The 72089-nt window shown below is 45.4% G+C and overlaps 4 protein-coding genes, 2 non-coding genes and 1 pseudogene across 6 annotated transcripts; 4 read left to right on the top strand and 3 right to left on the bottom strand.

Moving 5' to 3' along the window:
- Positions 1–20627: 20627 nt before the first annotated feature.
- LOC125537575 lies at positions 20628–22104 on the bottom strand (annotated as a pseudogene).
- Positions 22105–24523: 2419 nt separating this feature from the next.
- Positions 24524–26303, bottom strand: LOC125525842 (receptor like protein 29-like). The gene has a single exon (XM_048690849.1). The coding sequence runs from the start codon at positions 26205–26207 to the stop codon at positions 24894–24896; it is 1314 nt and encodes a 437-aa protein (XP_048546806.1). The 5' UTR covers positions 26208–26303; the 3' UTR covers positions 24524–24893.
- Positions 26304–34580: 8277 nt separating this feature from the next.
- On the top strand, positions 34581–35507 carry LOC125525849. Its single transcript, XM_048690857.1, has one exon. It carries the CDS (start codon positions 34828–34830, stop codon positions 35257–35259), a length of 432 nt encoding a protein of 143 aa, XP_048546814.1. The 5' UTR covers positions 34581–34827; the 3' UTR covers positions 35260–35507.
- A 375-nt stretch (positions 35508–35882) lies between these two features.
- LOC125525858 lies at positions 35883–36751 on the top strand. Its single transcript, XM_048690868.1, has one exon. The coding sequence runs from the start codon at positions 35936–35938 to the stop codon at positions 36344–36346; it is 411 nt and encodes a 136-aa protein (XP_048546825.1). The 5' UTR covers positions 35883–35935; the 3' UTR covers positions 36347–36751.
- A 2238-nt stretch (positions 36752–38989) lies between these two features.
- Positions 38990–39095, bottom strand: LOC125533287. The gene has a single exon (XR_007294210.1). It is a non-coding gene; the product is annotated as a small nucleolar RNA Z279/snoR105/snoR108 (small nucleolar RNA).
- Positions 39096–39386: 291 nt separating this feature from the next.
- TRNAA-UGC lies at positions 39387–39459 on the top strand. The gene has a single exon. It is a non-coding gene; the product is annotated as a tRNA-Ala (tRNA).
- Positions 39460–57524: 18065 nt separating this feature from the next.
- LOC125537583 (putative receptor protein kinase ZmPK1) lies at positions 57525–71884 on the top strand. The gene is made up of 2 exons (XM_048700904.1): positions 57525–58087; positions 71356–71884. Exons 1-2 carry the CDS (start codon positions 57525–57527, stop codon positions 71882–71884), a joined length of 1092 nt encoding a protein of 363 aa, XP_048556861.1.
- The last annotated feature ends 205 nt before the right edge of the window (positions 71885–72089 follow it).

Here is a 72089-nt window from a genome sequence, read left to right on the forward strand (position 1 = left end):
AGTCAGATTCAGTCACAGGCATTTTCAAATCTGTTCTCTATGAAAAACTAGTAATCAATTTCTGCTGTAACATTAGCCGTACCACACATCCACGGACTATCTCTTGCATACACTTAGTACTGCTAACGTTTAGCCTGCTCTTTCCATATCATATTCCAAATCATTTCTCCCAGGAGTATAAATTGTAAAAGTCATAAGCTTCTCCGAGCGTGTCAAAACTTGTTCCAATCTTTGGCACCATAACTATGTCACCTGGATGCTCGACAAATTCCCTGACAGACTTCTCCAGCGCCGTGACCCTGTCCGGGCAAGGAGGCCTTCCTAGAGCAGCAGCACCTACACACACTCTGCCCAGTCACAGCAGAGAAACAATCAAGTGGTATTTTCTGCTACAGCCATTTGTTATGAAATTCCAGCCCACAAAATTCTGAGCTACACTAACATCTTACAAAATTGCAGTGCATGCTATATTATCCTAAACAAGTTTATAAAACCTTCCCACACACGTATATATACTGCTGGTGTTCATGCTATTTAATCACGGTTATGTATATTGTTCCACCCTCATTTCATCAGTTACTGCTTGCATATCTGACAGGACACACACATTTGCAGTGCCAAATTTTGATGCAATTCAGATGGTAAGTTGTAGTACCTTTGCGTCCACCCTGGTGTTTATGGGTCAATTTGCTCTATTGAGTGCTCGGAGCACTGAGCCATGTCCGCGCCTGCTGCCTCCGCCCGGCAGATCTGCCCGTCAGCACTTGAAGCGGCCGGTGCTGGATCCTCAACCTCAGCCACCGCGGATACCGGGAAGTGGGAGCCGCACGGGCTCCATTGCCCCGTTGTTATCATTCACCTCTTCCAGGAGCGTTCTACTTAATCAACCCAAAATTTTAAGCGACGGAATCTAGATCAGTACCCAAAATCCGAGTCAAAACCATTGAAAATAATGGGCCAAGTAGCAGATCCCAACCTGTTTATCGGCTGCAGTAAGAACTCCATGGTCGCCGGAGCCTGTCCGAGGTTGCTGCACCGCCCAGTCGCCATCGCCGGAGTCATTATCTCCACCTCTTCATCGACCGGGACGAGAGGCAAATCCAACTTCACTCCCGTAACCAGCGACTGACCCAACTACTGCATTAAGTGCGGGCACTGCCGGCGCTAGCGGAAAGCACCGTACCTGATCCACGGATCAGGACGCCGGCGACAAGCTTGAGCCACGGCTCAGGCACGCACAGGCGACGCCGTGCACCCCTCCGTCCACCTTGCCCCATCTGCCAGACGCGTATTGTGCCGTATATCCTAATTTTCAATCGTCGGCATGGACCCGCCAACTGTCTATAGTATTTTTTTGTATTCTGTTGAACATCATCATGTATGAAACGTCTTGTCAACTCTTGTCGGCTACTTTTTGTCAGTACGATGCATGCATGGCTCAGACATACTCTCCTCCTCTGGCCCCCATAACAAAGGTACCCATTTAAATTTCATTTGACATTTCAACCGTTAATATCTTTTAAACCAAAATTACATATGTGAAATATTTTATATATTTGATCTCCGGGTGTCAAGACCTTTAGAACAAGATCAATTTTGGATAGATTTCAAATACATTTAATTTTCAACATTTCAGTTAACTTATTTCACTCTATATATTCTGTGTGAAACTGCTTATTTCAGTGTTCGAAATTTATTTCACTCTATATATGGAACATATGAAACATGTTATTTCACTCTGTGTGAAACTGCTTATGTCAGTCAGATTTAAAAATAACATGTTTCACACATTTCAAAAAGTAGCTATTTTCATAGATCTCACTTAGTTCAAAAATCTAATTTCACTAATTTCATAGATTTTAATTACTGCAGAGAAATATGTGTTTGAATGATATTTTTTATATGAGTGAAATAGTTTTTTAATTGAAATATTATTTTGTGAAAAATCCTTATTTATTTCTGTATATTGTGAGTGTGATGTGTTTTCTGAAACTAGTGAAATGAGCGGAATCTATCTTTTGTAACGAGTAAAATCACTTTTTGAAACAAGTGAAATATAGTATTTCAATTGACTGAATGTAATGTGTTTTCTGAAATAAGTGAAATTAGCTTCTTGAAACGAGTGAAACAAAGCTCGAAAATATATTTTTTGTGATGTGTGAAATAAGTTTTTTAAACGAGTGGAATATAGTACTTCAAATGAGTGAATCTAATGTGTTCTCTGAAATGAGTGAAGTAAGTTTTTTCAACTGAGTGAAATCAGTTGTTTGAAATAAATGAAATATTAGGTTGAAATAATAAAATCAATTTGTAAATGAGTGAAATCCGTATTTCAAATTAATGAAATAATTTTTTCGGAATGAGTAAACTCTGTTTATTGAAATGAGTAAAATCGTATTTTTTGTAATGTGAAATTAATTGAAACAGTAAAAATTCAATCTAGCCAAATTGTATCCAAGACCGGTCTTGTTTTAAAGGTCTTATCACCCTGAATTCAAATGTACAAAAAATTTCATTAATGAAAATTTGGTTCATAAGCTGTTAACCATTCAAAATATGATCAGCAAATAAAATGCAACTACTTTGTTTGGGGGGAGAGAACCCATGCGCCGTCCTTTTAATCAGTCATCCACCAAGTCACATCTAGAGCTGCCACACATCTGACATGCACAGATGTATTCCTTTATCTACTGCTTGTATTGCATAGTAAATTATTTTTACTTTATACACAAAAAGCTGGCACGAATCTCAGAGAAAGCAATTGAACGGCAGATTCTCCGCCGGTAGCTCCCGGCTCCGGTAAAAAAACTTAGTCACGACCGAGCGCGACAACAACCGAAGCAACTGATGATCGTAGCCGCCGTTGTTGCATGTTTTGTTTGTCTCTGGAACATGATTGAGGATTGCGGTAGGATAGGATTCAAAGACCTGAAATTTCTCTCTGGCGCTAAACTATGAAGAAACTTAGGGCTATTTCTGGAATAGCTGCACAATTAGCGGCAACATCTGTTTAACTCTTAAAACCCATAGGTCCCTCATTCCCGCTATAGCCCGCTATTTACAGGAATTTTGGTTTTTCTTTTAAAATTATGCACAATTTTTAAAATGTACAGCTGTAGGGCCTTTTTCAAACATGGAATTCCGAAAATTTAAGAGCAAGAAAAACGTAGGACTGAATGCCACGGCGTTCAGAGTCCTACTGAAAATAGGAAATAGGAAAAAAAATACTACTAATGAATTTTAGATGTTGGCCTACAAATTACGGGAGTACTCCCTCCGTAAAGAAATATAAGAGCGTTTAGTGATCTAAACATTCTTATATTTCTTTATAGAGGGAGTACAAGATAACTAGAGCATTCACACGCATTCTTTTCCGTGAGATTAGAGCTTATTTTTTGGTTTACTCGAAAGCTGGATATTTTCCGTAGCGCAACGCTATGGCCAAACAGTAGAAATCGAGATTTTTTTACTTCAAGTTTTAAGATTGCAATCCTCTGTTCTTCTAAAATTACTAGTAAAAAAGCCCGTGCGTTGCAACGGGAGAGAAAACATAACACACGCTCTTAACTCAACAACCATCACTCAAAACCACAATAGATCCGTCTCCTTTATTTTTGTGAGGCATCATATTTGTGTTGCCGCTTATCCTCCTTCTCACCCTCGCCGGTGATGGCCTCGGTGTTCACACAAAACAACAAAAAACGTGTGTTGAATATGGATAATCCTAAGACGTCTCTCTCTCTCCCTCTCTCCTCCCTCTCCCTCTCTCTCTCCCTCTCTCTCGCTCGCTTTCTCTCACTCTCGCGATGAGAAATCTGTTGTTTTCCCCTGCGACATTTTTCAGAGGTATGCATGTGCAGTTATCGATATTTTCTTTTCCGCATATGGTTATAGTTGGGTATTTATTTGTAATCCGGATTGCCGCCGGTATGAAAAAAAATGAATCTTGGGCGCTATAAATTATAAGTTTGCTTCCATAACAATATTTTAAAAATATTTAACAGGTAAAATTAACATCATATTTAGATTCCACACATCTTTCTAATAAAATTTCATATATAACATGTTCAAATCGGAGTTACGGTTTAAAAGATATGGATGATTTTAAAAAGCATTTGTTTGACTTAAATATGATCCGTGGATGAATTATCTAAAACATCAGGGGGTCTTCGAAAAAAATGTAAATTAACGGTTCGGGTGTGACTTAAATCCGGATGAAGGGTTGATTTTAATAAATAACTGGGACTTTTGTGTAAAATACAAAAATAATGATTCGTTTTAACTTAAAACAGGACTGCGGGTTTAATTCTCTGAAATAGAGAGACTTTTCTGAAAAATGCCATGACGGACGAAAGAAATCCAATCTGCTTTATTATTAGGTAAAAATAAAAATTTGCAGATCCACTACTGTGACTGCTTGGATCACTGTTTGAGTACACTGCCCCAATGCGCCTGCTGTTCACTGGAGCACAGTTCGACACTTGCAGTGCACTTGAAGCTGCCAAATGGATATTATCAAAAAAGCATGCACGAGTAGCCAAAGCTGATGATAAATGAAATGAAGAATAATATAGAACAGTTATGATGCCGTTGGTACAACTTCCAAACAATCCTCAAATTTGAAGTCCGAAATCATGAAATAAAGCCATGGAAGAATATATAAACTGCAGTAGGTAGATAAATTATCATCGGTCTAGTTATGCATGCATGCGATGCTGGATTATGTAGAGATTGAAATTTGTACTGAAGCTTCCTATTCTAGTACCAACTATTCCTCACCCACAGACATGGAGATCATTGGTGTGACCAGAGACGTCCTTCACGGTGGACGGCAGTTCCAGCCTCGCAGGTCACCTGCAGCTTCTTGGACCAACCAAATGCACTCCTTCTCCATCTTCCTCACCACACCACCACCTCCACACTGCATCTCACGTTCTTCCCGGCCACTTGAGCTTCCTCCACTTTGGACTTCCGAGCATCTTTGCCGCCGCCTCGGCTACTCCCAACGGTGAGCGTCCCTCTGCCCCCTCCACTTCCACCACGGAGTTCCGCTGACCTGCTCCATTGACCCCGTCGTCCCTGGTCATCCACATGCCGACGACCCTAGGAGCGGGGGGAGGAGGAGATAAAGGAGCATTGATGGCGCCGAGGAAACCTTCCCGGAACGACCGGTGCCGGTGGGGGCGGCCGGCGGCGCTGGGGTTAGGACCGACTGCGGGTGAGGTCCCCGAAAGAGGGCGAGAGGAATCGGGGACGAGTGAGACGTCATTTTTTTAAGATCCGCGAAAGAGGGACGAGCGAGGCGTGCATGACTTTGGCTTGGGCCTTGCTGGGCTTGCGTATGTTGGCCACACGGACGACGGGAAAAATAAAGGCTGGTAGTGTACGAGGAGTCAGACGAAGGACGACTTAACGCGCGGGCGAGCGAAGGTCGGACGAAGATAGCGAGCGACGTAAGAAGGGAGACGGAACCTTACGGTTTTTTTAGGTAGTATATATAGAGATTAGTACCACCTTGTTTAGATTACGATTTTGTCTATAAAAATTATAAAAACGTATTATGACATGAGAAGAAAGCGTATTGTGACGGTAAACTCGACAAAGTCAATCCGTACTTTATTATTGGGGAGAGATTTCACCCAATAACAAGAGTTTTAATAGCCCCCTTTGCATTGATGACATGCAGCCCATGGAGTCGCCAATAGCACTATTTCCGGCCGTTTTCACAGAGCCAGGTTCAGTACAATGGATCCGGCTTGCCTGCTCCCTTCCCATGCTCCCATCCGTGCTCCCACCTAATCCAACGGTTGTCTTTCTCTTTTTTTCTTTCTAATCTAATCATCTCCTCCCCTGATTTTAAGGGGGTGGGGCCGGGCCTTATTTTGTTCCAATCAGATCAAGCCACGTATGCGGGAGCACGGATGGGCACACGAGAAGGGAGCAGGCAAGTCTCGTCCCAGTACAATGCTACAGGAAGACAAGCAACTGAAAACTGATGCAAAACGCAGCGAGACTCGTGCGTCGATCGGCTCCACCACACCACATACACAGCACAGCACAGGTAGGCCACATGACACAAGCAGAATCTGAAGGTGGGAGGACTAACATGATTAGCACTCAAGTCCCCGGCGCTCTCGTTGACCGCTGTGGCCCAGCCTAGCAGGCGACGAGACAAAACCCTATGCCACACCATCACAGCTCTTAATTCCACTTGAAATTCTTGCACAAATTGAGGTTAAAGCTCTACAAAACAGCACGATTACATACAAGGAGGGAGAGAACCAATAGCAGGGACGGGCTGATGTCTCAGGTGCCATCGATGCATCCATCTGCCTGCAAAAGGTCCCCAAACCAAACAGGGCATGCACCCATCCCCTCGCCGTCTCCTCCATCAAGCGCCATGCGGCCCTGCCCCAACGCCACTGCGAGCGCCCCCACATGAGCACGAACCACAGCTCCTGCCTCTTGGCACAAACCCCGGCCTGCTCGCCCCCGTCGCCTTCCCGCATCCGTGCCCGCACCGTGCCGCTCGTCGTCACGCCCGTGCGACGCGCTGTGTCGTGATGCCGAGCTAGGGGCAGCTGGCTCCGCCACGACGGACGCGCCCGCGGCCGTGCGGGGCAGCAGTAAACTGAGGCGGACAAGCCAGGGGCAACAGTGCGGCGCTGTGCGGGCTTTCCTTTCTTGCACCTCCACCGCCCGGCACCACGTGAGCTGCCGCCGCGCCAGGGCATCCCGTTTCACGTCAAAGTAGGCCGCGGGGCCGACGCACAGACGCGCGCATGCACTCCCAGTCTCGCCGGTCTCTGACTGCATCTACTCTCTGATGCGTGTGGTGCGCACCGTGGTGGCCCGATCGGATCGTGGTTGATTGTTCCGTGACTTCCGTCGACCTCACCCTCTCTCGCTAGCGAAAAACGGAAAGAGCCCATGCGGATGCTTTTGCTACATCTAGAAATGGAGTTGTCTTGGTTAACATAGTCGTTCGAGTTTGGACAATGCACGGAAGGACAAAATTTCAAGATACTGCTATACTCGTTAAAGTTGAATCGCAATCGGCTCAGAAAAAAAAGTTGGAACTCAATCATTGATTGAAAATTTTTGTTGGTAGCTTACCAAGCCGGCCACTTGGTAGTTGAAGCGCAATCCGCCAAATTATAGTTCGAATTTGCAGTCGGATGTATACACTGTGGATTTGAGTTGGAAGCATTGTGTATTGGCGACTGCTACCAGTCAGCCGGCTGAATTGAGGAAGAGTTAAACCGCCCCCCAGGGCCGTCCGATTCAGACGCTCCCAGCCGAAGGATCAGGCAGCTCCCATGGCATCACCACGCACCAGTCCATGGCAGCGCCGCATAGCACCGACGGCGCTTCAATGCAACCCCATCGAAGTTTCAACGGTCCCGGTGCAACTCCAACGGCGCTTCAACGACCTCGCGGCGCTTCATTGCAGCTCCGGCGGCGCGGGCGATGCCCCACTGCCGCAACGTGGCCTGGCACCGGCGGTCACCGATCCCTCGCAGCACCGGTCGCCTTGTAGCGGCTCACGCACCGTGTTGCTTTGCAGCAGACAGCGCCGGCATGGACGCCCCGTTTCCTCGCAGCAACGACGGATGCAACCGCCGGCCGTTGCAGCACCGGCGGGTGTTGCCATCGCATCATCGGCAACGCCGATGGGTGCTGCACAGAAGCACTGGCGTTGGGCGTTGCGCTAAAGGTGGAGGAAGCTCATGAGAGGATAGGGATGAAGAAAGGGGATATGGTTTGGAAAGAAGGAGAAACGGGTGGATCACGATCACCGAAAGAGAAGAAGAGAAGATTGTGTGGTTGGTTGGGCCCATGGAAACGTGGCGAGAGTCTGCGTGCGAGACGAGTGTCGTATAATCGAGCCCGATCGGACGCCTCATGAGGTGGTTGACGCAGTCAGAAAATCAGCCAGTTTAAGAACGTTTTCCTTGTGTATTTGAGTCAGAAAGAGGGCACAACAAGAAAAAAATTGGTTGTATCTAACTCATCTTTTTGTCATCGATTACAAGCCATATGAGACTCTCAGCCCGACATAGCGATGCACGACGAATAATAGACGAATATCCACATCGAGGCTCACTGATTCATATACATAGAGGAAAGTTGCACAAGGGTGAGGTCACTGAGAAAACATACTCAGAATGAGATAGAGCAACCATTACTGGTAGTACATTAGGCACGCATGCTTATTCCACATCTTGCATCTATGTGGTTGAAATATATACTCTTATTTCTAAGAGTTTGGTCCATGCACACAAATTTGTATTTCATAGATGTAAGCATAGGAGACACCAAGAACTACCGGTGGAAAACCAAATTTACAGCATTCACAAGTTTATCCCTTATGCTATATCAATTGGCTATTTCACCCAAGTCTCACCCCTCCACTAACCTATGAACTCTCCTACTACTATCATCCTACGCACCAACCTCTGAATATTTCTCGGTGGAATGAGCAATAGAATCATGTGGTTCTCCATTAGGATGGAATGGCATCGAAGGTGGCTGGTTCACATTAGTGGTGGTCTTAAAAAAAGAGGACAAGCATGTTCAATCAATGGTTCGGGAGGGGAAATGCATACGTGTTGGAAGTTGTACACAAAGCTGGTGATATACCATTGCATCTGGTTAGCTGCTAGTGTAGAAACAAGCATTAGAAGTGTCCCTTGGTGGTGGTTGTGACCCAAGAGATTTAAGAGGCATGTAATCCCTACATCGGAGCTGATTATTCTTGTTATAGAAAGTGTTTGAGGTTGTTAGAATTCTGAAACCTCCTGTAGGAAAATGTTGAGGTGCTTAGTAGAACAAAATCGTCTCTAGTTTCTCTCCAGCGCAGGTAGCTTTCTCTAAAGCATTTCTAGTTAGTGAGTACCACGGTCTGCAACCAATTCCCTTCTCATATTATTCAGATTCTCCTTTATCCCTATTCATTTTTCCCTTCCCCGGACCACGACAAACCCTAGCACCGTCGCTGCAAAGTTCGCCTTCCTGAGCACGCGAGACATTCACTATGTCTTCACTAGTGAACTCCGTCGACCAAGTCCTCCAATGAACCGAGTCGGCGCCATGGCAGATTCACTTAGCCACAACATCGACCCAAGACTCTGCCGTGGTAGATCCTCCAGACCACGCTATCGAACCAAGCTTCCCTCAAACTGGGCGCCACCATTGCAGATCCAATGGGCTACGCCATCGACCAAGGTGACTGGGCGGTTAGGAGAGGGTGACGGATGTCGGGATGAGAATGCCAGTGTTGCTTAAGTCTAGTGAGGCCTCCATCCATGGAGTACATCACCTAGGAGGAACCCTTACGACAAGATCGTCTAGGATCCGACACGGTAAGATTCCAAGTGTTATCACCCTCCTCTGATGGAGTTTTGTAGGTTTAGCCGTTTTATGCTAGTATATTTTTTAGGATTAATTGTTGTATTTAGAATCAGAAATCAATGATTAGGGTTTATAGTTTAGGCCTTAGAATTCAGAATGATATATCAAACTATTCTATTGGTGTTGTGCTAGCCTATAGCTTGATGTTGAAACCTATAACATTTAGACATATTAAATGTGTGGCTAGCTTTGGTATCTATGTGTTAAAGAATAACTAAAATTCTTTAACTCATGCTACCACAAAAGTTATACATTTTATGTTGAAAACTATGATTCGTTATGTGGTCAAAGCTATGTATCTTTTCCTCTCCTGTCACTAGATTACATATCTCACTTGATGTAATAAAGTCAAACATTAATTACACACTTTTGTCAAACATTTTTTATCCCACTCTTGTGTTAGACTTGTTCACCATGTCTATGCAGAGACCATGTCTAATGCAAGCATGCAGAGAACAATTTTTAAAGAAAGTTCAGGAAATGGTGTTGACCTGCCTACACATGTCTAATGAAACTATTCTAGGTCTAAATGAAATATTGTTCGTGTAGGTGCTTTATTTCGACGACACTTTACAAAATTGTAACTTAGGAGTTTTGCCCAACACCTTTGATGTTCTCCAAACAACTTGATTTTTTGTTGATTATACTTTTCTAGAATTAAAAATCATATTACCATGATGTAAGTACAAACATCAATTAGTTTTCCCTATTATCAACAGGGATACTGGAGGGGGGATGTAGCAGGTCTTGTCACCATTGTAATGTTTGGTGCATTACACAAGACGCCTTTTTCAGAAAGAGTGTTTTGTATAGTGTTCCTGAAATTTCATGGCAATAATGACATTATGTTTAAGGTGCACTCGACAAAAATTTATTTAAATAAGAGGAAGGGCCAAGAGGAGACATGGCTACTTGAGACGACAATTCTTGTATTTGGGATTCATAAGTGCACCTTCCTTTTAAATACCGATTATGTGTTGTTGTATTCTGAACTTCTTATAGAGAGGCACATTGGTACTGAAGATGAAGACACTGCCGACAATAGGTCTTGGGAGGTATACTTATTCTAACTTTCTAAGCAAGTTTCATTCAGTTCAATCATACTCATATTTTAATTCTAAATCATAACTTGCTAATAAATTATTTATTTTGGAACAAGTAATGCATTCTGGGGACACTAGAAAATAAGGATAAGGTTATAGTTCCTCCACGGTGCATCTCTTCTAGTGTGCATACTTTGAGCACATGCGAAAATACTTAAAAAGAGATAACTAACCTATCTCCCTTGTAAAGGATTTCTCCATAATGACCATTAACGGTTGCTCCTGTAGTGGCCAAATAAGGTTTAGCTGCTCTTATAACAAAGTACTAGAGACGACATGAAGAGGCGGGATGAGTAGACTACTCAGGACGATGGCATAGTATAAGCACATCACATTGACATGCAAATCTTCAGCTTGTGGGAGAAATTAGTTGGGATTTGAACAAAGACAAGAAGGGAACTATAACTCTACAAGTCTACAAAATATAGTTGATTTGTGTTCTCATATGTGACCATGTGTTCCTTGATTATTGTTACCTACACTTAATTTTCCTATACTACACTAAAAATATGTTCACGAATAAAAAGCAAAGCAAAGTATAAGATAGGTTGAGGGATCTCGTCTTCGTCGAATTCAGCTCTAGGATGAAGCATCAAAGAGAGAAGAAGAATAGAGACCCCATAGAGAAGACCATCAATGATGTTCTGGAGGATGAAGACAATGAGTTCATTATTGGGATTGTTCTCGATGATAATGTATGCAAAAAATTTGGTAATGAAGCTCAAGCTCAACAAGAGACATCAACATCACAAGCACACACAAGAAGGAAGATGTTTGCACCATCTAGGAATAAGAGGGAAAAGAACATGCACTCTATTCTTAATAGGATCAATACTACTTCTTCCAATTCTTTGTATTCAGAATCGGAAGATAATCATGCTATTCCAAGATGAGTCTCACTCAGCCTCTGTCGATTTAGACTGATTCAATGTTTGCATTGCACTGTGCAACTATAAGGCTATTTGTTTGTAGTTTGTCATCCTATTGTTTTTGTGTGCAGGTGTGCCTTTAGTCCCGCCAGTTGCTAGACTGTCCAAGTTATGTACCTTTTGTTGTCTAAGTCATGTACTAGAATGGACAATCTCCGGTTATGTACTTTGCAAGTTTGTGTCTTGTTGGGTGCAAGTTTGCACTTAATTTGCTATGGCTGGGTGTTATGTTAGCTGGATGTTATGTGCTAGGGCATCCTATAGTTATGTGAAGTTATGTACTGATTGTTGCTTTGGATGGGTGCTTATTGGTTGACATACATGCATAAAAAACTATGTTCCATGCAACTGATATAAAATAACATGTGGTTGTTGTCCTGGTTGCTAGTAGCTATACGTGATTGAAATATTTATCTATGACATATACATGTGACAATCATATATGATATCTGACTATATCATTATTATTTTTCATGATTTAGCGTTAGATGGGGGCATATTCTGCTACACTAGCTTTTTAGGGCATGGCCAGTGCTACATGTTGGACATCTGCCTCAGTTGTCACATCGGCTCAATCAGTACATCTCAAATAAAAGGTGTTGTCTACATAGGCTAACATGATCTTGTGGAGGAGCTCGGTTCCTCACTCACAAAAGTGTTTAAATGGTAGTGGCCGAGGCACTGCATGCTAGTATTTTTATTTTATTTTTGCTTGGGAGAGATCATGAAGAAAAAGGAAAGAATTAGTGACGAGAGTCTAAGAATGGGGCCACTGCTACCATTGAGCAATGGTTTGTTTGGATAGCATCTTCAAAACAAATGTCTTCGTGAAATGCACCGGGCAAGGTGCTGCCCCCCACTAGTAGAAAAAGGGCTTTTAGTCACGATTCATAAGGGCCAGAACCGGGACTAAAGGGTCGGTACTAAAGCCTCCCCCTTTAGTCCCGGTTCTAACTAGAACCGGGACTAAAGGCCCTCCACGTGGCCGCTGCCTGGAGGTCCACCTTTAGTCCCGGTTGGTAACACCAACCGGTACTAAAGGAAATTTTATGATTTTTTTGAAAAAAAAATTGAAATTTTTTTTGAATTTAAAATTTCTGAATTATTTTAACCTCTAATCTCTAATCACCCCTCATCATTCCAAATCATCTAACTTCCCGAACGGTCACCCATCCTCTCACTACTCCAGCCTGAGCACGCTTAACTTCCGGGTTCTATTCTCCCTCGTTTCCAAGTCTGCACTTGTTGTTTTCCTGACAATAGTAAGATGACAATCCTATTAACCCTCAGGAATTTAGCTTGAGCATGAAGTCACACATTTCACTGTTTGAATTTGAAACTATTGTTCTAAAAATCAATAATTATTTAGTAACACTAATATTTCTTGAATAAGTAGTTTGACCATAGTTGACCAAAATTCAAAAAAACTGAAATAATTATTTAGTAACACTAATATTATTGAATAATTATTTAGTAACACTAATACTTCTTGAATAAGTAGTTTGACCACATTTAACATAAATTCAAAAAAAACTGAAATTTGAGCATAACTTTTTTTCCTTTTAGAATTTGAGGATTCTAAAAATTTGCAAACATGCCGTAGGCGGTTTCCATCGGATGCGGATTTTTGTTCCGAACATTTTGATATATTATACGTTTTTTTCCGACATCGTATGCAAAAGTTATAGCCGTTTTATATTTTCCCTAAATTTTTTGCAAAACATGTCCAAATTTAAGTTTTTAAATTTTCCTAACTAGTAGATGTAGTAATATAACTACCTCTTGAAGGATTTTATTTTTTGAAGTTTTTATCATTTTCTTTTGATTTTTTCAAAATAAAAAAGGCGATCCACCAGGGGGGGGGGGGTTAGAGTTTGAAAATGGGAACTTAGTCCCGGTTTGAAGACACAAAGCGGACTAAAGGGCATCGCACCCTTTAGTCCCGGGCGTGTCTCAAACCGGACTAAAGGTCTAATCTTTAGTCTCGGTTTGAGACACAAAATGGGACCTTTTAGTCCCGGTTTGAGACACAAACCGACTAAAGGGCATCGCACCCTTTAGTACCGGTTCGTGTCTCAAAACCGGGACTAAAGGGCTAATCTTTAGTCCCGGTTTGAGACACAAACCGGGACTAAAGGGCATCGCACCCTTTAGTCCCGGTTCGTGTCTCAAATCGGGACTAAAGGTCTAATCTTTAATCCCGGTTTGAGACACAAACCGGGACTAAAGGGCATCACCCCTTAGTCTCGGTTCGGTCTCAAACTGGGACTAAAGGGCTCCAGGTGAACCGGGACTAATGCCTTAGCCGCAAAACCGGGACCGAATGCTCACATTAGTCCCGGTTCGTGACTGAACCGAGACTAATGGAATATTGCCCCCAGTGACCAAAGCCCTTGTTTTCTACTAGTGCCCATAGGTCACTAGATCGGGTCCGTGCCCTGGCGCGAGGGTGCCGGTCCCAACGTTTTCAAAACAGTAATGCTAAGTTAGTATTAACCCAAGTTTAATACTATCTGCAATCATAATGGATAACATGCAGTGAAGAATATGATAGGAGCGGACATAGATGTGCCGACACTTCTAAAAGTGAACGAACATTTTGAAACATGTGAAACAAATTTCCAAAATTATAGTAATATTTTTAAAAATATGTTAACACTTGTTAAAGTTACACAGAAAAAAGCTATAATAGTCAACAATGCCAAGTCTCTTCAAACAAGAAACCCAACCCGTCCGACACTTATCATCACCACCAAGTGCTTTGTTAGTAGGAAATATCAGCCAAAAATATGCACTACTAATTATCTGAACTGGAGCATCACATTTTGAAGAAGAAACAATATATTTAGAGAAAATTCCTTATTTGACACTGTCTTAAAATCTGGTTCCTTATTTGACACTTGAAAAGTTTTTCTTCCTATTTGACACTAGTCTTAAATTTTATTTCCCCTATACAACACTTCCGTTCTATTTTTGAGCCTAATGACACTTGAAAAAGACGATTTTGCCCCTCATGCGGGTATGTGTGTCATGTGTGCGCGCGTCGTGTGTGCTGTTTTTCTTGGCGGGTGTGTGCTGTTGCGTGTGTGGGTGCACCGCGCCACATGTGTGCTGCTGCCTGCATATGTTGTGCCTCTGCGTGTGTGTTTGCTTACTGCGTGTGTACGTGGTGCGCGCGTGTGTGTGCCGTTGCGTGCCTTATGTGCTGCTGCTGCTGATGTGTATGTGTGGTGTGTGCTGCGTGCGTGTGTTGGTGTGCATGTGTGGCTGTGTGTGTGTGCATGTGCGCCGTGCGTTTGTTGCGTGTGTGTGTGCGCGTGGCGTTGTGTTGGTGGATGTGTATGGTGTGCTGCGTTTGTGCTCCTCCCTCGCACTGGTGCTACGTGTGTGCGCTATTGCCCCCCCCCCCCCACCCACACACATATCACATGAGGGGCAAAAGAGTCTTTTCAGATGTCATTTAGGCTCAAAATGAACGAAAATGTCATATAGGGAATAAAATTTAGAAATTGTGTCAAATAGGGAAGAATTTTTTTTCCAATGTCAAATAAGGAAGTAGATTTTAAGATAGTGTCAAATAAGGAATTTTCTCATATATTTAATAGACAACGTACTGAACTTGGTTTACAGTACACGACATTCCTTACGATATGAGCCTTGTAAAAAGAAAAGATGTATTTACTATATCATCTATCATTCTAGCATAGCGAGTACAGCCTTAAGATAAAGAGACGATTCACAATGGAGTTGACAGATGCCATGAGGACGATCAAGAGTACATAATCAGTTGGGCTACAAAGCAGCAGAGCAAGTCTGTGAATAGATCGGACAAGCCGCTTTCACATTTACAAAGGGAAGAAACCTGCCACAAAGACTTTGTGACCCTGACTAAATGGAAATCCTAATCAGTATGTAAAGGCGGAGATAAAGCCATAACTAAATGGAAATCAAAAGCTACTACATCTACAAAAAGTACAGTCCTATGCCATGGAGTTAATAACTACTTAATATTGGATATAAATAGAAAATATAAAAAAACTGCTACCTGTCCATCATTTCCACATTCTTACAACTGAGACATACTTTTAAAACCGCAAGCTCCTCAACTCACAACAGAAAATAAGAAATGTGACTCGATCGTCCGTTTTCAGGGAAACAACATGACACACATAATTAAGGATCCATTCGTGACGAAGAATCAAGTTTATAACGAATGGATGGCAAGAAATAAATGATCTCTAGCAAAGCAATCTTACATGGCTAATAGAGTGGAGGTTGAGAAACCTCACCGTCTGACATCAGCAGGAGGAGCTCAAGTGGGCCTTGGAATCGCCCGTGCTGCCATGGAAGTTCTATGCACCGTGAACAGTCCCAACGGCGCTTTCACTTCATATGGTGTGATAACCTGAACTCTGTACATCAAGCAGTAATCTTATTGTTACCACTCTTTTCACCTTATTATATGCCTAATTATTTAACACTGACAGAGGTTTCCAAATTGGCGATTTTGTTTTGGCATATAAAGAAACTGAAGTTCATAATATATAAAAGCAAATTAATAGAAATTAAATATTGCAACCATGAATCTAATCCTCTAGTGATTACTCTCATTCTAAAGTTAAAACATACCATTATGTAGTTACTAAGTAATCAATTAGGTTAGCTTGCACGAACAAGGAGTTAACTGACAGGTATCCCTAATCACAATAGCTAGTTAGTAGTTTGCATGCTACTAACCTCACGCTTGACCAGCCTGCACTATATGGACTCCTTCAGGCTTCTGCATCCAATGGGTTCTCTCTCCGGCGCTCCTCTGTTGACTGTACAACAGGTAAGAAGTGCGGCTTGCCGCACCCCTGCGGGTGCAGTCATTCTCAACCCGGTAATAAAGCGATCAGAAAATAATGTAAGAACATCAGTAAGCAACAATGCAATGAACAAGAGAGCTAAAGGCAAATACATAAGAAACATAGATCAACTTCTTACATGGAACATAACATGAAAACCCATGCATTTATTAGTTTGGACCAGACCAGTTGCCCTAGGAAACATCACAAAGTTCAAGGACACTGCAAATTTGCTATAGAGCAATCCCTGTCATTTCACTATTCTGCTGGCAATATTGGGATCACAAATTCAGTAAATTTAGTAACTGAAAATATCACCACACTTTTCAGCATATAGTTTCCTGTTTATTTGTACTTGAGAGAGCTCTCAGGTATAGGTGTGAGACCAAGTTGTATTTAAGACCGCACATGGAAAAGTTGTGTATGGAAAGAACAACATGGACAAGTGATAGGTTGTACACATGTCCGAGGTTACATAAAGTACACATGAAGCGACTTTATATCACTGATATGTTAGCCAGTTTATCCTAACATAGACTAATGCAACCTGACCTTACATACCATAGTGGCCAAAAGGGTGCAACAACCATCTTGAATATAGAACTATAGACTACCTGTATATGATATGATTGGGGAAGAGCTAATACTAAGTGCTACTCCCTCCGTTCCAAATTACTCGTCGCAGAAATGGATGTATCTAGAACTAAAATACATCTAGATACATCCATATCTGCGACAAGTAATTCGGAAAGGAGGGAGTATTAGGTAACTACTTGGATAACCATCAAATCTTACCATCAGTCTTAGTCTATCCAGATTCCTGAAAGTAAATACCACGTAGCCATGTGAGTGGCTAGGAAGCATATTTTCAAGACATTACAGTTTAGCATCATTTACCGGAGCTAAATTACATAAATTTCTATAGCTCTTTATCCCTGTAGTGGAAAACTATGTGAAACAATACAAATAAGAGAAAAATGAGGTATCATTTGGAAACACAAACTTTGGGAGCCCTCAACTACACCGAATGGAAATACATGATGATGCTAAGCACCATAGCATGATAGGGAACATGGCTCTGGTGTCGATGCACATTGTAGCAGAAGTTTCCACTGCAGAGGTAGTACACATAAAACCATGGTGGCGCAGGGAGTCTCTGGCAAGAAAACCACAAGATCCAGTCAAGCCCACTGCATGAAGTAGGGGTTCGCACAATAAACTCCATTCAAATCCTTTAAAGCATCTAGTTGATGAAACAAATAGAGGAATGGTCAAATTAGCTCGCCTGCTCACCAAAAAGAACAAATGAAGAAATAAAAACCAGCCTTGCATTATAGTATGGTGGAACCAGGCTTGCAATAAACTCCCGAGGGCCTGGTTTATGGAAAAGGATTAAAAGACACCAGGTTTACATCATCAAGTGACATGAACGACAAGATGGGTACGGCGGCGAAAGGGGCCATCCACCAACACGTCACCGCTGGATAGAGTTGCATAAGGAAGTGGTGAAGTGAATCGCAAACGAACTCTGAACATGCTTCCGTGATGAGCTGAGGCTTATGGGGAATCAGAAGAATACTTTTGATTGCAAAAACATAAATTTAGTATCTGGCAAACTGAATGATGGGATGTTACACAACCATTGTAGACTGACTTACTAATGTTTAATACAATACTTATTTTGCTATTTCTCACAATGTAAGATGTAGCAAAGTTCGGTGAGGTTAGGCCTGAATATCAGCAACAGAAAAAGCAAGCAAGAACAAATACGTCTTAGCTCGAGCTCAAGCTATTTAGGTAAGATAATAAGAACCAGTTCATCGACATATTTTGGATAGCTATAAAACACATTAAACTTCACATTAAGATTGTGAGATATACCTCAGTTGAGTAGATCCTTTGATCGGCCCCCTTGGAAAAATCACCAAACTTTTGCAGAAGAAGTGGAGGAGTTTAAGAATAATTGAATCTTCTGACCACCTCCTCCATCGATAAAAGAGAAGAAATTACATGGTAAAATTATACAGTCATCTGCCATAAAATGGAAAAATACAAACCATTAGCAAGTCTGGATTACACGATTGTGGAAATTCAACACATGACACCAGCAAGATAACTAATACAGGAAAGTTACAAATGAGACTGTAAAATACAAAGAATGTAGGATAACATACATTCTTTCTTCTTGCAAGAACCCTTCACTTTGGCAGCATGCTCTCCAACTGCCTTCTTCTCTTCTTTGGTTCCAAAAAGGTCAACGTTGTTGTCATCGTCATTATCAGCGGCAGTAGCCTGCAAAATACAGGATTCATGATGTTATACTTGTGATACTGAAATATTTAAATAAACCACACAAGTTCCCAATAACAACCAGGACATGAATCAGTTAAGCAGTTGACACACTTATGCAATAGAACACAAATGTCGTTTGATCCTGTGATGGACAGATCCGAGCCGTCGGATCAAAAATGATTCATGCGCTTGTGAGAGGAAAAATTACTTCTTTCTAGGAAAAACTGTACTAAAAAATAGGAAAAATGTACAAAAATAAGTGAGAGCGTTGTGTTTGCCGCTGTTTTTCTACTACCGAGGTAAAAGAAGTGATGCGCGTGAGAAATATTATATCTGAGTGGGTTTACCTGTATTGATTTTACCTGTATATATCTTGTGTTTTTACCTGCATATTTTAGATGGTATGCGCGGAAGAATTAATATAGTGTAAGCCTAAAGGCATGAGCAGGCTAGAAGAAATAATTGGAACCTAGATGATTAAAATGAGAAAGACAAGGATCCATGTATACTTTTAAGTGGCCAACAAATTGAATAGGCAGAAGCAGAAAGGGGTTATAATACCCTGATTCTCTATTTATTACATGAAAATTCATTAAAGCATGCAGGTGAGAAAAAAAACTTGATCAACATATGAGTTTGCTGCATATTAGTGAATGAAATACAACAAAGTATTTCTAAAAGGTTACCATTCTTTTCCCAGGGGTTGCAAAGGTCTCCGCCATGTGGAAGACATAATAATAGTTGGGTGTTTTCTTGTTTTTGATTATCTTCCGTAGGTTATGGGTATTGTGATTATATAACTTGACTCTATTCCACCACACACAATAGCCACTAAACTCATCGATGTAGCAGACACAAGGTTCGCCTCTGCCAATTTACATGAAAACATACCATTAGTATTTTTTCTAATATAGAACTTGAGGCGGAGGGTCACTATCAACATCGTTGCTGGCATCAACTTGAGTTATATAGTTAGCATCAACTTGAGTTATGTAGTTAACATTAACATCAACACCAGCATCTAATTCCTCTTGTTTAACTGCGAGTCTCTGAAAAAACAGTAGAAGCATCACATTGATTTAATTGTTGGTGGTTTTAGCTAGGAGGGCTAATTGAAAAATATGACTGTGTTCATTAATACAACTATCTAAAATTAATCACATAGATCTGTAATAGAACACAACTTCATAGTCTTTGTGGCTTCGTATAAAGTGGGTGTTCACATGGTCATTTTATAGAATGAGTAAAAATTGTAGGTTGGTATAATCATAACTTGTGACAATACTCACACAGTCACATGGTGATAACTCTAAATTCCACACATATAATTAGCATGATGATAGTGTTATTATCATGTAAAAAAGATCATAAATTGACATATACATTTGCTGCTAGCCATGGCCTATCTACTTTTGTGTGAGTATTAATATATTCGAGTGTGGATTATTAGTAAGCAAGTTAAATACTTTCAGAGCATTAATCTGAAGCACATACTTACACATGGAGTGTGTAGGTTTCTTTCCTAACACTTAGAATGTTGACAATTTTGCCCTTTTAAACTATAATAAAAACGCAGAGAAGCAAGTTTCCTTCCCCTTCTATTTATTAATCCACATGCTGATATGCTTCATGACGAGCAGGCATTTGCCATCCCTCATCTTCTTTCATGTTTGTGAGTACCTAAAAAATATGTGTATGTCCCTGTGTGTGTGTGTGTGTGTGTGTGCATAGAAGCAAGTTTCCTTGTGTGTGCAGAACCATATGTGCTCATGTGTGCCGCTCATCATGCTCATGTGTGCTGCTCATCAATTACTCCGCTATCTGAAACCTAACGCTAAATTGGATACCAAACAATGCAGAGAAATTGAGAGCAAGACCAGACTAAACTTCATCTGATCTCAATAAAAGGGATTATAAAACAGCTAGACTATCAACCTATGCCATCTTCTTTTTCACGCCTCAGATAGTATATCTTTAAATAGAACTGTTCGTGCCAACTTAATGTATTGCAGCAATTCAAAGACAAATCTGATTCAGGTTCAGTATGACAAAGAACACATCACCAAGTGAAATGTGATTAAGGTTCAGTATGGCAAAGAACACGCCACCATGAGAAATGTGGTTTTTAGTGTCTAGTGAGCAAGTATGGTGTGTATTCATCTGTAACTTGATTACATGGATTCAGGTTCAGCATGTCAAGAAAGAGCAGTAGTGCAACGTATTAATGTGATTGGATGACCATGACCAGTATGTCAAAAGCTTCATCTTACCAGTACACTTCAGATAGTAGTATAAACACTGTCCTTGTAGGACAACAAAGTGAGGAAGCCAGTCATCGACATCGGCGTCGTCTATGATAGGTGGCTCCCCAGGAAGTTGAGTCCATCTCTGCAACGCACAAGAGATCATTTAGAGTCACCAGTCTGTTGAACAGCTGTCACACAAATGAAGCTGTTTTGGGGGCAAGCAAACAAAAGTGCACTGGTTTCTTACGTACACTTCTGATATGGAGGTACCCGGAAAGGAGTGCATATCTCAAGGCTTCGTCAATATTTTCTAACCTGCAATGCTAAGGGCCTCTTTGATTCAAAGGATTTTCATAGGATTATTGAAGGATTAGAATCCTTAGGAATTTTTCCTACGTTGGTCGTTTGATTCGTCGGATTGAATACTATAGGATTCTTTCCTAAGGATTCATTTGTACTACATTTCACAAAAATTCTAACATCCACTTCAACCTCTTGGAAGAAATCCTTTGTTTTTTCCATGACACAATCAAACAAACTCAAATCCTATAGGGATCCAATGGACATGCCATTCCAATCCTACGTTTTTCCTATTCCTGTGTTTTTGCAATCCAATGAATCAAAGAGGCCCTAAATTGTATGAATCACATCTGACGGAGAACAAAACACTGAATATAAATAGACACTTAGGTTCAGGTGAAAATCCACACAGACGTTGAGGCTGAATATTGAAGGGGTACTTCATCATACCGGGCTTTTAGCTGGGACACCCTTTCATCGGCATCGGCAATTTCGCTTCGTAATGATTCTACTTCAGCTCTTGTCAATTCGGTCTGATAACAGTGAAAACCGTCGGTGTACTTGTAAGACAGGATTCGTGATACATGACAGAAACAGAGGTCCGATATAGTTAGAAAACATTGTAACCTTGTCATCATCCTTGTTGCTGGAAGACCACCTAATGCAAGGAATAGACAACAGAAGCGATAAACTCCCTTGACTCGTTTCGGGGTCCAAGAACGCCTATGTGGACTGTTTATTACAGGACAGGAACAGCAAGCTAAGCGTGTCAGTACACCCAGAATTAAAGGAAGAGGTTGAAAATTAAACAAGCCTTTGACAGCCATTGTTCGTTCTGCCATGAGTATCATCACCTTGGTGACGGATCCATGTTGCTCTTACTTGTGGACAGACCATCAGCACCGTCCATGGGCTCTTTCTCGGGCGTGAAGTGCTGCGGGAAGACCTCTATTCTTCCGTAAACACCATCCATCCAACGGCGCAGGTGCTAGAAGAAATTGCATAGTCTGTTTAACAATGATACAATGTAGCATAGAATTAAGAAGTGCAAGACAATATCGATAGTGAAGTGGTACGCCACATATTAGACTATCCAGTGCAGGTATTATCTGTTGAATGCATAGTTTCGGCAAAGGTATTCTACGCAAATAGGAAGGCTCGTAATATGGTCCAAGCATCGGCTGAAAGCCTCAGATTGCTTCCACGAGCATGTTTGGGTGTTCTTACAATGCTGAAATTCTATTATTAAGACCAGTGCAATAAGCCATTAATCGACAGTTTTATTTATTATTCTATCATAATGGCTATACTATCCAAGAGCTATCACTCCCCCTAATTTTCTGTCTCGGAGAAGATGCACATTGGTCCATCAAAATAAAACACTAAAGCCTGGAGCACATTAGTTTGCAGTGATATATATAAATGTAGGTTTTTGGAACCTAGCTAAATCTGAGAATTGGCTAGATAAGATAGATGTGCAGGGGTAAGAAGAGGGGGTGGAGCTCACCAGGTTCAGGAGGGTAGGAGGAGGGAGGAGCCATGAGGGCTCGTGCCTCGTCCACCTGCAGCAGTTGCTAAGAGGAGCAGGGACGCGTCCGTGCACCTGCGTGACCAAAAGCAGCAACAACGTGAGGGGAGGGGAGGGGATTAGGGTTGGAGCAGGGGGGTGGCATCCCGAGCAGGCCATTGCGTGGGCGCGGAGCAGGCAGAGCATAAGCACTCGGAGGCCAAGGTCGGACGACATTGCCGGCGAATCTACGAGCACCTTGGCCGCTGCCTGACCTGCTCACTCTCCCTCTTCTATTCCCTTCCCTTCTGATGACGAGAGGGCGAGGCTGCGGGCTGCTACGCCGCCTTGGCCTACTACTGCTACTCCCCGCCGCCGCCGCCGTCATGCTCCTCGTCCTCCCTCCTCTGCTGCTCGTCGTCGTTGGGGGGGCGCTCTGCTGCGGCGGATCTGGCCGCCGACGGCGCCGTTCGAGGCGGCAGCGGCGATGTGGGTGGGAGGAGAGGAGGCGCGCGGGAGGGGAGGTGAGGGGAGAGGAGGCGCGCGGGAGGGGAGCGAAGGCGGCGGCGAGGCGGGAGGAGCTGGGCGCGGGGCGAAGGCGCGAGCGAGGGAGGAGGGAGGCGGCTGCAGGAGCGAGCGAGGGAGGAGCGGCTAGGTCTCCAGCGCCCCCTTTTATCCCCCACCACGCGAAATGACCGAAATGCCCTGGTGGGGGCATGGTATTTACATTTTGTTGCCATTACTATTCATTCCAGCAGTGATTCTTCCGGATCCGACGGCCCAGATCCTCCCACCTCTCGATCCAACGGCCCAAAACCCATCAAGCATCGCGATCCGACGGCCCACGATCGCTGAACTCTGTGGAGCCTTGTAGGAACATCCTTCTCTTATCTCTTGATGTCCAAGAATCTCCAATAGCAGCCTTGTTTTTGGAAAAAATAAGGTGTTATAAAAAAATTTGGGCACGAAAACACGTTTTTTTTTGGCACAACAAGGCGATGTCTCCAACAGCTGCCCTAAAATAGGGCACAACTGCTCCAATAGCTACCCTAAAATAGGGCACCACACCACAAATTTGTTCTCCACAATTGCATATGTATTAAACAAAATATGAAGTTTGAAGAGAATTTAACTTTGCAAGATCACCGCGCACATAATAAAAAATATATTGAATTGAACTACAAATCCATCCATCAATTCTTTTTGCCATTCTCTTTTATTACACATCTACTTGAAGGAGTATATGAAACATGACATTCATAATTTGGTTGAATCAAGGTATTTGTGGCATGCATAATTACATGATTCGACAAAATAGAACCAAATGAGTATGTTCAGTTACTAAATCAAACAACAGCAAGGAAATCCTTGTCCAACGGATGATGAAACTTGATTTTAGAAAGCATGTGCAGCTTGGTCAACTTGAAAATTACTATTTTCTTGTCAGGTAAACTTACAAAACACCAAATTTGTAAGAACAAAGAACCAACTGAACGTGCAAAAACTCTGTACATTCGCTAGCCGGAATGTGCCAAAACTCTGACCACAATACTTTGTACTGAACTGAACACTAGCTAGCCTGAACTCTGAAGGTGCATCGGTTTAGTACTGAACTGAAAATGCATAGAAGGCAGCGGAGGTGCATGTCCGGAAGGGAATCCGAGGACATCTACGGACTGAACTCAAACAGCATAGAAGGCAGCGGAGGTGCATGCCCGGTTAGAGCCGCCAGATTTTTGATGCAGCAGCCGCAGTGCTGTATATTTGCAACACTTAGAGCTGTATTTTACGGTTTGGCTGTTCTTGGAGGATGTTGGAGTTGCTCGTAGCTGATGGCCAAGCCACCGCTAAATGACATATTAAAACTCTGGTGCCAACAAAGCCATGGTGAGTACTACAGTGCTACAGGGAGATCAGACCAGCGACTGAAAACTGGTGCAAAATGCAGCGCAAGACCAGCTCAATCGGCTCCACGCAACAGAGGACACAGGCACACGATGCATGAAGACAGTATGATTAGCACTCCAGTAGTCCCCGGCGCTTTCGTTGACCGCCATGGCCCAGCCTAACAAGCCACGAGACAAAACCCTATGCGCGCCACTGCCCACTGTGCCGCGCCACCACAAATCGACGAATCCTTGCACAAATCGACGTTACTACTTACTACTACAAAGCAGCAGAATTACGTACAGGGAGCGACCGAGCGAGCGATTAATCAGTGCGATTACTACATCATCAGCCATGCGATGCGGGTCTCAGAGCAAGAGGCAGCAGCAGAGCAGCGCGGAGGCCGACGGCCAGAGGGCGCCGCCCCTCGCGATGGCTCTGCCGGGGGAAGCGCCGGAGCCGTCGCCGCCACCGCAGACGCCCACGCCGACCTCCTTCGTGGCGGCCCGGTCGTCCACGCACAGCCCCGGGTTGCCGCTCAGGTCGAGGTTCCGGCCGAGACGCCGGAGGAACGCGCCGTCGAACGGCACGGCGCCGTCCAGCCCGTTCTTGCTCAGGTTCAGGTGGTACATGCGCTTCAGCCGGCTCAGCCCCGCCGGGATCCGCCCGGTGAGGTTGTTGTTCTGCAGCGACAGCGTCGTCAGGCTCGTCAGCCGCCCAAACGTCTCCGGGATGGACCCCGAGTAGCCGGAGTTGGCCAGCCGCAGCTCCTGCAGCCGCGCGATGCCGCCCAGCTCGGGCGGCAGCGGCACGCCCATCGGGTTGTTCTCCATGATCAGGTACTGGAGGTCCCGGAGGCCGGCGAGGCCTGCGGGCAGGCGGCCGCTCAAGCCGTTGTTGCTCAGCGCCAGGAAGGTGAGGGAGCTGAGACCGGAGAAGGTGGCCGGGACACTGCCCGTGAGGTTGTTGGAGCTCAGGTCCAGCTTCTGCAGCTGCGCGAGCCGGCCGAGCTTGCTCGGGATGGGGCCCGAGAAGGAGTTGTAGCTGAGGTCGAGGCCCTGGAGGCTCCGTAGCTCGCCGATGCGCGCCGGGATGGGGCCGGTGAGCGAGTTGTAGCTGAGGTCGAGGTGGACGAGGCCGGCGAGCTCGCCGATGCCCCGCGGGACCTCGCCGCGGACGAGCGGGTTCTGGGAGACGGTGAGCACCTGTAGCGACCGCAGGCTGGCGAGCTGCGGCGGCAGCGTGCCGGACAGCGAGGGGTTGGAGCGGATGCTGAGCTGCTGGAGGCGGGACGCGGAGAGGTTGGCGGCGGGCGGGAGGGCGAGCGCGGCGGTTTTGGCGGGGTTCTTGAAGCAGTCGACGAGGAAGAGCGACTGGAGGTGGGGCAGCGCGGAGAAGGCGTGGGTCGGGAACGCCGCGGCCTCCCTGCAGGCCGGGTTGGGCGGCACGCCGAAGTCGAGCCGGGTGACGCGCATCAGCCGCTTGTCGGCGGCGTCCGGCTTGCACTCGAGCCCCGGCCAGGGCGCGGCGCAGGGGTCGGTGCCCGAGGAGGAGCGCCAGTCGCGGTCGGAGGAGACGGCCTCCATGACGCGCAGCAGCGCCTCCCGCTCGGCCGGGTCCATGGCGGCGCCGGCCACGGCGAGGAGGGAGCAGAGGAGGAGCGCGACGGCGGTGGCCGGCATCGTGCCGCGCGTCCGTGTGGGTGCTGGCTGGGTGGCTGGGTGGCTGCGTCTGCGGCCCGGGCCGGGGGGTGTCGCTTTTTGACGTCGTCTCGTCCGTCCGTCCATGGTTTATTGATTGGGCTATGGGAGTGAGTGAGGGCGGTGGGGGCGTCTGACTGACTGACTGACTGACCTGAGGTGACGGGACTGGGGCCTGGCTGCCCCTGCCCGTGCAGGCTACAGAAACAGGCAGGGGAAGAACAGCGTTCGTGCGTGCGTGCGGGCTTTGCCGGGGAAATCCACTGTTACCGCCACCAACCTTTCTCTCCATTTGATTCGATCGGGGCCTCGCCGGCCGGCCGGCCGGCACCGGATGTGATCGATCGATCTGCTGAAAGAAACCATGGGAAATTCCAAGAAATGGCCCCGTCTTTCCCCGATTCACACGCGCGGAAATCGGACTGCTCCCCGTAATATTTATTCACACTGGCCGTGATGGTCTGTCTTTCGCTTGGGGCGTGTTTGGTCTCTCTTTCCTTGAGGCGTGTTTGGTTGCCGTAGTCTACAGTACCAAGGTGCACATGAAGAAGATTGGCAATGCTGTAAAGACAGATTTGATAAGTATCAATCTGCCATCATAAGAAAGCATAGTAGAGCATACAGTGAGCCTTCTTTCTATCCTTTGCATCATTGGAGGAAGAAGACAATGATGACTTCAAAATGGCCATTAGCATGGATCTTTAATATGGATTTTCGGCGGCCGAGAAGAGAATCACAATTCGGCCATATACACATGAACCGGGATAGAGCAGAGGGCCATGCCAAGATTGTGAGAGATTATCTTGATATCAATCCAACCTATCTAGAAAAGTATTTCCGCTTGTGACTACGGGTGCATACAAGTCTCTTTCTCACCATTGCAAAGCCGTGGAGAAGCATGCTGATTTGCTCAAACTCAGGAGGAGTGCATCGGAGAGATACGTGTGAGCCCTTTGATAAAGTGTATCACGACTGTTCGAGTGCTAGCATATGGGTGTTCGGCCAACGACGTTGGCGACTATGTCCGCATTAGAGAAGATACAATCTTGATGGCTGTTCAAATGCACCCAACGCCGTGATTGAGATCTTTGGGCCAGAGTACCTGATAGCACCATATGATGAAGACACCGGGCTTTAAGCCCGGAACGAGGATGACATAGGATGCTTGGATCAATTGACTGCATGCACTAGACATGAAAGAATTTTCCTACAAGATGAAAAGGTTAATACAATGGCCACTGCAACAATCCAACAATCATTTCTTGATGTTGTTGCATCGGACGATCTATGGATTTCACATTCGTTCTTTGGATTGTTTAGCTCTCATGCATTGGCGGAGCTATAGGCACAGCTCTGGGCGAGCCAGAGGAGGCTAGATCAAGAAAATCCTCTGAAATTTCGTACTCTGCCACAAAATTTGCTCTACTCTTCACTGAATTTTCGTTGGGCTGGGCAGGCCATAGCCTGGTTTGGCCCAGCCGTAGCTACGTCATTACTCTCATAATGACCTGAATGTGCTGTCGAGATCACCACTATTCGCTAGGCTTGGCAGAGATGCTCCTCTTGCAACTATGCTGTCAATGGTCACGAGTACACGAATGGTTACTACCTTGCAAATAGCACCTACCCTCCATGGACCATATTTGTCAAGACAATCCCACGTCCTAAAGGTAACAAGAGATTTCACTTTGCAATGCCTCAAGAGTCGACAAGTAAGGATGTGAAGACAACTTTTCGATGTGCTTCAGAAGAGCTTTGGCATCAGTCGTGACCATGCTGAGTATTGGAACCCCAAGGTGCGATGGCAAATCATGACATGTTGTAGGGATTTCCATGCTGCATCATCTTGCGTAACATGATCATTGAAAATGAGAGAGGCATGCCTGAGAACTTTGGGTACATTTTTAACTAGGATCATGTTGAGCCAGAGAACGATGAAAAAATGATATAGAGATTCCTCGCAAGGCATCGTAGCATTGGAAACTGAGAAGTTCATACCCAACTCGAAGATGATCTATTTGAGCATGAGTAGCATCTCCATAGCACTTTGTAGTTGCGATTTTATCATGCTCTTTAATTCATTTGAACCATTCATTGTGTTTGAATTTGAATAATTTGGTTTCTAAACTATGAATTTGTAATATCTGTGATTTGTGTGAAACTTATTTTTTTTTATATTTGGATTAATATGTAGTTGAAATGTAGTATGTAAACAAAAATTAGAAAGATTTGGCAAAACAAATTTACTCCGCTAACTTTGAGTGGGCCGTGTCGATTAGAAACGATACTTTTGTAAAAAGTAAGGGCTTCTTTGATTCAAAGGATTCTCAAAGGAATTTTGGAGGATTCTAATCCTTAGGAATTGTTCCTATCTTGGGCCTCTTTTGGTTTGTAGGAATTTCATAGGAATTCTAGAGGATAGGATTCTTATAGGATTTTTTCCTTTAGAGTCCTTTGGTTCGTAGGAATAGATTTCTATTCCTACATAGGATTGGTTCCTATCCTCCATATTTCATAGGAAAATAAGGCCTCCTTTGGTTCATAGGATAGAAATTTTATAGGAATAGGAAAATCGTAGGAAGTGAGATGACATGCATCTCAATTCCTATAGAGGAAGAGATGTCATTTGATGCATAGGATAGGAATTTTTTCATTGAGTCTAGGCTAATGTTTTTTTTCCTCCAAAATGTGAAGGATTGAATCCTATCCTACATAGGAATAGGAATCCATTCCTATAAACCAAAGGGCGTCAAAGGAATTTTTCCTTTGCAAATCCTATCCTATAGAATTCCTATAAAATTCCTACAAACCAAAGGAGGCCTAAAAATGAGCCTAGACTCAATAGAAAAATTCCTTTGGTGTCAACCAAATGACATCTCGTTTCCTATTCCTACTAATAGGATTTGAGATACATGTCATCTCATTTTCTACAAAATTCCTATTCCTACGATAATCCTATCCTATGAACCAAAAGAGGCCTTGGTTGTTTGATTCGTAGGATTGTAAACCATAGAAAGTTTTTCATAGGATTCATTTGCACTAGATTTCATATGAAACATCCCATCAATTCAAACCTCTTTAAAAGAATCATGCGTTTTTGTATGCACAATCAAACACTCGTACAATCCTGTAGGATTCAAGACGATGAAAGACGACATTCCACTCTAAGGCTTCATTAAAGGATACTAGGTTGCCTAGTGATGTGAGCCGGGACACTGGACAGATGAGGTTCGCATGGCTTGTTAATTGCAGTCTTGCTGTCTCGGCTCTTGCCTGGCCACAGCAACACGAACTGTGGAAACCCAACCCTGCTGAGTGGTACAGCTACAGCATGCAGACTACAGAGATCGATCCCGAACAGTGGCCGGTTTAGTACGAGCTAATATAAGTCGACATCTATCGATCGCACGCACGTACGCATTGTTTGCTTGTGCATGCATGTGGGGATGGACCGACCATGTATACAGTAGAGGGAGAAGCTAGTTTCGTAGCCATGCACATGCACGTGATCGATGTGCCTCTAGCCGCATGACTCTGAATTATTGAGGCGAGGGTTCCTTCTCTGTAGCCTGTGCTCTCTAGTCTGTAGACGTATCGACCGGCCGGCTCCACGCAACTGGAGCTCATCGACCCGTTGCTCATAGGGCTGGTCGACAGTATTCGTCGGTCGAGCAGTTGCAGTACGTGCCGCCGATCGATGAGTTTTTGTAGGATCACAGTACGGTGCATTTGCATGCGGCTGAGCTGAGAGATCACCGCCCGAGTGCCAGTGAGTGAGCGAAGCATCATATGATTGGTCATCTACTCATCTGGGAGCCACCTCCTGTCCTGGACGGCCGGCTTTCTCCTCATCGCTCGTTGCCACAACGAGAAGACTAGCTGCAGCTAGCTACATACTGGCTCTACGATGCGTACACACATACACATACGTATGCATGGAGGGTACGTGCGTGCACATGCAGTGTGGGATCGTACGTACAGGCGGGAGACAGGAGCATCTGGGGACACTGTAGCGAATTTTTGTTCGTTTTGGGCCGGAGTAAAGCATGCATTCAAACCGGAGGAGGGAGAAAAGGTGCCTGAGTTTTCCAAAGACAGATCGGCGCACATGTGGGTGTGGTGGATCACCCACTATCCGACGGACCAATCTCTACAGGGAAGACGCACAGTGCGGCGATCGATCGATCAGAGGCTCGTGCATTGAATCGCTCGTCCGATATACCCCCTCGACCCGGCCGTCGTACGCCGGACGCAGACGAAGCTAGACGAGGAGAGCTGAAGCTCGACCTGGAGCTCGTGTGTGTGCCGTGGAGGGGCAGGCAGGCATGCAGTGCAGACGCGGCGCCAGGGGGCCATCACCTCACCGGCCGGCCGTATCATGGGCATGCATGCATGGCGAGGCGAGGCGAGGTCCCAGGTGATGTGACAAAAGATACCTGACGGGCCCTCCGTGTTTGGCGAAAGTTGACCGGAAAAGCGGAGGCTGAGATGACCGATCGCGCCCTCACCTTCACGGCGTGCCGCTGCAGGCGCAGGCCGAGACGAGACGGACAGGCGCCATGTGCGGGCAGCGCGCACGTACCCGGACATGGAGCCATGGGCGTCGCGCGTCGCGGGCCGCGAATCATTCCGTCCATTCCTAGTTTTCTACGCCATGCCGGTCCGTCGACATTAACGCACGATTTTGGAGCACGTATGAGCAGCTGGGGGCCTGTGCACGTACCATTCCTGGCCGAGAGTAGCTGAGTTCCTGATAAAGCCAGGGATGGGGTAGGTATGCTAGTAAGTAATAGCCGATCTGAACTCAACTCCGGGAATGATTGTGCGTCGCGCTTCAGCGCTGAACCAGAGTTTCAGAGTCGGCCGGGCTTCAAGTAGAGTCATGGCGTGTCACATGAATGAGGTTCAGAGCTCGGCCATCCGACCTGTAAAAATCGATTCATCTCCAGCTTTTTTATGCACTGCTACGCTACTCTGACGAGTTGTCGATGGAATCCGGAGGGCTAGACCAGGCCCCTACCTCCAGCAGTCCAGAAAGAGGCCACGTATACATATCAATTTGATGGTAGGCCTTGTTTCAAGTTTGAAAGCGGAGGTGCACAGCGCAGATCATGTAGCATATGATATCAGAACGAGGCAGGCATGCTGAAAGTGGGCAGGCCATGTTTATACACGGACGCGGTCGACTGTGCATTGGCTCATTCAGATCCCATCAGCTGCACGCGAGCCTCATTCAGGGCGTAAACAGTCTCGTGCCAGCAAAGAAGAAAGAAGTTTCACCGGAGTGGAACCCGACGGCGGTCGGAGCAGGAACGGAAAGGAAAGGGAGGGTCGCAAGTCACGAGCTGCAGCGCTGTAGCAAAAGTAATGGTGCTACCAAGAGACATGTCTGAGGGCACATGATTATTCATTCAGTTGCAAAAAGCAATGGCTGGCGTTTGGCGCCGTAGAAAATGAAATAAGCTTTGGACGTATGATTTTCGCAGGAGTGTTTCGATCTTTCATTTCTAAAGCGACCATATATTTATATTTTTGTACAGAGCAAAAATGAACAAACAGGAGAACCTATAAGTAGCTATGAACCCATGCCTGAAAATGTGCATGGGCCTTCCCACTAGCTCTGTGTCTGTGGAGCTTAGCCTCGTTTCCGAATCTATGCCTACAGCTGTACAAATTAGGCACTTTCCCTGTAAAGATAAAATCATTTCTTGTGTACCAAATCGCCCAAGTCATAAGAAACACCACCTCCAAGAAGAATGGTTTTGCTAGATTCTGCCCGTTGCACTTTCTACCTTCGTTTTGATCTCGACTTCTTTCTTGGACATGTATCATTATTTTTCATGTCCATCTTCTTTTGTGTCAACGTTATACTGATAGTTTCTCTTTTTACTAGAGTCTTGGGGGAGGGGAGAGCTTACAAGAACGAGAAAAAACTCATCCAGAAAATTTCTTCCAGTTGGGAAAGAAGACCCCTATATATAGGCCAACCAAATCTGCCTCTTACCCAAACAAAAAATTGGTCACATCCTGTCAAGAGGTCCAAGCTAGATAGTCTGACCTAGAGACCGAGCGACCTACTGTTGCTTCAATTAATAAGACTAGTAGAATGCCCGTGCGTTGCCACGGGCATTTGAGTGCTTTTACCGGTTGCATATATGAACATATTGCATATCAAGTTTTACATGTAACAAAAAGATAGCTAGACAGAAAAATAATTGAAAATCCACTTCACATGCAATATTCTTGGAGACAAATGTAATTCGATGACGCATATACATAGAAAGACAAAATGTAATTCGATGGCGATACATAGAAAGATGTCAGATGCACAAAATAAAGAAAGTGGTACAGAAAGATAAAACTCTTTATTGTGCACTATATTACAAAAGAAAGATAGCATTTCAATTGTTGTTATCCATTAATTAAAGACAACACATGGGAGGATTTTGTTATTACCTTTGAACAAACACTTTTGCTTCGATCCCCCCCCCCCCCCCCCAAACACATTGACGACTGAGATAGGATGGTCTTTTCACCCGTCTTTTCCAGCTTCTTTTTAAGTGAAAGAATAGTGCAGGTAACATGAATCAAACTCAAGACCACTTGTTCTAAGGAGGACCACACTAACCAACTAACACATCATAATGCTTGTCCATATTTACTTTTTTTTCTTCTACTTCAGTTCGCGGCTGGGCCAGCCCATTGTTGAATCGATCATTTATCACTTTTTTCGTTTATTTTTTATTTTTCAAAAAATTCTCACGCTTATAAAATTTTGTTCAAAAATTTAAAAAATCTTCGCTTTTTAAAATTTTGTTCATAATGTACAAATATTCACATTTTTAGAAAATTGTACATATATGTCAAAATAATTGTGTCTTCCAAAATTGCTCAGAATGTCATAACACGAACATATTTTAAAAAGAGCGAACAAAATTTTGAAGACAATCATTTTTTGAAAAACACTCCGAAATTTGAAATGTCAAGCAAAAATCAGAAGATATGTACAAAAATTGAAACCAATTTATTTTGAATTTCTGCCAACATTTTTTGTATTTGTGTAGAAAAAAATTGAATACATGATTATTTTCTAAATTCCTAATAAAATTTGAAAGCACGAACATTATTTCAAAATGCAGAATTGTCGATATCACAAAAACTTGGCATGGTGCCTTGGAATGGTGATACAAGGCCCTAGAGTTTTTTTGGTCCATTTGAACGATGTCGAAAAAAGGTACTCTGAGACAGAACCTCCCGCCCAACCTGGACGCCCTACCCGAACTTTTTTCCATTTAAATTCATGAACATTTTCTTAAATTCGCAAACTTTGTTTTCAAACTTTTTTCCATATCCATGAAGTCTTTTCAACTTTTACACACGTTTTATAAAAGCTCGCAATTTTTTTTCAAAATCATAACATTTATAAAAGCACGTTGTGTCACATTCAACTAGTGGTGTAGGATTTTTTTTTTTGACCGGTCGACCGAGGAGTTGCAACTAGTGATCTGATTTGCTAGAACCGGCAAACGGTATTGCTAGAACTAAGGAGTGAGCCAATGATGATGGGGCGCGAGAATGTTGCAACCACGATGCTGAATTGCTGGAACCGGCAACGGCAGAAGCTAGCAACCCGCAGCGCCGTCGCATTTTTTGCTGCAACCGGCAAACTGAAATGGTACAACCGATGAGTTGTTTTGCTGCGATGGTGACTGTGGGAATGGTGACCCAGTAGACGACGGCGGTGCGTGTGGCAAGCGTCGACGACGAGGACGGCGGAGGGTGGTGCACCATGCTGCAACTATAGAGACGGCGAGCTGCAACAGCTGTCGGCCGAGGCTACGTGTCAGTGCCATCCACGGCTGGAGTTGCCGGAGCTGCAAGCAGCCATGGCCGAACCACCGCCCGGCGACAGCGGGGTGGTGCAGGGAGGGCAAACGGGCGAAGAAGATGGATAGCGAGGTGACGGGGAGGGGGCAGCGACGCGCGGGGATCCTGGAAGCTGGGCGGCGCTCTGTCCTCTCCTTTTTTTTTCTTCCTGTGTGCGCGTCGGGGAAGATGAAGTAAGGGGCGAAAGGAATAAATCAGACGGTCAGCAGTTGGTTGATCTTTGCTAAAAAAAAGCAGTTGGTTGATCTGACGGATCGCGCGCGACCGGCCTGAAATATTCGGCCGGCCAGCCGGCGCCTAGCGCGGGCCTTCTTCATAGCAAAACATGTCACGTCCTAGCCAACGCATGCACATACGCGCGGGTGCTGATGACGCCGCGAGCACGGCATGGATGCACGTTGCGTGCCCCAGAGGGAGAAGCGCGTGTGTGATCCCGGCGCCGCGTCCGGAGCCCGCGGCGGGACGGCGCCAACGGGATCCACACCTCTCCCCCACCGCCTTCATACCACCAGACGTGCGGACTCCGTCGAGCGAGCGCCCGGCCGCCGTCGCGATCGACCAGACGCGGTGGGACGGAATGCCATCCGTTTACCCCGCTGATATATAGCGCCGCGTCTCGAGCACTGCTCCATCGCAGCTCTGGGCACGCCTCCTCCTGGCTCTCGCCAGTGCCAGCCGCCACCCCGTCCGATCCTACTGTGGTGGCGGTTAATCAATGGAAGAGCTCGACGAGTTCGAGGTGCTCTGGCCGGAGTACTACGTGGGCCACGCTCACGCCGACGATGACCAGTACAAGACGCCGGCGCCGGCGTCAGCGAGCGTGCAGAGCCCGGCCACGTCGTGGCAGCGGCGCGCGGCACGGTCTCGGCCGGTGGACGTTCCTCCCACTCCCAGCAGGGCCGCCGTGCTGTTGCTACGGTGGAAAGACGGCACTGATCGTCAAGACGACTTGGCGGAGAAGGACGGCGGCGGCAAGATCGTCGTGCCGCCGCACCTGCTGGTCTCCGGCAGGCGGCTCTCCGACGGGGAGGCCGCCGCGGCGTACACGCTGCTGCGGTCGGGGGCGGCAAGGCACGGCAAGCGGGCGCGCGACCTGCGCCACCTGCGCAACTCCGTGCTGCGGATGACCGGCTTTATCGAAGGATGACACGTCCTATGTTTGGGGCTACCACTTCAATTTGTAGATCAGAAATGGTCAAATGGATTTGAACCGGTCTGTACGTGGCATCAATCTAGTCTATCTAGTAATTTAGTACGCGTAAGCACGTGCATAAATTCCTCGAAAATAATCTTATGCGTGCGTTCAATGAATATGTTATGAAAGTGCAAAAGAAAAAAAAACTTGTTGCTATCGATGGGATTTGCACCAAGTTCCGAACCAAGGTATACTACTTATCTTGCCGTGTGAGAATTCTGTCAAATATTGGTCAAACGAAGCAAGTTTACAAAGGAGAGAAATCCGTCATTGGTCAGTAGGACAATACGCGTGCAAATACGTACACGTACACGACTTACTCCGAGGCTCGGAGGGCTAGAGCGAGCTTGCACGTCCACGTGGCAGCCGAGGATAGGGTGCACCGCACTCCAACTCAACCCCTTCCTTCGCAGCCACAGCCACAGCTAGCAAAGTTTGTCCTAACGCGCCACTACTCCTCCGACCCAGTTGCCAACTCCCCAAGGAAGTCTGCTTGCTCACCAAGACACGCCAGCTTCTCCCTCTCCTTCCCCTTCCTTCCACAGCACACCTACCTCCGCTCGCTATATATCCCCCTCGCCATGGCAGCCCCAGCCCTTGCCTTCCCGGACACACGGCCGGGGAGGCCATGGATCAGGAGCTCCAAGAAGCCGACGTCCTCTGGCCTCAGCACAACTCCGACCACCGCCGCGACGGCGACGACGGCAGCAACGTCGACGGGGACATAACAAAGCTATCCTCGCCGGAGCTGTCTGCCCCGGTCCCCGTGCCTCACCGGAAGCGGCGGTCTCGCTCCTGGTCGACGTCCGACGGGAGCGGCAGTGGCAACGACGACTGCAGCGACGGCGACGTCCGATGCACCAACGACGCAAAGAGGAACGTGCCGCCGCACGTCCTGACCGAGCGGCGGCGGAGGCTCGCCGGGAGGTCGACGGCGGCCTACTCCATGTGCAGCGGGAAAGGGAGGACGCTCAAAGGGCGGGACCTCCGCAACATCAGGAACCTCGTCCTCAGGTTGACCGGATTCATCGAGAAATGAAATGGATTCAGCACCGTGGATGTGGATATATTGCTGCATTGCTTGGGAACGTCCATGTCCATGGACGTGTGTGAAAGTTTGTGGCAACCTAATTAGAGTTTTCAGTGAGCGCAGAGGTGAAGAAAGACAAGAAATGTAGCAATAACTCTCTGTTTAATTAATTAATTTTATCTGTTTAATTGAATTTAGCATGTGTAGCGTGCGAGCAGCTTGCTCAAGAATAAATGTACATTCATAAGAAACAGAGCAAAAGGGGTGGAGGATTAAAATGTTAACTGGAGCCGAATAATAGAGCTACTACTAGCTATGTAAAAGCATTTTATTAGCTTGTGATCCTTATGTAAGCCAATTGTATGTAAGCGGCCGGTGTTTACTCGTTGCTAAATACAGTATATTGAGAAGGTACTAAGTAGTGCAAAAAAAGAAGAAGAGGTAATGGCATTCTTCTGTAACATGGTTGCCACTTTTGCATCTCTTTTTGCCACAACTCCCATTTGGCTTCGTCCTCTTGAAAATTAAGGAAGAAGGTGAACATTCGTCGAGAGGAGTCTTGTTGCAGCATGGGGTGTGGGGAGCAATGCTACACCTACGTAATGTTTGTTACGTATCTTACGTATGAGCTAATTTGGCATATTTTTATTGGCCATTAGTTGGGGACACGGGTCTACCCTTGAAATCAGGGGGGCAGTTTGATTGGTGGGGAAAGAGATTACGCAGGTTACGTAGAAGTTGTATGTAGGTGTACCATTTTTGGGTGCGGGGGGTTAGGGTCGGCGAACTAGTTAGCGCTACAAGTATGGCTGATATGTACCTTCATCGGATAGATCATATCGTGCATGACACGCATCACATAGATTTACAGGTCGAGCCATACAATTAGAGAATTTATTATTTGGTGAACCCTATAGAAACTGGAAGACTTTAAAACACAAAGTGTAATTCATAATAGTACTGCAAAGTACAAGTTTTCTTTTTTCTTTTTACATTCACAAACAAACAAAAAGTATTTTACATTGAATTTGTAGTAAAATGAAAATTGGTCCTTTTTAATTCCTTGCATTTTCTTTATTATTCTTTGAGAACTACACCTTCCAAAAAAATGTAACCAACCAAACTTTTATTGCAATTATCTTACTTCCACAAATATGACAATCATGCTAAGGCCCCACAGGACCAATACAGCAGAACAGCTACCGCCGCCGATGAAGAGAAGTTTAGATCGGAAGAATCCGACTTGCAGACGCATGGACGCACACGAAGAAAGACCAGATGCAAGCGGATCCAACTTCGACAAACGCCGATCAGATCCCACTAGATCCGCCGAAGACGCGCCTCCACACGCGCTCCGACGACGTTAGAAGCACCATCGGGATAGGAATAGACAGGGAGAACCTTATTTCATCTTCAGAAAGTCGCCACCATTTCGTCTTCATGAGCATGACAAAAACCCTAACGAGGCTCGAAAAAACAAAACGGAGCCCTCTCGCCGGCAAGGGCCTAAATCCACCGTGTCTTCATGGTCCGAAGACCATAGGAGGTCTTCACCTCGCAGAAAACGATTCACAAAAAAGTGCAACTTGACAACACAACACCAGACGTCTTCAAACACTGGAATGCTCGTCGACCAAGGTTGATCCGGATGCAAAACCTAGAGGTGGTAGAAGGCTAACCGCAGGAAGAAGGGTTCATCGTTTGCTTCAAGCCAAGACATGCTTTCGAGCCACCACGTGTTGGACATGGAACGTTTGGGATGAAGAACCAGCAAGTATACTGTTGAAATATTATTGTCTGCCTCTCTCCATGGAAGCATTCCATCATGAAAAGAAGCAAAGCACAAAACCAGTCGTCGACGAAGCGGAAGTGAGAATGTCGAATGGTCTGCAGGTTCAGTTTTTTTGTTTCCGTTGTTGCTCTTCCGAAAACGAGTTTGGACTTCTGAAACAACTAATTGAAGCATGGATTCTAGTAACAAAAGAAAAACTGAAGACTGGATTCAGTGTATATATAATCCGGCACACATGACAATATAATGTTTTTTTATATAATTATGTAAAAAAGATCTGCAGCAACGCAGCCAATTATGCCGTACTATGACCATTTTAGGGAGAGGCCATGTTTTCTGAAGGAGAGGAAAGTTTGCCCGCGAGAGATTTCTTAGCGTAGAGTGATGCAGTTTCTCTCCAGCAATTCCGTAATTGAGGGGGGCAGTCTTTGGGCAATGATTTAGGGGACCCTGGCCTTGAGCTAGTGCGGCAGATTGCGTGTACGAGAGAGCACTCGATATGCACTGTAGATTATTCGTTCAAGGAATATCATGTTGCCAGATCGGGACGGAAGCGCGTCAGGTCTTGATCGCCACCGTGGCGGACGCAGCTCCATCAGCACAGATATAGCAATATTCTATCAAGCGCAAGATCACCCTGGCAGAAAATATAACCCAATCAAACAAGGAGAAACGAAAAGCTGCAGAAAAAAAAACAAGGAGGAACAAAAAGCTTTGAAACACAAGGAGATACGAAAGCAAGAGAATCAAATCAAAACAAAAATCCAGGTCCAAAACAAGCAAGGGAAGCAGGCAAACGAAAACCAAAGAAATCAAATAAAAAAAGTGTTCAAAAAGGAAAATATTCAAATTTTGAGTTCGGGATCAGATGGTGAATCACGGGGATGCCCCAGTGTCGTAACAGGCTTATTGGGGCGGGCACCCCTCTCGCATGATTAAGCGAGCCTGTACCACTCCTCATTTCCCTTTGCTGCCTGAAGGATCATGCTCTTCCACGGCGCACCCCGTCCCCTCTTTAAGCGCCTCGCCTCCACTCGCTCGCCCCCTGCGGCCGAGGTGGGACTAATAATCTTTCCAACCCCGCTGAACCCTCTCCTGGCCGGGTGCTGGGCGGTTTTTCAGGATGCCGCGGGCCGTCAAGGCCTGTAGAACAAGTCGGCCGGTACTCCCGAATCACAGGGTGGCCCATCGCGCTTTAGTCCTCGCGTAGCAGAAGTAAATTATGATTAGAACCGTTTTATCAAAGCTGCAACCAACGGGGATGTAGCTCAAATGGTAGAGCGCCCGCTTTGCATGCGGGAGGCACGGGGTTCGATCCCCTGCATCTCCAAATTTATTTTCGTCGCTGGTCTTTTTCTCTATAATTTTTCTCCTCTTGCCTTGTTGTTATCGTTCTCTTCCTCCTTGAGAGGTTTTTAGTTTTTACCATTCGGGTTTCACCTATCTATTTGTCATTTTTACCATGCCACTGTCAAGCTTCTCTTTTCCTATCTTTTCATGCCACCATTAAGTTTTGTTCCATCTATCATGTCATACCTTTTTATGCCACCATTAAGTTTCCTTTTCTCCTTGGTGAAAAAAAAACTCCTTTTCCGAGTTTTTGTTGTCAATGTTGGTGTCCTTGTTTTCTTCCTCTTTGAGAGCAGATGTTTCCATGGTTTGTGGATCCAAGCCTCCAACTTCTTTCCTTTTTTTCTGTTGCTATGGCAACTGATATTCTTTCTCTTCATCATGACATCCTGCATATACATAGGAATTGTAGAAAAGAAATCAATCCACGTATATAGAATACTACTGATAGCCTAGACAAACTAACGTCCGAACAACTATGCAAAAAAAAAAACTAACATCCAAACATGTCACTCCATGACGCTCAACTTTGACTAGATTGACCCAATTGAAAAAAGTTTTCTCCTTCTCCAACCACCTATGTCTATTTTGCCATATCTTTTTATGCTACCATTAAAAAATCATATCTATTTTCTCATATCTTATAATGTCACCTTTAAGTCTCCTTTTCCATACCATTTCATGTCGCCCTAGAGTCTCTCTTTTCCATGTTTGCTTTTTCGTATATACTCATGTCACCATTAAGTCTTGTTATTCCGAGTTCATTGTTGGCTCCTTTTTTTCTCTCGTTCTCTTACTCTTTGAGGGTAGATGTTCTCACCATCAGGTTGATTCCTATATGTTTTGTCATGTATTTTCATGGCAAATGTGATGTTTATCGTATTCATGCCATCATTAAGTTTATCTTTCCCTTCTATTGTGTCATATATTTTTGCCACCATTATGTAATTCATAAATGACACTCGGATATTCAATAAAATTATAAAGTTGGCTCCAGGTTCATTGATGCAACTTTTGTACTTCCTCAATTTTTGAAATTGGAACATCACTCGGAAGGGAAAATGTAATGCATATTTCAAAAAATTGCCTCCAAGTTCATTGATGCAACTTTTGTACTTCCTCAATTTTTGAAATTGGAACATCACTCGGAAGGGAAAATGTAATGCATATTTCAAAAAAGTTGCCTCCAAGTTCATTGATGCAACTTTTGTACTTCCTCAATTTTTTCTATACACTTGGCCAAACTTTATATTATTTTAAAAAAAAGAACCGAGGGCCCACTTTGGATTTTTTTTGAATGCCTCCATTAGATTTAACTCCATCATAATTCACAACAAATGTAGATGTCACTTTTTCTGTTGAAAACCGAGAATTTAATTGATCAGATAACAGGGTTGCAATCTGCAGCCAATAAAACAACAACACTAAGGAGTCGTGTAACCACATGTCGGTTGGATGACCCCTCCTTGAAAGTTTAGTTAAGAAAGTTGCAACCCTATTTTGAGTACAACCAGTCCTTACTAGATCAAGTTCTCGATCTCCTCTGACTAGTACCTTCATTTCCTCCACAAGGTGGCCAAGGCTGGATCGATCCAAATTGTTGCCCGACAGCGCCACTATAGTTTTGCCACTATCAATTTGTAACACCAATGGCAGGGATGTATATGGTTTTGCTACTAGTATGCCCTCTTTGATTATATTGCCAATAGATCCTCTTTAAAAGCATCATCACACCTAGGAAGATGTTTGCAGGCGCACACTATAGCTTGTTTCATATTATTTCTGACGATTACTAAGGGCCTGTTCTGATTCTCTCCAGCTCTCAAATTCAAAAACTCCACACGTGAAGTCCCCCCGAACGTCCGAGCTCCGCGGAGTGAACTTCTCGGAGCTGAGCGCTCGCGCAGTGCAAAAAACTGAAGCAGCGTCGGCCCAGCTCCACCGAAACCAAAAGCTGGAGTTCGCTCAAATTACACCTGAAATGCCACTGCCAAGTATAATGATTCGTTCCTGGCCGCCGAACATAACGTTTCGCTCATTCCCAGCCACCAAACATAACGATTCGCTACCTGTTTCCACAAGCTGGCCAACCTTTGCTGGTTCTGGCCCATTATGGCGCCAAGGCAGGCCACCCATGCTGCAGCCCATAGTGTCAATGGGAGAAGCCAGCGATCGTTGTCGAATGAAGCTATCTCGTTGTGTGGAGTGAGAAGCTGGGATGGGAAGCTGGAATCGTGGAGTTCGTGGAGTTGGGAGGAGATCAGAACAGGCCCTAATACTCCACCATCTCTGGTCATTGCATCAAAAGATCCATCTACAGAAACAACATCCCAATCCGAGTTAGGAAGTGGCCACTTCGGTTCTATTTCATGATGATCATTTTATAACACGCTTGATTGTCATCTCATATGCAAGGACATTTTTTCCTTTGATTGGATCTTTGATTTATATTAAGTTACTCCAATAGCCGTTGAGAAATCTTTCGCGCAACTTCGACCGGCGGAACATCCTTTCCATGGGTCAATTTGTTCTAGAAGCGTGACCATGAGAAGAAGGGGGAGGTGAGGAAGGAGGATGAGGTTGGCCCCTCGATGTTGATGAACCTCGAGTCAGAGTTGGGGGAGGAGGAGGAGGAGAGTTGAACTCCTCTAAGGAGGAGACCATGTCGCTTTGGAACTCCGTCGACACCGACTATATGTCGGACGATTAGAACCTTTATGTTTTATAGGTGATGAAGAAGTAGTGATCTTTATGTCTTAGGGTGATCAAGTAATAGGATGAACTTTATGTTTAGGGTTTAAATCTTTGTAATGTTTGGATGTTTTAAATGTTTAAAATAATCTATGCAATGTTCTTTCAAAAAAAAGTTTGCATGTGCCCTATTTTAAGGCACATCTTGGGTTGGACGTATTTTAGTGCCTAAAAAGCATTGTTTTCGTGTTGTAAAATTTACACCAAGCAGTTTTTGGTGCCCTAAAAATAGGGCACCTATTAGAGAGGCCTAACCTGATGTGGATGTAAGTGGTATTGGATCCCACTGAGTAAATTGCTCAGAACCACCATATTTATGGCCAGCGTAACAGGTTGCCATCGTTTTTGCCAAAATCCACAAATAATCACCAACTTGTGACAAGTGAGTAACAAATCCATTGATCTGGAGTTGATCCGCGACTAAGCACGAAAATGACAGGCTAGTTCACCTGTGGGGTCCATGTGGCTCAGGCAAACGGAGGCACGCAAACGACCGTCACGGCCGGCCAGCACCACACCTGCCTAGCAAGGCTGGCGCAACAGCAACTGCAATGGGCAGCGGCGGCGCTAGCAGCGACAAACATCAACACCAACGCACATAGTAGCAGCGGGCAACAACAGCAGTGGTGAAAGGATTGATACGGTCGACTAGAGGGGGGGTGAATAGGAGACTACAAATTTTAATCCTTCTTGTAGATTTTAAGGCTTAGCGGATAAAAGAGTTCACTAGATATGCAACTAGATGAATGCAACCTATATGACAAGCAAGCTCCAAGAAGAAAAGCTAGGCAACAAACTACTTAGCAAGCCAACAAGCATACAACAACAAAGAAAGGTGCGGGAAATAATTAACCACAAGTGAGACGAGGACGTGGATTTTAACCCGAAGTTCACTCTTCCTTGGGGAAGAGCTAATCTCCGTTTGGAGCGGTGCCGGAGCCAAAGCTTGCGGAATGCCACCAAGGGCTCACTGTATTCTCCTTCGAGTCACCCCCAACGGATGAGCCTCGAACCACTCGGGGTTGGTCTTGAAGGCGACCACCACACCTTTACAAACTTCTCCGGAGCACACCACAAGCAAGGAAGCTTCCGGAGGAACCTCTAACCGCCTAGGAGCCCAAGCTCCAAGAGTAACAAGTCAATGGAGAAAAAATGTTGCGGGGAACGCGATTTGGTTTGGTCAAGTTGTAGATCGGGTCTTGCTCTCCCAATCCCCAAAGTTTCAACAAGTTTGGGTGGAGGGATTGAGAGTATTGAGCAAAATGGGGTGTAGCAATGGTGGAGCTCAACAAGACATTAGGGTTAAGGGTTGGAGGTGGAAGAAGGGCCTTTTTATAGTGTTCATGGGCTGGTGGGGATTTCTGCCCGTTGGACCCCGTGCGCACGGGCTAAGTCAGCCCCATGCGCATGGGGTATCTAGAGACAATCGCACCACCCCGTGCGCACGGGGGTCAAAAGACCCCGTGCGCACGGGGTACCCAGTAACTTACTGTTGCAACTTTCTGAGTACCACAGCACACACACTAGGTTCATTTGAGGTGGTCGGAGTGGGAAGTGTAAGAGAGTAAGGCTCGGCAAAGGCATTCCCACACGACATTTATCCACACAGACCCCTCTTAATAGTGCGGTCTTTCCTATGATTCGAAGCAAACCAAAACTAAACCTTCGAAGCGTCGAAAGACCACGCCTTTATCCTTTTTGAAATGGGGGGGTCGCACATCTCCATCGCGGGCACTTAGAACCAATAACCTGAGATAAAGTTTAGCAACCGATATTAGTTCAACTAACCACATTGTCATCACACCAAAATATAGCTTAAGTGCCATTAGCACTTTCAATCTCCCCCTTTTTGGTGCATTGATGACAACGTGGTTAGAGCATGGCAAAGAGGATAAATAGATAGAAAGCCATGGAACAAATAATGATCATGATAGCTCCCCCTATATGTGTGCCCGAAAACAAGAATGCATCTAGTACGCCCATAGGAGGTTCGACCAAGATCATTATTGATAAGTCATGAGATTCATCAAAATAAACCTATAACGGTGCCTAGATCTCATGACACAGTGTGGTGAGCAAATAATGTGAGACCCAATAAGTATAAGAGGATAATAGCAAGGTTCAATAATAAAGCTAGAGTCTCACAATAACGCTAGAGGCTCACAACCACACAGACGGAAAGGAAATAAGAGTATCTCAAGCCAACTAAAACCAACCAACAGCGAGAAACACGAGGCTTGAGATCTCAACACACCCACGAACACACAACCACACACACCACTTCTCCCCCTTTGTCATCAAGACAACAAAAAGGAGACAAATGGTGACTTGAGACCCACTAGACAAGAGGAGGAGCACTCGAGGCATCATCATCATTATCAAAACGCCACCCGACCATTAGGAAAGACTGAGCAGTGGCCTCACTGTCGACGTCCTCAGAACCTGGACCGACCTCCTCACCAGCAGCAGCCCTTGCTGCCTCCTGCTCACGCTGAACAAGCTTCTCCTTGTTGATTTCCTTGATCTGACGATGTTGAATCGACTGACACATCTTGAACATGTTGCTCAAGGTCTTGAACAACGACTTCTTCTCTCCCTTGGCAAAGATGGACTCAGAGCCAACAGACTTGGCCTTACCACGAGGGATCCGTGCAGTAGAGGACATGCCTGGAGTGTAAGTAGCATGATCCTCAGGCCTAGGGTTGCGCCCCTTCTTGATGGGCACATAGGGAGCAGGAGCAGCTGGGGTCCAGTTGGAGTTGCGCTTGGGAACAGCAGTCTTGAAGCTGGCAATGTACTTTGCTGGACAGACGGTCTCAATCAACGCCTGTATGAATGGAGCATAGATCAAAGTCTTGTTCTCTTGTACACACTGACACAACTTGTAGTACATGAAATCCAGAACATCCACTTTCTTCTTCTGATGAAGATATACAAAGACATCAAGCATGGAGCTCCGAATGTTATGGGAATCCCCGGCCTTTGGAGTGAGGGTATACTGCAGGATATGGCGCATGGTGTCATAGAGGGGCAAGAGGTCTTTGATTGACCCAGTGACAAACGACTTCTCTTGTTTGTAAGCAAAGGCAATCTCACCCTTAGTGCGCTTCCCACTTTCCCGAACAATGCCAAACTCATCAGAATCAGTCTCTTCATCCATGAACGGGTAGGGAATGATCTTGGAGAACTTTGCCATAGGAGCTGAGCACTGATGCGTTCCAGACATCCATGTGAGGGTGCGAGCAGAATCATTGGAGAAGTACAGAGTGGCAAAGAACTGCATCACTAGATCTTCATTGTAGGGGTGGTTGAAGGTGACAAACGGAATCAGACCCAGTCATCCCAGAGCGGAGTACAAACCGGGATACAGATGATCATTGTCGCGCAAACTCTCAGTGTTGACTTGCTTGTGAGGAGCAAACTTCTTTGACTTGGTCATAAGAAGCTCATGATAGATTCTTTGCTGAAACCCATTCTTGAAACGGGGATCCATTCCCATACTCGTGGCCTTAACATACGGATGGTTCTGTCTCTCAGCCCAGATCTCTGGCTTGGTCCACTTGACAAGAGGCATATTCTGGAGGTCACGCCTGCCCGGAGTGACTTTCTCCGGACTAGACTCCTCTTCCTCTTCTTCATCTTCCTCACCACGATCATCTTCTTCTTATATCTCATCATTTTGTGAGTCATATTCTTCCTCATATTCATCGGAAGCCTCAACAACGGGCCGCTTTGAGGCTGCACGACGAGCACGGCCCGGACCTGACCCAGACCCCTGACCCATGCCTTCGAACGGCTGACAACGAGCAATGGTGAAGTCCTTTGATCCTCCTTTTGCACGCTTGCGACGAAGCTCAGACCTCTTGTCAGCGGAGTCTGAAACACACACAAACACCCAACAACACAAAGAACGAGACACAAATGAGTACAAGTGCAAAATGAAAGGCAAGGAGATAGACAAAAATCTAGGCAAAAGTTCCTGGATAGCCCGTGCGCATGGGGGTTTAGACCCCGTGGGCACGGGGTCCCGTGCACACGGTACAGGACCGTGGGCACGGGGCCCCATGCGCACGGGGGTCAAACACCCCGTGGACACGAGGATCTCCCAGCGCCAGCCACTACCAGAAAGAACTCCGGGAGTGGGTGCAGCAGAGGGACCAAAGGATCTAAGCACTAGACTTCTATCTACAAACTAGTTGAGGCCAAACGAATCTAGGGAGCAAGAAACCCTAAAGATAGAAAATTAGATAGGGACTCAAGGAGATAGAACAAAGGAGACAAGACCAACTGGAGGAGGACCCCATCAGGATCCAGATCCACGGAGGAAGAACTCCGACAAGGCCCGGAGGAGCTCCGGCGAGTGGAGGCGACGACGGCGGCGCTGGAGGCTTCCTGGGGAGTGGAGGGGGCGAATGGGTGGGAATGAACCCGAGCCCCCCCCCCATGCCCCACCTCTTCAGGACCAGAAACCGCAGACCCCGTGCGCACGGGCTAAGTGAGCCCCCCGCGCATGGGAGTCCCGTGCGCATGGTACAGAGCCCGTGGGCACGGGGGCCCCGTGTGCACGATACAGGCCCGTGCGCACGGGGTATTCAGGAACTTTGACATGAGTGGATTTTTAAATACAGGGCTGAGTGTATACTCTTACCCCTACTTCACAAATCACTCGGTCTACATTTCTAAACACGCCGCGAGGAAAGTCCTATCACTATGGAAAGGGTATATGTGGAGCACTTGTACCAAAAGAGAAGCGAGGAGAACCAACCACATAAGAAAAGAAACACCACACCACACACATGAAACAAATACGGTTGAAAGGGCATTTCCCTACTTTATGTTTTGGATGATGATGACAACCCTTTGTGGTCTAATCGTATGCTATATGTTTCAGGTTCTCAATGCTTAGGCTTACATCGGATTGCTATTGCCTCTCGAAGGAAAAGATCGAAGACGTGTCCTCTATGCTTTTATTTTCTTTGGTCGTAGAGTACCTGTACTATCAAGAGGGAATCCTCATTAGGAAGCTCTGGGGGAATCAGTTCACGTACACTTTCCTCACCCCTTCCTTGTCTTCCTCAGTTGTGTGAGAGAGAGAGAGTTCCCCCTGTCTTTCCCTCTTGTTTCTGCTCTTCCCAGCGGTTGTACCGCTCCCTGGAGCGGTTGTACCGCTGGACCTTGACGCTCTCCAGCTTTGACCGAGCGGTTTACCGCTGCCTCCGGGTGGTGGTACCGCCACCTTGCTCAACAAAGGCTAGGACGGTGGTTCCGACCATGCACCGCTCAAGTACCGCTCAAGGCTCTGTTCTGATGCGGTTCTCGGGCGATGGTGGCCCGGTTGATCCGGTCGATCCTCGTTGACCGGTACCACCGATGGTCTGAGTGGTTCTTCCACTCAGAACTTCGCCGTCCAAGAGCTCAGAGCCATGCGGTTGTTCCGGTCTTACACCGCTCAAGTACCGGTCTCGTCTCTGTTTCGAGGCGGTAGTTGTGCGGTGGCTGGGCGGTTGGTCCGGTCATTCTCTTAACCGGTACCATCGCCTAGTGGCCCGGTTGTACCGCCTGGTAGGGTTTTGCAGCTACACCGTGAGTCCCGGTTGTATCGGGACAAGGACCGGTTGTACCGCTGCAGGGCTGAAAGCGCGGCAACGGCTGGATTTTTAGGGTTGGTATTTAAGAGAGATTCTCCCACCTACCACACTCGCCTTTGACCCCTCTCACTCCACCATTAATGCACCTCAAGCTCTCTTGCCCGATCTCTCTCTAGCCACCCAAACTTGTTGATTTGCTAGGGATTGAAGGAGGAGACCTAGATCTACACTTCCACCAAAGGATATTTGCTTCCCCCATACTTTCTTGTGTGGATTTTGTTACCCTTGGGTGTTTGAGCACCCTAGATGGTTGAGGTCACCTCAGAGCCATATTCCATTGTGGTGAAGCTTCGCAGTTTTGTTGGGAGCCTCCAATTAAGTTGTGGAGAGAGCCCCAACCTTGTTTGTAAAGGTTCGGTCGCCGCCTTCAAGGGCACCAATAGTGGAATCACGGCATCTCGCATTGTGTGAGGGCGTGAGGAGAATACGGTGGCCCTAGTGGCTTCTTGGGGAGCATTGTGCCTCCACACCGCTCCAACGGAGACGTACTTCCTCTCAAAGGGAAGGAACTTCGGCAACACATCCTCTTCTCCACCGTCTCCACTCTTGGTTATCTCATGCCCTTACTTGAGCAAGCTTATTTGTTTCATATCTCTTGCTTGCTTGTGTTCCTATCCTTGTTGCATCATATAGGTTGCTCACTTAGTTGCATATCTAGACAACCTACTTTGATGCAAAGTTTAAATTGTTAAAGAAAAGCTAAAAATTGTTAGTTGCCTATTCACCCCCCCTCTAGTCAACCATATCGATCCTTTCAATTGGTATCAGAGCCTCGTCTCTTTATTAAGGACTTTACCGTCCAAAGAGTATGGTTGATACCGTAGACAGTGTGGAGGAACACTCCGGTGTGAATCCGGTCTCGTCTACGGGCGATGGGGGAACCTCGGTCTCTCGTGAGGAGTTCAATGTGGCCTTGGAGACATTGAAAACCTCCATGACAACCGAAGTTGAGAGCATGTTTACTAAATTTCTTGAGGGGCTTAAACTATCCACCGCACCGTTGAAAGTGGGTGATCCCGCCAACAAGGTGGCGGATGCTATCCCCGACAAGGGGGAAGCTAGTAGTGAAAAGGCTCCTTCTTCTAGTGGTAAGAATGGCACCGGCATCTTTGCCCATGTGGAACCACCACTTGTTTATGGTGGACCGATTCCTTCCACTCATTTGAATCATGCCGGTCCTCCTCCTAAGATTGTGAAAAATGAGGACTTTGATTCTTGGGTTTACCGCTTTAAACGTCATTTAAATCATGTGAACACTATCCTTTGGAGAATCATTGAAGAAGGTTTCTATCCACATGATCCAAGCAACTTCACTCCTCGAGAAGCTGCAGACAATCAATTCAATGAGAATGCTCTCTTCATCATTCAAGATGCAATTCCACCCGAAGACCTACCTCATCTTCGTCCCTTCTCCTTGGCCAAGGATGCATGGCATTGTGTTGTCTCTCTCTATCGGGGAAGTGCAAGCATTCAACCCTCCAACTATGAAGTGGTACAAGATGAGGCCGATGAGTTTGCAATGAAAGAAGATGAAGAACCTCGTGAGCTTTATCGGAGAGTAACCAAACTCGCGGTCTCACTACGAGATCACGGGAGCAAGGACACGGATGACAATTGGATCAAGCGCAAATTCCTCAAGGCAATGATGCCCTATCACAAGGCCATGTCCTCCGTCATTCGTCAAAGACCGGACTTCCACACTTTGACCTCAAGCGAAGTGTTGGATGAGTTTGTGGCCATGAACATTCTGGACAAGACCGCTGACAATGCGGTGCTTCGTTCCCAAAGGGCAAAGAGGCCTAATCTTGCATTGAAGGCCAAGCTCACCATTGAAGAAGAAGAAGAGGAAGAAGAGGAGAGAAACCCCGATGATACGAAGTATGCATATCATGAACACATGGCACTTGCTTCAAGGCAATTTTGGAGCAAGAAAAACTCGAGGCCAAACTTTAGCAAAAACAACTAGAGTGGCACAAGGGTCGAGCAACGTGTAAGGACTTGCTACAATTGCGGCAACGTGAGTCATTTCGTTGCGGAATGCCTGTATGAGAAGAGGGAAGACAATGGTGGCAAGCTCATCCGAAAGGACAAGGCCAAGTCGTTCCCCAATAAGAACAACTTCACCAAGAAGACTCCTCCCAAGGCTTTGGTTGTGCAAGAAGAGTACAATGAGGATGATGACGATGATGAAGATGATGAGTCAGTTGCCATGGCCTCCGTTGCCATTGCAACAACGTCATGGGTGTCTCTCTTCGACTCACCCAATGAGAGCATCACCGCCAAGTGCCTCATGGCTAAAGCCACCAACAAGGTAACCTCCAACATCAAAACTATCATCATTAATCATCCTTCCCCGACGGATAGCATTTGTAACATCCCAAAATTCTAAATTTTGGAATGTTAAAAAAAAGATAGATTGATTGATTGTTTGATTGTTGTTTGATTGATTGTCTGAAAGTGAGTGAATTCAAAACTTTTTGAAAGTTAAATGAGAGGGAATAAAAGGACTTTCCCAAACTTTCATATTTGCTTTCTGATCTCCATGAATTCAAATTATTTTCAAATACAAAACCCTTGAGCGAAGATGATATGACTTCTTCCATTTAAATTAAATGAAAGGGTATTTGAAAATAATTGAATTTCATTTGGAAATATTTCAATTCATAAACTTCATGCAGCTCAATGATTTTCATGAGAGAAGATAAAATGACTTCTTCAAATTATATGAAATATGAGTTGGGAGTTTCAAGGATCAAATTCAAAGTCCTTTTGAAATTATTTTCAATTTGGAATTATTTGAGTTTTATTCAAATTATTTTTCTCCAAAAATAAAATATATGGAAATTAGGGTAACATGATTCCCTACAATAGAAAATTGGAGAAAAATTAATTTGAAATCATTTTGGTTTTTTTTAAAATGATTTTTTGTTGGATTTTAATAGACCAGTAGCACTCTATGAATTATCTGAATTTGTGTGGATTTTATTTGGCATTATAAAAATGACCATGTTGTTGGAAATCTTTTTCTGAAAATTTTGGTATATTATATGCCTATATAATATTTTCTTTTAAATTTGTTTTTATTATTTCTATTATCTGGAAAATGTTTTTTTAACTTCCCTTCGCCGAACTGGGCCGGCCCAGCTCCTGCCAGGCCAAGGCCCAGCCCAGCGCGCCAGCCTCGCTCCCGCCCCCGACCGGGACTTCTCCCGAGTCCATCGCCGCCACAACATCGCCGCCGCCGCCGTGACCGCCCCGGCCTTCGTGCCCCTTCCCCACGCCACCGCCCTCCCTTGCCCCTTTAAAAGGCCACCCAGGGACCCCTGGGTCCCGTTTTCGCCGCCGCTGCCGCTCCTCGTAGTCGCGCCGCCACCGCAGATCTTGCCGTCACTGGCACTCGCATCTCCGCCGCCCTGGTCGCACCTTGCCGCCACCGCCCTCCACCTGCCACGCCGCTCGCCGCTCCCGACGCCGCTGCCCACGCTGCGCCGCCCCACGCCACCGGAGCACCGCCGGCGACCACGCCCGACGCCGGACTCGCCGGAGTTCATAGCCGCCACTGTCGGTTTTCGTCGAAAAGCCGAACCGGTAATAAACCACGCTGGTTTCTTTTCAAAAACCCTAGAACATTTTTTCCTATAAAACCGGTTTTGTTAGGGTTTACTTATTTAGAGAACGCTCGTCAGATTAGATCTGGAGCGAACGGTTTTTCGTTCGTTAGCGAACGTTCGTTAAATAGCCTTTTCGTTTTATTTCATATCTGCCAGGGACCCGTCTGTGATTTTTTTACAGATTAGTCCCTAATCTTAAAACAACCACATCTTTTTACTCGTTATCCCAAATTCAACGAAACCAACGCCCACGTCTTCGTTATGATCTCCTCTATCCAGTAAAACAACTCAAACATGTTTTTGAAAGTTTTAAAATTTGGATTAGACCAGATTTCAATTCAAACTTCGTTTGATCATAACTTGAGTTTCGTAACTCCGATTTAGTTGATTCTTTTTGCAAATCGAAGCTCTTGACCTAAACATTCTAATAAGGCCAAATTCACATAATTTTGGTACTGTTAGAAATTGTTTTATGTTGCAAGAGTTATTTGCTTGGTTTTGAAGTTTTCCGAATCGTCTTCTTCGTTCTTTCTGATCTTTTGAGTGATTGCTTATGTGTGGTTACTATTGCTTGCTTACGATAGATTGACCGGAGTGTGACGAGTAGAACTATCAAGAGTTATGAGTGCGAATCATCTTCATCAACATTGCAGGCAAGTTCACACTTTGATCATACTCTTTATCACCCAATTTTATGCATTAGTTCCAATCCTCAAACATTGCATGGTTAGGATGTCATTAACTGGTGGGTTGGGAAGTAGTTGGTGAGGTAGGAACCTATTACCTGTTTATTATCAAACCCTTGGGAGTTACTATTACGTTATGCTTATATTGCCATGCTATGCTCGTAGACGTGGATCGGGTTTGAGAGTATTTCATGACAGATGTGAGAGATTATTGTTAACTAAGGTTTAACTTAAGGTGGCTACTTTAATACACATGTGGGTGGATTGGTTGGGGCACCCTGGGGATATACCAGTGGACTTGCCCGGACACCTGGGGATATACCAGTGTTGTCCTAGGAGATCCCGGGGTTACCGTGTGATCCTCCTATGGTTCGCCACCCAGGCTCAAAGGGATCATAAGATTATTCATGCTAGAAACTTCTGTGTGCAGCCACAAGCTATTATGGGCTCTAGCATAGTTGATTAAGACGTGTGAACTCTTACAGTGGTAGACTAGCAGATGTAGGGGTTGTAGGTGGTACGGTCTACCCATCGTAAGGTGCAAACGCTTGTGAAAGACTATGTCTCGGTCATCCGTTTCTCAAACACCATGTAGTGTGAGAAATCCAATGGAGGAGATCGAGTCTTGTGGGGAAAGGTGCACAAACCTCTGCAGAGTGTATAAACTAATCATGGTTAGCCGTGTCCCCGGTTATGGACATCTTGAGTATCTAGTACCTGGATTATCATGTGAATCTCATCACGTTACTTTAAATGAATATTGTTGGGTTTTAATGATGTTACTTAATTGGGATTGAGAATGCTGTCAACCATTCTCAATGTTTAACAACCACCATGATAGTAAATTAAAATGTATTCCTTTGCAGTAGGATAAAATTGGCTTTTCGCAAAAACACTATAACCATAGAGCTTTTCCACCAGCCAAATATGCATGTAGTGATAGCCTTTATTCATCATTATCCTTTGGTGTGAATTTGCCAGTACATTCAATGTACTGACCCTCTGTGGCTGCAACGTCTCATGTTGCAGGATTTCTTACGAAGAGTAAGTGATATGTTAGGGTTACGATTTCTACACTCAACTTTGCCGTTGGTGTTGATGGGAATCCACAACCTTGTTTCTTCCGCTATTTTGGATTGAGGTAATAGTATTTACGTTACTTGTACATGTGATTTACCTCTGTTATAAATCCTCGAGTACTGTGTGTGTCAGCATACCGATCCAGGGATGACACTTAAGCACAGAGACTTGATCCATTCGGGTCGGGTCGCTACAAGATGGTATCAGAGCACATGTTGACTGTAGGACGTGACCCTAGAAACTGGCAAGCCCATAGGAAAAATTTTCTCTACAACTTCATTTTTTCAAAAGATCTTTTACCTCTCTTCTCTTCTGAGCTTATTCAAATATCCCCTTTTTAGTGAGACTATACCCTTTTTCCCCTTTGACCACACGAAGATTCGACTGATGAGACCACTCCAAGAAGATACAAGATATCGGACAACTAAGACCACTTCGGAATGAAGAGTATCTTACGTGCATCTGAAAAATGGAAACTACAACGGTTAAAGACCGAAGACAAGTAGAATTTGAAGGCTCTGAAGAATTCCTAGATTTCTATGACCTAGGAAGGCTACCCTTATGGAACTTGGCAGACTATGGAAGTTGTCAATACCCGAGATCAAGGTGTATCGGAGAAAGACTGAAACAAGGAGCATGAGAACTCGAAGTTTTGTCAAAGAAAACCCTAAGGCAGGAGATATCAACTATGGAATGATAGCTCATGGGAATGACAAGAGCAGAAACATGGTTATCCATGATGTCATTGCCCGCTAATGCTATTGTCACTATGCTGAGTTAAGGATGCATTTCTTCAGAATGGATTTGATGGAAGAAGGCTGATGGAGCACCTATTAGTAAGATGAAGTTTTAACCTTAGCTGGTGTATCACCAGGATCTGGAGTGTTACATCAAGAAGTTAAGATGGAGCTACATGAAGCCGTATTAGACAAGGAAGCATTTCGTGAAGAACTCAGGAACCAAAAGCTGAAAGTAGCCAAGCTGGAGGAGCTACAACCTCGAGATACCGGAGATTTGTCAGGAACTGAAGGACAGTATGACCATGGCTCATGTCAAGGATGTTGAAACCCAGAAGTTGGAATGCAACTCCAGAATATTCAAGGATGTCACGAGAGACTTTGCTACAATAGAGATGAGCTGGCAAAAGGACTTGAGAAAGACAAGCATGATCGGAAGAAGCCATTGGAGGCATGAACAAGGCTTGAAGAGTTGGGAGACGTTGAAGATTTATTGACCTTTATTGAGGAAGAGCGTGGTCTTCGTTTGGCTCTTGAGGAGTCACACAACGTTGATCATGCTAAGTTAAAGAAAGGTTATGATCATGTCCTCATTGTTTCTCGTGTGCTAAATTCCGAGAAGGCCAAACTCGGGGTTGATCTTGCTAGACTCAAAGAGGAGTTTGATATACTTGACAAGGCCCACAAGGCCTTGAAGGGTATTCACGCTAGTCTCAAGGAGTCTCATGATCAACTCCAAGTGAAGCTAACTAAGGAGAAAGCAACTTTTCCTCATATGGTTTTAATTGATAATGCAAATGCTACTAACCCGTGTTGTGAGCATATACATCTTGTTGAGAAAAATGCGAAGTTGAAGGAGCAACTTGAGAGAGGTATTGCGACTTGCATACAAGGCAAGAAGAACCTCAACGATCTCTTGATCAACCAAAAGGGAGGTGTGGCCAAGGAAGGGGTTGGGTACGTGCCCGACTCCAAGAACAACTAGAAGAATGACAAGATCAAATGACCTCCTCCCCCCATGCAAACCTTTCTGAGGGAGGGAGAGAGTGCCCCTGAGGAGAAGAAGAAGAACAATTTCAAGAAGGGCAATGTCACCCCTCTCAACAAAGCCGGCGATTTTAACCCTTCTTATGTGTTATGTCGTGCTAGTGATGGGCATGTTTATGCCAAATTTGTTGGTTCTCTTCATGAGTACATTGAATGGTCTATTTGGGTTCCTAAGACCCTTGTTACTAACATCAAAGGACCCATTACAAAATGGGTACCTAAAACCAAGCATTGATCTCTTGTAGGTGTTTGCTTCCGGTGGTGGATCATGGTTGCTCGATAGCGGAGCTACAAATCATATGACCGGAAGCAAGGACTTGGTGGTGGACGTGCACAAAGTTCCATCTATGCCCACCAATGTCGAGTGGGGTGACGCCTCATCTTCTAAGGTATTGGGACTTGGCAAGGTGGTCATCTCTCATGATCTCACGATCGAGAAGGTCATGCTTGTTGAGTCCCTTGCATACAATTTACTTTCCGTTCGTCAACTTGCAATCATGGGCTTTGCCACGTTCTTTGATATCGATACCGTGGCCCTCTTGTGGAGCAAGACTCTTAAAGTAGCTTTTGTTGGGCATGTCGAGAACGGTCTATATGTGATTAACTTTTCGAAGCGACCCACTAAGACCGCGACATGCCTAATGGCTAAAGTTGATATGGGATGGCTTTGGCATCACCGTTTAGCCCATGTCAATATGAGATCTTTGCAAATTCTCCTCAAGGGGGACCATGTCCGTGGACTAACGAATGTTAGTTTTGCTAAAGATCGTGCTTGCAGTGCCTGTATCGAAGGAAAGCTACATGAGAAGGCTCACCCTCCCACGACTATCATTTATTCAAAGAGGCCCTTGGAGCTCCTTCACATGGATCTCTTTGGGCCCCCATCCTTCGATAGTCTTGGAGGTAGGAAGTATTGCTTGGTGATTGTGGATGACTACTCAAGGTACATGTGGGTGTATTTCTTTAAGAGGAAGAGCGAGACCCAACAAACCGTCATTGACTTTGCAAATGAAGCACAACGTCAACACAATGCAAAGATCTTGACAATAAGAAGTGACAACAGCACCGAGTTCAAGAACTACACCTTGGATGAATTTCTTAGTGATGAGGGAATCAAGCATCAATATTCCGCACCATACACCCCTCAACAAAACGGTGTTGCGGAGAGGAAGAACCGGACGTTGATGGATGCGGCAAGGACCATGATGGCGGAGTTCAAGTCTCCGTACAACTTTTGGGCCGAAGCCATCAACACCGCATGTCATGCATCCAATCGGCTCTACCTCCGCAAGGGCTTGAACAAGACTCCATACGAGATACTCACCGGTAACAAGCCCAACCTCAAGTACTTCCGGGTATTCGGGTGTAAGTGTTTCATTCTCAAGAAAGGTGTTCGGTTGTCTAAATTTGAGGCTAGAGCTTATGAGGGCATATTTGTTGGTTATGCTACAAACTCTCATGCTTACCGTGTCCTCAATAAATCCATGGGACTTATTGAGGAGACGTGTAACGTGGAGTTTGATGAGAATAACGGCTCCCAAGTGGAGCAAAGTGGCACTTATGATGTAGGTGATGAAATTCCTCCCTAAGCCATAAGAAGAATGGGTGTTGGCTTTATCCTACTGACGGTGTCCTGGACTAGGGGGTACTCACCACGTCGTCTCCCGATCTATTAGATTGGGCCGAGGACCCCCGTGGCCGTATACTCATGGGCCAGTTCGGACGGCTACCGCATACAAGGAAGATTCCACAAGACTTGGCGATCAAGACAAGGACTTCTCCCCACCGGCGTATTCGGCTAGGACTCTTGTTATCCTAGGCCTCTGGTGCATTATATAAACCGAGGCCAGGCTAGTCGATAGATATACAATATATACAACAATCATACCATAGGCTAGCTTCTAGGGTTTAGCCTCCTTGATCTCGTGGTAGATCTACTCTTGTACTACCCATATCATCAATATTAATCGAGCAGGACGTAGGGCTTTACCTCCATCAAGAGGGCCCGAACCTGGGTAAAACATTGTGTCTCTTGTTTCATGTTACCATCCGCCTAGACGCACAGTTCGGGACCCCCTACCCGAGATCCGCCGGTTTTGACATAGACACCAGCCGTTCCTCCGATGCTCCTGCGCCGGGGTATGAGATGGTGGACCGCCGGGACTGGAGGAAGGGCTGCATGCCAACCTTCATCCTCCCCACCACCAGCTACAGTGCGCCGGAAAAGCGGTTCACGTTCGTCAAGGTGGCATCCACCGATTTCTACGGCTACGACATCGGGTACAACATCACCGTCACGTTTGAATACTGCAAGAGCCTCTGCTTGAGCATGTGCTCGTGCGCCGCCTTCGCCTATAAGAGGAATGGCCAGGGTCAGTGCTGCACGAAAGGGGTCCTCTTCAACGGTTACACGTCGCCCATCGCCCCCAGAAACATATATCTCAAGGTGCCTACCGACCTCCACGCCTCGGCACCGCCGCCGTCCATGGTCCTCGACTACAATCTTAATGGCTCTGATGTGGCCATCGACCCGCCATACGTCAACATGTATGGGGCACTAAGAAGTGGCCCGAACTTGTCCTACCTTTGCTGGTTTGCCGTGGTGCTGGGATTTCTCGAGCTACTCTTCGCCGCCACGGCATGGTGGTTCATGTCTGGCCAGGAGAGCATGCCCAGCTCGCTGGAGGCAGGCTATCAGCTGGTCATGGGGACCCAGTTCAGGAGGTTCACGTATCGAGAGCTCAAGAAAGTCACTGGGGACTTCAACGAGGTTCTCGGCCGCGGCGGCTCCGGAGTGGTGTACCGCGGCATGCTTGACAAGACCACCGTGGTGGCGGTGAAGGAGCTGACAAACATGCTGCAGGGCGAGGAGGAGTTTTGGGCGGAGATGAAGGTGTTTGGGAGGATCAACCATATCAACCTGGTGAGGATATGGGGGTTTTGCTCTGAGGGCAAGCACAAGCTGCTGGTGTACGAGTACGTGGAGAACGGGTCGCTCGATAGGCACCTGTTCAGCGAGGACAGCAGCAAGGCACTGGCATGGAGAGTGTTGGGGAACGTAGTAATTTCAAAAAAATTCCTACGCACAAGCAAGATCATGGTGATGCATAGCAACGAGAGGGGAGAGTGTTGTCCACGTACCCTTGTAAACGGAAAGCGGAAGCGTTAGCACAACGCGGTTGATGTAGTCGTACGTCTTCATGATCCGACCGATCAAGTACCGAACGTATGACACCTCCGAGTTCAGCACACGTTCAGCCCAATGACGTCCCTCGAACTCCGTTCTAGCCGAGTGTTGAGGGAGAGTTTCGTCAGCACGACGGCGTGGTGACGATGTTGATGTTCTACCGATGCAGGGCTTCGCCTAAGCACCGCTACAGTAATATGGAGGTGGACTATGGTGGAGGGGGCACCGCACATGGCTAAAAGATCAAACGATCAATTGTTCTCTCTCTGGGGTGGCCCCCTGCCCCCGTATATAAAGGAGCAAGGGGGGTGCGGCCGGCCAGGGAGTAGGCGCACCAGGAGGAGTCCTACTCCCACCGGGAGTAGGACTCCCCCCCTTTCCTAGTTGGATTAGGACTTGGGAGGGGGAAAGAGTGGAGGAGAAGAAGGAAGGGGTGGGGGCGCCACCCTCTCCTTGTCCTATTCGGACTAGGGGGGAGGGGCGCGCGGCCCAGTCCTAGCCGCCACTCCTCTCTTCCACCTAGGCCCACTAAGGCCCATTAAGTCCCCGGGGGGTTCCGGTAACCTCCCGGTACTCTGGTAAAATCCCGATTTCACCCGAAACACTTCCGATATCCAAACGAAGGCTTCCAATACATCAATCTTCATGTCTCGACCATTTGAGACTCCTCGTCATGTCCGTGATCACATACAGGACTCCTAACAACCTTCGATACATCAAAACATATAAACTCATAGTATAACTGTCATCGAAACATTAAGCGTGCGGACCCTACGGGTTCGAGAACTATGTAGACATGACCGATACACGTCTCCGATCAATAACCAACAGCGGAACCTGGATGCTCATATTGGCTCCCACATATTCTACAAAGAATTTTATCGGTCAAACCGCATAACAACATACGTTGTTCCCTTTGTCATCAGTATGTTACTGTTCCGAGATTCGATCGTCGGTATCTCAATACCTAGTTTAATCTCATTACCGGCAAGTCTCTTTACTCGTTCTGTAATACATCATCCCGCAACTAACTCATTAGTAGCAATGCTTGCAAGGCTTAAGTGATGTGCATTACCGAGAGGACCAAGAGATACCTCTCCGACATTCGGAGTGACAAATCCTAATCTCGAAATACGCCAACCCAACAAGTACCTTTGGAGACACCTGTAGAGCACTTTTATAATCACCCAGTTACGTTGTGATGTTTGGTAGCACACAAAGTGTTCCTCCGGTAAACGGGAGTTGCATAATCTCATAGTCATAGGAACATGTATAAGTCATGAAGAAAGCAATAGCAGAATACTAAACGATCATGTGCTAAGCTAACGGAATGGGTCATGTCAATCACATCATTCTCCTAATTATGTGACCCCGTTAATCAAATGACAACTCATGTCTATGGTTAGGAAACATAACCATCTTTGATCAACGAGCTAGTCAAGTAGAGGCATACTAGTGACAATCTGTTTGTCTATGTATTCACACATGTATTATGTTTTCGGTTAATACAATTCTAGCATGAATAATAAACATTTATCATGATATAAGGAAATAAATGATAACTTTATTATTGCCTCTAGGGCATATTTCCTTCAGTCTCCCACTTGCACTAGAGTCAATAATCTAGATTACACAGTAATGATTCTAACACCCATGGAGCCTTGGTGTTGATCATGTTTTGCTCGTGGAAGAGGCTTAGTCAACGGGTCTGGAACATTTAGATCCGTATGTATCTTGCAAATTTCTATGTCTCCCACCTGGACTAAATCCCGGATAGAATTGAAGCGTCTCATGATGTGCTTGGTTCTCTTGTGAAATCTGGATTCCTTCGCCAAGGCAATTGCTCCAGTATTGTCACAAAAGATTTTCATTGGACTCGATGCACTAGGTATGACACCTAGATCGGATATGAACTCCTTCATCCAGACTCCTTCATTTGCTGCTTCCGAAGCAGCTATGTACTCCGCTTCACATGTAGATCCCGCCACAACACTTTGTTTAGAACTGCACCAACTGACAACTCCACCGTTCAATGTAAACACGTATCCGGTTTGCGATTTAGAATCATCCGGATCAGTGTCAAAGCTTGCATCAACATAACCGTTTACGATGAGCTCTTTGTCACCTCCATAAACGAGAAACATATCCTTAGTCCTTTTCAGGTATTTCAGGATGTTCTTGACCGCTGTCCAGTGATCCACTCCTGGATTACTTTGTTACCTCCCTGCTAGACTTATAGCAAGGCACACATCAGATCTGGTACACAGCATTGCATACATGATAGAGCCTATGGCTGAAGCATAGGGAACATCTTTCATTTTCTCTCTATCTTCTGCAGTGGTCGGGCATTGAGTCTTACTCAACTTCACACCTTGTAACACAGGCAAGAACCATTTCTTTGCTTGATCCATTTTGAACTTCTTCAAAACTTTGTCAAGGTATGTGCTTTGTGAAAGTCCAATTAAGCGTCTTGATCTATCTCTATAGATCTTGATGCCTAATATATAAGCAGCTTCACCGAGGTCTTTCATTGAAAAACTCTTATTCAAGTATCCCTTTATGCTATTCAGAAATTCTATATCATTTCCAATCAACAATATGTCATCCACATATAATATTAGAAATGCTACAGAGCTCCCACTCACTTTATTGTAAATACAGGCTTCTCCAAAAGTTTGTACAAAACCAAATGCTTTGATCACACTATCAAAGCGTTTATTCCAACTCCAAGAGGCTTGTACCAGTCCATAAATGGATCGCTGGAGCTTGCACATTTTGTTAGCTCCCTTTGGATCGACAAAACCTTCCGGTTGCATCATATACAACTCTTCTTCCAGAAATCCATTCAGGAATGCAGTTTTGACATCCATTTGCCAAATTTCATAATCATAAAATGCGGCAATTGCTGACATGATTCGGACAGACTTAAGCATCGCTACTGGTGAGAAAGTCTCATCGTAGTCAATCCCTTGAACTTGTCGAAAACCTTTCGCAACAAGTCAAGCTTTGTAGACAGTAACATTACCGTCAGCGTCAGTCTTCTTCTTGAAGATCCATTTATTCTCAATTGCTTTTCGATCATTGGGCAAGTCAACCAAAGTCCATACTTTGTTCTCATACATGGATCCCATCTCAGATTTCATGGCCTCAAGCCATTTTGCGGAATCTGGGCTCACCATCGGTTCTTCATAGTTTGTAGGTTCATCATGATCTAGTAGCATGACTTCCAGAACAGGATTACCGTACCACTCTGGTGCGGATCTTACTCTGGTTGATCTATGAGGTTCAGTAGCAACTTGATCTGAAGTTCCATGATCATCATCATTAACTTCCTTACTAATTGGTGTAGGCGTCACAGAAACCGGTTTATGTGATGAACTACTTTCCAATAGAGGAGCATGTATAGTTACCTCATCAAGTTCCACTTTCCTCCCACTCACTTCTTCCGAGAGAAACTCCTTCTCTAGAAAGGATCCATTCTTAGCAACGAATGTCTTGCCTTCGGATCTGTGATAGAAGGTGTACCCAACAGTCTCCTTTGGGTATCCTATGAAGACACATTTCTCTGATTTGGGTTCGAGCTTATCAGGTTGAAGCTTTTTCACATAAGCATCGCAGCCCCAAACTTTCAGAAACGACAACTTTGGTTTCTTGCCAAACCACAGTTCATAAGGCGTCGTCTCAATGGATTTCGATGGTGCCCTATTTAACGTGAATGCGGTCGTCTCTAAAGCATAACCCCAAAATGATAGCGGTAAATCTGTAAGAGACATCATAGATCGCACCATATCTAGTAAAGTACGATTACGACGTTCGGACACACCATTACGCTGTGGTGTTCCGGGTGGCGTGAGTTGCGAAACTATTCTGCATTGTTTCAAATGTAGACCAAACTCGTAACTCAAATATTCTCCTCCATGATCAGATCGTAGAAACTTTATTTTCTTATTACGATGATTTTCAACTTCACTCTGAAATTCTTTGAACTTTTCAAATGTTTCAGACTTATGCTTCATTAAGTAGATATACCCATATCTGCTTAAATCATCTGTGAATGTGAGAAAATAATGATATCCGCCACGAGCCTCAATATTCATCGGACCACATACATCTGTATGTATGATTTCCAACAAATCTGTTGCTCTCTCCATAGTATCGCAGAACGGCATTTTAGTCATCTTGCCCATGAGGCATGGTTCGCAAGTACCAAGTGATTCATAATCAAGTGGTTCCAAAAGTCCATCAATATGGAGTTTCTTCATGCGCTTTACACCGATATGACCTAAACGGCAGTGCCACAAATAAGTTGCACTATTATTATCAACTCTGCATCTTTTGGCTTCAACATTATGGCTATGTTTATCACTACTACCGAGATTCATCAAAAATAGACCACTCTTCAAGGGTGCATGACCATAAAAGATATTACTCATATAAATAGAACAACCATTATTCTCTGATTTAAATGAATAACTGTCTCGCATCAAACAAGATCCAGATATAATGTTCATGCTCAACGCTGGCACCAAATAACAATTATTTAGGTCTAATACTAATCCCGAAGGTAGATGTAGAGGTAGCATGCCGACCGCGATCACATTGACTTTGGAACCATTTCCCACGCGCATCGTCACCTCGTCCTTTGCCAGTGTTCGCTTAATCCGTAGTCCCTGTTTCGATTTGCAAATATTAGCAACAGAACCAGTATCAAATACCTAGGTGCTACTGCGAGTTCTAGTAAGGTACACATCAATAACATGTATATCACATATACCTTTGTTCACCTTGCCATCCTTCTTATCTGCCAAATACTTGGGGCAGTTCCGCTTCCAGAGACCAGTCTGCTTGCTGTAGAAGCACTCAATTTCAAGCTTAGGTCCAGACTTGGGTTTCTTCTCCTGAGCAGCAACTTGCTTGCTGTTCTTCTTGAAGTTCCCCTTCTTCTTCCCTTTACCCTTCTTGAAACTGGTGGTCTTACTGACCATAAACACTTGATGCTCCTTCTTGATTTCTACCTCCGCAGCCTTTAGCATTGCGAAGAGCTCGGGAATTGTCTTATCCATCCCTTGGATATTATAGTTCATCACGAAGCTCTTGTAACTTGGTGGAAGTGATTGTAGAACTCTGTCAATGAAACTATCAACCGAAAGATTAACTTCCAGCTGGGTCAAGTGATTATGGTACCCAGACATTCTGAGTACATTTTCACTAACAGAACTATTCTCCTCCATCTTGCAGCTGTAGAACTTATTGGAGACTTCATATCTCTCAATCCGGGCATTTGCTTGAAATATTAACTTCAACTCTCGGAACATCTCATATGCTCCATGACGTTCAAAACGTCGTTAAAGTCCCGGTTCTAAGCCGTAAAGCATGGCACACTGAACTATCGAGTAGTCATCAACTTTGCTCTGCCAGACGTTCTAAACATCGTCAGTTGCATCAGCAGCAGGCCCGGCACTCAGCGGTGCTTCCAGGACGTAATTCTTCTGAGCAGCAATGAGGATAATCCTCAAGTTATGGACCCAGTCCATGTAATTACTACCATCATCTTTCAACTTTGCTTTCTCAAGGAACGCATTAAAATTCAACGGAACAACAGCACGGGCCATCTATCTACAATCAAACATAGACAAGCAAGATACTATCAGGTACTAAGTTCATGATAAATTTAAGTTCAATTAATCATATTACTTAAGAACTCCCACTTAGAAAGACATCCCTCTAATCTTCTAAGTGATCACGTGATCCAAATCAACTAAACCATAACCGATCATCACGTGAAATGGAGTAGTTTTCAATGGTGAACATCACTATGTTGATCATATCTACTATATGATTCACGCTCGACCTTTCGGTCTCAGTGTTCCGAGGCCATATCTGCATATGCTAGGCTCGTAAGTTTAACCTGAGTATTCTGCGTGTGCAAAATTGGCTTGCACCCGTTGTAGATGGACGTAGAGCTTATCACACCCGATCATCACGTGGTGTCTGGGCACGACGAACTTTGGCAACGGTGCATACTCAGGGAGAACACTTTTTATCTTGAAATTTAGTGAGAGATCATCTTATAATGCTACCGTCAATCAAAGCAAGATAAGATGCATAAAAGATAAACATCACATGCAATCAATATAAGTGATATGATATGGCCATCATCATCTTGTGCTTGTGATCTCCATCTCCGAAGCACCTTCATGATCACCATCGTCACCGGCACGACACCTTGATCTCCATCATAGCATCGTTGTCGTCTCGCCAATCTTATGCTTTCACGACTATCGTTACCGCTTAGTGATAAAGTAAACCATTACAGGGCGATTGCATTGCATACAATAAAGCAACAACCATATGGCTCCTGCCAGTTGCCGATAACTCGGTTACAAAACATGATCATCTCATACAATAAAATTTAGCATCATGTCTTGACCATATCACATCACAACATGCCCTGCAAAAACAAGTTAGACGTCCTCTACTTTGTTGTTGCAAATTTTACGTTGCTGCTACGGGCTTAGCAAGAACCGTTCTTACCTACGCATCAAAACCACAACGATAGTTTGTCAAGTTGGTGTTGTTTTAACCTTCGCAAGGACCGAGCGTAGCCACACTCGGTTCAACTAAAATTGGAGAAACTGATACCCGCCAGCCACCTGTGTGCAAAGCACGTCGGTAGAACCAGTCTCGCATAAGCGTACGCGTAATGTCGGTCCGGGCCGCTTCATCCAACAATACCGCCAAACCAAAGTATGACATGCTAGTAAGCAGTATGACTTATATCGCCCACAACTCACTTGTGTTCTACTCGTGCATATGACACCTAGGCATAAAACCTGGCTCGGATGCCACTGTTGGGGAACGTAGTAATTTCAAAAAAATTCCTACACACACGCAAGATCATGGTGATGCATAGCAACGAGAGGGGAGAGTGTTGTACACGTACCCTTGTAGACCGAAAGCGGAAGCGTTAGCACAACGCGGTTGATGTAGTCGTACGTCTTCATGATCCGACCGATCAAGTACCGAACGTACGGCACCTCCGAGTTCAGACACGTCCAGCCCGATGACGTCCCTCGAACTCCGATCCAGCCGAGTGTTGAGGGAGAGTTTCATCAGCACGACGGCGTGGTGGCGATGTTGATGTTCTACCGATGCAGGGCTTCGCCTAAGCACCGCTACAGTAATATCAAGGTGGACTATGGTGGAAGGGGGCACCGCACACGGCTAAAAGGTCAAACGATCAATTGTTCTCTCTCTGGGGTGCCCCCTGCCCCCGTATATAAAGGAGCAAGGGGGTGTGCGGCCGGCCAGTGAGTAGGCGCGCCAGGAGGAGTCCTGCTCCCATCGGGAGTAGGACTCCCCCCCTTTTCGTAGTTGGATTAGGACTTGGGAGGGGGAAAGAGTGGAGGAGAAGAAGGAAGGGGGGGCGCCCCCCTCTCCTTGTCCTATTCGGACTGGGGGGGGAGGGGCGCGCGGCCCAGTCCTAGCCGCCTCTCCTCTCTTCCACCTAGGCCCACTAAGGCCCATTAAGTCCCGGGGGGTTCCGGTAATCTCCCGGTACTCGTAAAATCCTGATTTCACCCGGAACACTTCCGATATCCAAACATAGGCTTCCAATATATCAATCTTCATGTCTCGACCATTTCGAGACTCCTCGTCATGTTCGTGATCACATCCGGGACTCCAAACAACCTTCGGTACATCAAAACATATAAACTCATAATATAACTGTCATCGAAACGTTAAGCGTGCGGACCCTACGGGTTCGAGAACTATGTAGACATGACCGAGACACGTCTCCGGTCAATAACCAACAGCGGAACCTGGATGCTCATATTGGCTCCCACATATTCTACAAAGATCTTTATCGGTCAAACCGCATAACAACATACGTTCACTACACCACAACACTGATGTAAGGACAGAAAAACTGCCATGAGAAAGCTCTTTAAAGGGCAGATAAACTGCCGGGAGAATGGTTCTCCCGGCAGATAGAACCACCACAAGAACGACTGCCGGGGATTACTTGTCCTGGCAGATAAACTTCTCCCGGCAGATTTTCTGCCCTAGCCCATCTATTTGCCGGCAGTTTAACTGCCAGCACAAATAGGTTGGCCTGGCAGATAATATGCCATCCTGTTTTGTTTCAAAAACAATCTGGCTGTTCTGGGCAACATATCCCCGATTTAGAATCCAATCACAATATGCCCAGGCATCATACATCATTTCACTCAAGGTTCAATTGTAGACCTCAAACACATTAAGACTAAAAATTCAAGATCTCAACATCCATAGATGTGTTCAGTAACAACCAGCCACATTGGTAAACATAATTTACATCAGATAATAAGATGTTATGTCTTCAAACTAAGCTACACTAACAGTATGAGCTTGACTTACGGCTACAGCTATGTCTAGGAAACAATGGCAGGTTCACACTTTTGTATATTTCTGCTCAGCCGTTTGTTGAATGGCATTGCCATATTCATGAGATGTTCTGAATACCAGACTCGCCGCCATCATGTGAAGCTGCATTATTCAAACAGGGCCACGTGTCTCCAGCAGAAGAGTCATCAAACTTGTACTGCTTGAAAGACCACAGACAAGCCTCACCCCACTTGATCGTGTTGTCACTGAACAGAAGAATCACCATGTAGACATCCTAGTTGACTTGTACAACTACGTGTTGACCAAAAGATCTTCCAGTGTGATGCCAACCTGAACAGATAAGATGGTACAAATGAAGAAACAACTTAGCCTGTGTTTGACAGTAAAGTATTGCAAAAACCAAAGTATCAAAAAACTATAGTAATTTAGCTAGTAGGCATGAATACCGTGGTATTGACATATCAGAGTATTTTAAAGTATTAATACATAGAAGCCGTTTGACACAGCATTGTAAAATTAGTTGTACTAGCTGCGAAATGTCTGTTTTTCTAGCGGAGCTAGCCGTTGCATGTAGCGACCGGCCAAAGAACGGCCAAAGAACATCCATGCACACGGCTATAGAGCAGCACATTTTTCTAGCTAGCTAGCCAGCTGGCCAGTCCTTACCATCCGCATGCATAACAGCCGAAGCTTGCATAAACTCAACTCCACTGAACAGCCATGCTCAAGGCTTGTGGTTATCAAAAAGGACACTCGGTCAGGGGGGCAGGGCGTGGGAGCAAGGGGAGTTTTCTTGGAGAGCGAGGCGAGCTGCTGAGAATAGAGGGGGAGAGGATAACAGGGTGCCATGCCCGTTCTTTTCGGCTGCTCTATTTTTTAAAAAGAGGTCCAGGGCTCTTTTTTTAATATAGAGGTAAAACCATGATTTACCAAATACTGTAGTATTAAAACCACAATTTTAAGGGAAACCAAACACCTCATTGTAAATAAAACTATGGTAATCTCAAAAACTGTAGTATTTCTCAAAACAGAAGATGTTGGATCTCTAGGGAAAATAGTAAGGGGTGCGACGCTGACCTGCACTACATGTGGCGAGGATGAAGAAGGGTTTACTCTTTGGATGGGTAGCAGAAGTGTTGTGTCGCTACAGAGCTGCTAGTTGTGCTCTGCTCTACGGACGATGCAGACGGGTTTGCAGCGAGCAGAGGAAGTCGCATTGTGCTCTACCCCATGGATTGCAGAAGATTCCTCTCTATTACCCCCCCTCTCTCTCTTCATGTGTTCAATTCCTCCTTCTAACTCCTTTATCTACGTGCATAGATCAAACGAGGAAAGCAACGGAAAGCTGGAATAAGTGTGAGCAGGATCAAACTCTGTTAGGTGAGTAACTGAGTATTACAACCACAATGTTTTTTCCATATCAATGGACTCTATGCAGGCTTGAGTATCTTTTTATTTGCATTATCTTCTTACTTAGAGTGAAACAGGTTAATGAATATCATCAATTGTTAGCTCATAAATATTTTTCCATGATCTACAATGGGATGGCCTCTTTCCAAAAACTGTGACTACAATCTAACTCATTTGTTCAGAGTTCATGAAGTTTCAGATACCAGAAAGAATGTTCAATTGCATATACAGCTGGTTGGAAATCTGTAATACCTGGTGATTGGTATGTGTACATCAATAGTGTCTCTACTCCAAATTCATCAGTTTGAAAATCACAGGCGAACATGTAATGGTAGAGGCTGCATTGCTCGTGGCCTCGTTCAACAATTAATAGTAAAGCTCTGTTTCCTGCACAATGTCAAACGAGGCCGCAAAGCTGCACAGTTAGTTTCTATCTATCTATCTGCATATTTCATTTTAGGATCTTTGCGACTGAAGGATCAAAATAAGACGAGGAACATGATTGGTAGATTAGATTGAAACAACAACAGAATCATTGCAGATTGATAGAAAAATCCAAAACAATCCTAACAAGTTCATGCACAAGTCTGTCTAGAAGAAGCATGGGTGAAAAACATCAACACAGATGGTGTGCACTGGCTATCACAAGATCTCGCGTTAAAAAGCATCTCCCTTTTTTGAGATAAAAACATCTTTTGTAATTTCCAAGTGTACAAGGTCCATCTCCCAATAGAAGAAAATAAAATAAAAGGGAGCACCTATTTAACATGGGTCTGGAAAAAATTCTAGGACGTTCGGTCACCGTCCGACGGCTAACGTGCAAGCGACACTATTCTTCTTCTTCCTCTATTACTTCTTCCTCCCGCGCACTCTCCCGGTCGGCAGGCACTGCCATGTGCCACCCAATCTCCCCTCAACCTCCACTCACTACTGTGCTTGCCACCGCCGCGGAGTGGAGCGGATCATATAAGATGTGCTTATTACCAAACATAGGAGACACTAATGTGCAGAACAAAAAACAATTAATATTAACCATAACTTCTGATGAAACAGACAACTACAAAGCGTGTTGTAACCCATTTACATGTCAGACTGGAAATGTGATGAGCTTCTAGACGTTTTTTTCTCTCAAACATGAGCTCGTAGAAGATGTTAATCCAGTGTTCATGTAAGGAGATTGATGACTAGATTAATTCACATGCTAATTCTGTGATTTTTCATTTATAGTGACCAAAAGAACTACCTCAGTTACACAAATGAACCAAGCAATTCTGGTGGCAATCAATTCTACTTGATTTTTTCTTACAGAAATGTGGTATAAATTAACTTAATCTTGTGCTTACATCAACTTGAAGGTGTATCGTCCACTGAGAAAATTAGTCGGTCTGTGCAGTCCATAAATTATACTACTAATGCAAGAGAACATTGTATATCTAAAACTGTATCTGTAAAGTCCAAATGCAAGGAAATAACATAGGACCGAACACTAACCAGTGAAGGTTTTAGTGGCTAGAATACATCTTGAGGTCCACTTTTCATGAGGTAAGGGGCGCATCCATACTCAGCCACTTTCCTTGTGCTGCACCCTGTTCCATCTTTGTATCTCACCACTATATAATCAGATAAGGGGATAAATTCTTGGGAGGTCTAAAAAGGCCCAAAGCAGGCAACAATCAGTAGCGACAGTAGCATCTCAGATTGCTGCAAAAAAAGTTGCATCTCAGGTTGAGCCTCAATCAATGCCAGCTATAGATAGCGCATATGAAGAAGTCCACATCTCCAACAGGGATTGGCCATGGAGCTAAAGCAGCCAGAAGGGCTGATGAGGCAGGAGCATGTGGTGGAAGAAGGGGAAGGAAGGAACAGACCTGCGAGGTGGGACGGCAGAAAGAGTGGTGGCGACCGGCTCGCTGCTCGGGTGAAGCTTGCGGGGAGGACGCCTGCTTGAGATAGGAATCTCGCGATGTAGCGATGGAAGGCGTTCGACGGAGGAGGGTGGTCGGCAGTGGAGTGGCTCGGCGACGGGGCCGGTCGGTGCCGGTGGTGCTCCATGTCCGTTCGGTGCTCGGCGGCACTGCTGTGGGGTGATTGGGGCGGCGTCGGCAGTGGACGGAGCGGAGGACGGTCCGCGGCGCTGGGGTAGTTGGGAGAGGCGACGAGGGCGCGGTGGGTGAGAGGCGACGGCGACAGTGGTCGGCGGCGATGGATGGTTGGGGGCAGTGGTGGTGGTGCGGTGCTTGTGGCGGCGGTAGGTGCGGTCTGGTGTAGGGCACGGCGAGATTTGGGGGTGAATTTGGATTGGGCCGATTTGGGGGATTGGGGCGCGTCTTGTGCCAAAATTTTAGTCTCTCGCGCCTATTTTCCATCGCTAGCGCGGGCTTGGGCCCAGTACAATTTTGGACTTGCGCTAAAGACACTTCCCGGCACAAAACATGCTGTGGTTTACATGTCCCGGCAGAAAACGGCCCCTAGAATTTTACCGGCAGTCTGTGTGCCCTTGTTCCACAAGTTCTACCGGCAGGTTCTGTGCCCTGAAGTATTTCTCCCGGCAGTAATAGATGTCCCGGCAAATATTTTGCCCTTGTTCACGTATTTCTCCTGGCAGTTAATTGCCCCCAATCAAAGGTTGTGGTGTAGTGGTTGTTCCCTTTGTCATCGGTATGTTATTTGCCCGAGATTCAATCTTCGGTATCTCAATACCTAGTTTAGTCTCGTTACCGGCAAGTCTCTTTACTCGTTCTGTAATACATCATCCCGCAACTTACTCATTAGTAGCAATGCTTGCAAGGCTTAAGTGATGTGCATTACCGAGAGGGCCCAGTGATATCTCTCCGACATTCGGAGTGACAAATCCTAATCTCGAAATATGTCAACCCAACAAGTACCTTTGGAGACACCTATAGAGCACCTTTATAATCACCCAGTTACGTTGTGACGTTTGGTAGCACACAAAGTGTTTCTCCGGTAAACGGGAGTTGCATAATCTCATAGTCATAGGAACATGTATAAGTCATGAAGAAAACAATAGCAGAATACTAAACGATCGTGTGCTAAGCTAACGGAATGGGTCATGTCAATCACATCATTCTCCTAATGATGTGACCCCGTTAATCAAATGACAACTCATGTCTATGGTTAGGAAACATAATCATCTTTGATCAACGAGCTAGTCAAGTAGAGGCATACTAGTGACAATCTGTTTGTCTATGTATTCACACATGTATTATGTTTTTGATTAATACAATTCTAGCATGAATAATAAACATTTATCATGATATAAGTAAATAAATAATAACTTTATTATTGCCTCTAGGGCATATTTCCTTCAGAGAGAGCGGTTCAAGATTGCGCTGGGCGCGGCCAAGGGCCTAGCCTACCTCCACCACGAGTGCCTTGAGTGGGTCATCCACTGCGACGTCAAGCCGGAGAACATCCTGCTCACTCAAGACCTCGACCCAAAGATCGCCAACTTCGGGCTGTCCAAGATGTCCGGGAGGAAAGCCGTCGGCGACGGCATGCAACTCTCCCAAATGAGGGGGACGACAGGCTACATGGCACCCGAGTGGGTGTTGGGCCTGCCGATCGACGCCAAGGTCGATGTGTACAACTATGGCATCGTGCTTCTGGAGATCCTGATGGGAAGCAGGATAACAGAACAGAGGACTGTGGATGACAAGGAGTGGCTACAGATGAGCCAGATCATGCAGGCGCTGAAGCAGGTGGTGGCGAGCGGAGACATCACGTCATTGGTGGATAGCAGGCTGAACGGGCAGTTCAACCCTCGACAGGCCATGGACGTCATCTTCAAGGCTCTTGGAGCTTGCGATGATGAGGACGAACACCCTACGTACTTGTTGTGACTTCGATTCCTTTGCTATATTTGTTAATTCATTTATTTGAATGAATGTTGAACACAAAAAGTACTAGTGAGATGTTGAATATGGCTGTCCACATGCGTGATGTAAAAAGGAAAGATTGCAGCTAGCTGTGCGCTACTTGATTACTACCTTCTTTCCGGTTTATATGACTCAATTTAAAAATCTTATCAACCAAGATAAATGGTGA

This window comes from Triticum urartu, chromosome 1 (genome assembly GCF_003073215.2).
Source record: "Triticum urartu cultivar G1812 chromosome 1, Tu2.1, whole genome shotgun sequence".
In the NCBI taxonomy this organism is placed as follows: Eukaryota; Viridiplantae; Streptophyta; class Magnoliopsida; order Poales; family Poaceae; genus Triticum; species Triticum urartu.

Bases quoted from the DNA above. Each gene is read 5' to 3' on its own strand.
- LOC125525842 (XM_048690849.1), bottom strand. From the start codon at position 26,207: ATGCCGGCCACCGCCGTCGCGCTCCTCCTCTGCTCCCTCCTCGCCGTG.
- LOC125525849 (XM_048690857.1), top strand. From the start codon at position 34,828: ATGGAAGAGCTCGACGAGTTCGAGGTGCTCTGGCCGGAGTACTACGTG.
- LOC125525858 (XM_048690868.1), top strand. From the start codon at position 35,936: ATGGATCAGGAGCTCCAAGAAGCCGACGTCCTCTGGCCTCAGCACAAC.
- LOC125537583 (XM_048700904.1), top strand. From the start codon at position 57,525: ATGGTCCTCGACTACAATCTTAATGGCTCTGATGTGGCCATCGACCCG. The intron at 58,088-71,355 runs GTTGGGGAACGT...TTTCCTTCAGAG, and splicing joins AAGGCACTGGCATGGAGAGT to AGAGCGGTTCAAGATTGCGC.